Genomic DNA, 72,089 nt, shown 5'->3' with positions numbered 1-72,089 from the left:
GCCCCCCCCCCGCCCCCTCCATTCATCACGGGTCGTGGGCGGGGTGGGGGCGGTGTGGCGGGGGCGGAGGTGGGTGGGCCGGCGGCGGCTGTGGGGGCTGCTGGGGAAAAGTTGTCCTGGCCAGAGCGCCAGCAGCCTCGGAAGCCTGAGCGCCACGGCGTGCATGCCTAGAAGCAGCCGAACGGACGCCGGGGCTGCCGGGGTGTCCCCGGGCATGGAGCAGCCGGCAGGGGCCACAGGCGGGCGCTGCCCCCCGGGCTGGCAGGAGGCGGCGAGAGCGGCTGGGAACAGGATGCGCTCCAAGGGAGAGGCCCCCGGGCTGGTGGCGCCACTGTGCGGGTCGCTGAGCCTGGTGTTGAGCGCGCTGCTGGGCAAAGGTCAGGTCAGGCGGGAGCCCACATCACCGGCTATAGCGAAGTTTCACGGAGCCCCGGTGAAGGCCAGACGAGGGGAGTCTAAACATGGGGTGCAGTGGGGACATTGACAAGGGCGCCAGTCCCATCAGGAGCCCTCCACAGAGCGCCCAGCAACCCCTTCCCTAGAAGAGTGGATCCAATTGGGCGCCTGGGCTGGGACAGAAAAGGTGCAGAAGCTCCAAACCCAGTACCCTAGACCACCCCAGACCCAGTGCTGCCTCCGGGGTGAGGAGGGGGCTAGACGAGGGGCACTTTCAGAGCGACCCCCATTCCTGAGTTCCGCGGTGACCAGCCTCGGCTATGGCAGTCACATTGTTGAGCCGGGTTGCTTGAGAGGGGAGCCCAGTCCTTTGAGTCGCTTCCTCCCAGCTGTGCGAACCCCTTCCCCAGGTCAGACAGGGGTACTGGGAATCAAGTCCCTCTCTGCAGCCCCTCTCTGCAAACGCTGGGTCCCTAGAACCCACGGTGGCTCACCAAAGGACTCTTACTAATAGCGCAGCTCACCCAGACACCAGCTTGGCAGAAACCTGGGACTCTCTCCAGGCACCCCAAATTAGGCCTGATATATCTTGGGGGCGCGTGTGGGGATGAATGCGCTTCCCTAGGACTGGCTCCCACTAGCTCTCTCCCCAGAGGGCTTTCACCTCTGCCTCCCCCACTCCTTGGAGCTACAGGGATGACTACTGCTGCAGGTCTTTGAGATTTGTGCAAGTGAGCCAAGGTAGGGCTGCTGAAGGGCTCACAAAAGGTAGCTGTTGCTGTAATCACGACCATATTATTATACGCATGTGGGGACCATGGCCTCGCATGGCGATGAGAGATGGTCCCAAGCCCAGCAGCAGGAGCAGCTGCCCCGCGGGGACAGCGACTGTGGCCACAGCAGCCGAGGGGTCCCGAGGTGTGGTCTGGGAGTGGGGAGAGCATTCGGTGGACTTCCTGCTACTGGCGCTCTGGTGAGGGTCTTGGATCCATTTGGATAGCTGCAGTGTGCATGCACAAGTGTGTCCTGAGGCTTTGCGCAGTGGGGCGGGGCTGGCCCCAGGCACTGGTCTGGGGCTGGGAAAAAGTGCAACCTCAAATCTACTCCATAGCAGAACAGAACTCTCCCGCCCAGCTCTCTTGGGCCAGGCTGGAAACGCATTGGTAGAGACAACTTGCCAATGAATGTTAAAAAGCAGAGTTTGCTTTTCAAAAGTCATTACTCACCACACTGTCTAAAATTCCAGAGGAAGCTGCTTTTCTGGAGGGGACAATTTCCCAGACCTGCCAACTGGGTGTGTTTGTGTTTTACATGTGGTTCCATTCTCCAGACTGCCCAAGGTGAATGCAGTGGTGCACTTGGAGTGTGTGTGTGTGTGTGTGTGTGTGTGTGTGTGTGTGTGTGTGTGTGTTGAGGGGGGGGACTTTTTGTTTTATTTGCAAGCACCAACACCCAGAAGCCTGCCCTGAATTCTGCTATTAGGTCAAGGTTCCTGATTTCTAGGACTCACTTTCCCCAAATGTAAAGTGGTCTTTGGAAATGCCCTTCTGTGCATTTCTCACCGGGGTCTTTGGGATCAAAGGACCTAATGCACAAAAGGTGCTCCCTGGAGGGCTCTGTCTGGCTGAGTTGAGTCAGAGCAGAGCCCTCTTTCCCTTTTCTGCCCTATGTCCTTGAGAGGTCTGAATCAGGTGAGGACTTCAGTTGTGTTTTTAAAACAAGTTGTGGGCTTTTCCTATTCAAAGCCTGCATTCTTGGTGTGTGTGTGTGTGTGTGTGTGTGTGTGTGTGTATCTCTGTCTTCTACAGGATTTCACTTTTGATTTGGAGTAGCTATTGCTACCGACATGCACATAGAGGGGTTAGGAGCAGCTATTTAGTGGGCATACAGAGGCAGAACCAGCAGTGGATGGGGGTGGGGTGATGAACATCACAAGCCAGGGAAGTCCACCCTATAGCAAAGCCACCTGCTTCTGCCTTGATGTGGTTGGTGGTCTTCTCTGTCCTTGCTGCAGTTTCACAGTGTGTGTGTGCGTGGTTTGAGGTCTGTGAGGGTCTGCAGTTCATCTTCTGAAAAATGATTTTGCAGCTCATTTCTCATGATCAAAAGCAGCCATTCAATCCATCCTTGCTTCTGATTGCTCCACACTTGCTCCATAAGAGCAAATGAGCCTTCTTTAAATTTGTGCTATCAATAACAACAACAACATCAACCATACTCTAAGTCTTTCTTTGTGAGGATCTACTTGCTGATTTCTGGAATTCTTGAGACCCACTGGTCAATGTTTAATACCAACTATATGTTTATTTTCAACTATGGATTGAGAAGCTTTGCAATTTGTCAGGGCTCAGAAAATACATAGTGGTTCTTAGAAGTTTCCATAATTAGCACAGTTTTGAAAGAAGGGAATCTCTTCTTAAGATTAAGATGAGTAAGTTGAGGCAAAGTATCTTTGATCTGGGGGGTTTGATACCTGGGGTCCTAAAAAGAAGGTGGAAGGGCAGGTGGCCTGGGGGTACTCAGAAGCTCCTGAAGGTGGTTGGTCACCTGTGAGGCACTGTCAAGGTTATACAGGACCACAGTCTGTTTTCTAAAATCAGAGGACTAAAAATGTTTCAAGAGCTAGGATTATGGATTTCTTCGAATGGCAAGATACAGAGTAGAGACCAGGCTGCACATTCCTAGCAGATGCCTTCCCGTGCTTGGCTCGCAGTGGTGCCTTTCTGTGGTGCCCATGGGTAAGCTGCAGGAAACACGAGTCTCTGTCACAGATGGGGGCGAAGACCCCACAGAGCTGAGCTGCACTTCAGAGCTGGCCATCCACTGCTAGCCAGACCCTTGCTTCGTCAGCACTTTGGGAATTGGGGGTTTCTGAAAAGGGATTTGGGGCCTGTTGCAGGTGTGAGAAGGACAAGGAGGTCACTGGGGTGGGAGGTCCTCCTCAGATTGCTCAGGGTCCCACTGGCACCAGGGAATGAGCTCACCTTTCCCTGCCCATGCTTGATGTGTGCGCAGGACACTGAGCACAGAGGCTCACATTTTCACCCTTCAATCCCTTCCCATCCCTCATGGTGGAACTCCTGTGGCGATCCAGCTTCTTGGAGCTTATTATGTCTTCTTGGAAGCCATTCTGATTAACTGTCCTGCTCTGGGGGGCCAGATCTCTTCTCTAATCCACATCCCTTGACTAGTGCTCCCAGGTCCCACAGCCTGCAGACAAATTCCAATTTGCCCACATAATATTTGCAAACACCAAAATAGGCTCCTGACATTTGAAAACAGGGGAAGTCACATATACAAATTAGGATTTCCACGATATATACATCTATCAAGGCATCTTGTTGCGCTCCGTAACTACTTGAAATTTTATGTATCAATAGAAAAGATTGCATTCTTAGTTCACTAGAAGTTGCGTGCAAAAATGCTATCAGATACTCTTTTGGCTTCTTCCAAGGTGGTCCCACAAATGATCTTCTTGATCCTTAAAAAATAATCAGCAATTCCAGCTTCTCTTGAAAGTGCACGTACCCTGCTATCCCCAGCAATTTTCCTATGTGGCTCCTTTGCACCCGTGTGAGCAGGTATGTCCCTCTCTTAAGGTGCTTATGCACACTTCTCTTCCCCCACTCACCTGCCTGGTCCTCATGACCCACTGTACACTTGATCACGAGAGTGGCAAGAGTCAGGCAGGGAAGAACCTAAACTCTCTAGTTAGCACTGCCAACAGCATAAGTGGAATAGAAAGCCTCTGGATATTAGTCTGCAGGCCTGAAGAGCAAGGTTAATAAAAATGAGTCCTTGCTGTATTAATTGGAGTAAAGGGGAATATTACTGAATTAATGGAATAAAGGAATGGCTGATTGACAGACATTTTTGCAACCATCTACTTTGTTTAAAAGCTGAGTTTATTAAGGTGTGACTGCATAGGGTGAAATTCACCTTATCAAGTGAGTTTTGACAAATGTACCATACTTGTGCAATGTACAGAGTGTAAATGTGGCACAATGGAGGTATAACACATTTCCATCAGCCTCAGAAGCTCCTCTGCTCGTGGTTGTCACCTCCCTCCTCCACCCCAGCCCCCAGCAAACCCCCTTCTGTTTTGGCCCCTGGACTTTGGCCTTTTCCTTCAAGCCAAAAAAAGGGGCGGTGCAGTAAACATGCTGTGAATATTCACAAACAGGTTTTTAACATTAATGTGTTTTCATTTCTCTTGGAATTTCTGGGCAGTTTGGTGATTGCACTGCAAACTCATTTTAAAATGTGGTTTGAATGTTTTTCATTCTTTCTAGGCTGTAGATAAATGTCACAGCTGTTTTGTATCATCATCAGCACTTGATATTATCATTTTGTTTGTTTGATTTTGGTAGATGGGCAGTGGTTATTTTGTTGAGATTTTTAACTTCACTCCTGACAGTGGTGAATATTCTTACTTGTGTTTAATTGCCATTCTTATTATTGGCAAAATGTGTTTTTCAAACATTGTGCCCATATTTTACTGGTTGTTTATTTTCTTATTATTGACTTTTGAGGGTATTTTGTATATTATGGCTGCAAGCTCTTTATCAGATTTTGTTTTACAGACATTTTCTCCCATTGCATCTTTGGAGGAGCAGAGATTTTAAATTTTAATGAATCTAGTTGATTTATCTTTTCTCTTAATGATTGTGTTTTTGGTGTCACATCTAAGCAGTCTTTGCCTAACTCAATGTCAAAATGATTCTATATATTCCAATTGGTATGTTTGTTCTCTTAGCTACTGAGAATGCTTATATCTCTGAGTTTGGCTTTGCCTATTTAAATTTTACTCTGCCAACTTTTGCTTTGATTATTTCAAAGCACTGTACCCTCTACATTATTATGTCCTTTGGTTGAATCACATCAATTAGCATAACATAATGCCTCTCTTTATTCTTGGACATATTCCTTGCTCTGAAGTCCATTTCAAATGTTAACTGTGGCTGCTTCAGCTTTCTTTCAAGTAGCATTTATGTTCCATTTTCTTCATTTTAGTGTTTAGCATCAACCTTTGCAGAAAGCACACAATCCCAACGGAAACCCATTCACTTTTTCCTTCAGTCTGATGGTCTTTGTCTTTTAATCATTGTGTTTAGACCATTTATATTTAATGTGATTATCCATAGATTTACATTAAGAGCCAACATTTTGCTCATGGGTTTCTTCATGTCCCATCTGTTCTGTATTCTTTGCGCCTCCTTCTTCTGCCTGATTTTGGACTAGGTGTTTTTGTGATTCCATTTTATCTCCATGATTGGCTCATTACTTAGAGTTCTTTTTAAGTTTTAGTCATTGCCCTAAGGTTTACACAGTGCATCTTTAATAAATCAAAGCTTATATTTGAGTTATGTTATATATAGGAACCTTAAAAGCGTATATTCCCTGGGCTTTTTCCTGTTCATGTGATTCTTTTTCAAGCACACACCCTCTTACACCATAGGTGTGGCTACAAGAATTGTCAATTAGAGATTATTTTGCATAATTATAAAAAATGAAAATCACACTTACTTGGCTTGCACTTGTTTCTGAGTGGGCACTTCTGATATCCTTGGAATCATTTTCCCTGTAGGATTTTATTTTCTCTCCTATCTGCATAATGAGTTCTTTCATTTATGTACCCTAAGAATTGAGAAGTTGCTGCTTTCAAGGAGAGAAGACAGGTGATGGCCACAGCTTTCAGGGGAGTTAGCAAAGTCTCTGAGACAATGAGTTCCAGCTACTCTCTGATGGGGTGATTTCTCCTCTTCTGCAGTATGAACATGTTCTTTAATTAATGATCTTCGTATAGGTGTGTTCAGACCATCACACTTGCAGATGGCTGGCTCCCTAGAGCTGCCCCAAGGTTCTGTGTAGAAGATCCTTTCTTCTCTCTGTAAAACACTTCTTTCTTTCTCAGCAAACTTTGTGCACCCAGTAATGGGGTGAGGGTTTGCTCATGAATGAATGGGGTGGGGGGACCACAGTCTATGTCAGAGAAGCAGAGACTTCATTTTGAGACTCTGTTCTGCAAGTTCCTGGGTGAGTTGGTCAGAAGTCTTTGGTTGTTAGCAGCCAAAACGTTGGAGGGCCACCTAGGAAGAAAGTCCTCAGGGATAAGGAGCTCACCATCACACTGCAGGCTGGAGGGCCAAGTTTCCTGAGAGGAGAGCCTGCCTGCTCCGGGTCGCTGATGCCTGCCTTCTGCAGGGCACCCTGACTGGATATGGGGCTTCAGTCATTTTATTCACTTTTATGCTCAGTTTGTAGATTCCAGAGAGAAGGAAGCTCACAACCTTGCTGAACCTTAGAAGCATCTGGAGAATTAAAAAATAAAAATAAAAATGAAAAACACCAATCCTTAGACCTGCTCCAATGTGGTTGAGTGGGGGATCTTGGTAGAAGAGCAGGGAGTGGGCGAGGGGAGGGTGGATCACTTTTTATCCATTTAAAGATCTGCGAGTGCTTTTAAGGTACAGTTGGGTGTAACCAGGTCACATAGGTTCTTCTCTGTCTAGAAGAGACAGCGTGAAAGACAGTCCCCCCCATTTCCTACCCAAGGAAAAAGGAGAAGTGCTCTTACCTAAGAGGCTGGGTGGTTGCTGAAGGCAAAGCCCAGGATGCCCTTCCCGCTGTCCCGGGACTGCTGGACAATGGGGACCGTTGTGGGGGGCAGCTCTGATGAGCCCCAGGTGCCCTTCAGTCAAGTGAGGCAGCTCCTTGAGAACAGCGAGCGGGTGGGCTCGCACTCCTGGTGCAGTGTGTGTGTCTTCCAGGGCTGTGGTGCCTGGCAGGGACCACAACAGGGCAGCTTCACGCAACATCGAGGCCCAGGCTCCAGACTTGGCAGGCTGTGTGTCTCCCAGAGGGATCTGCACTGCCTCCTCCAGCTCCGGGGCTCCAGGGGCCTTTGGCATCTGGCTGTATCTCCACAGCAGGTCTTCTCCACGTGTCCCTCCCCTCTGTCTTATAAGGACACCTGTCATTGGATGTGAGGCCGCCTCTCCTCCAGATGGTTCTTCTGAGATCTCAAACTTAATAACACCCGCCAGGATCTGCTGTCTCAGTAAGATGCATCCACAGATTCAGAGAGGATGTGCCAGGGCCCTTTCCAACTAGTGCACACAGTAGGATTCGGCAGGGGAAGAAGAGCACACCATCAGCACAGTGAGGCCACAGATGTTTACAGCTAACCAACATCACCAACTAACTGAACAGCGCGCTGGGCGAGGCCAGGACAGCAGGACATTGGGTCGATGCAAGGCAGTCAGTGCAGGCCCACGCAGGGCCCAGATGTCTCTTCTGCTGCAGCAGCAGGCACTACTGGGCCTGGCCTGGGGCAGTGCTCTGGACACTGTCCCCAATGCCCCTCCCCTGGGCTCCCAGAACCACCCAACACCAGGGCAGCTTTGAGTCTCTCAGGGTAGCTTTCTTTGTCCAGTTCTGCATCTTTCTTGCTCAGTTGGTCGCTGTGGCTTCACTGTGGTTTTTTTTTTTTTTTTTTTTTTTTTTTTTTTTTTTTTTTTTTTTTTTTTTTTAAGAGAGAGTGAGAGAGGAGAGAGAGTGAGAGAGAAAGAGAGAATTTTCAATATTTATTTTTTAGTTCTTGGCGGACACAACGTCTTTGTTGGTATGTGGTGCTGAGGATGGAACCCAGGCCGCACGCATGCCAGGCGAGTGCGCTACCACTTGAGCCACATCCCCAGCCCTTCACTGTGGTTTGATTCCTGTTGCTCTCTCACCATCCCAGACTCTGTAGAAATGTGGATGTTACCCCACCCACTTGGGCTCATGGAGAATCACTAGCAAATGTTTGAGATGCCAGGGATTCTTGCATTCACAAAATAAAGGGACTTTAAGGACACTTTACCCACTTTAAGACATGCGCACTCGAATACATGCCCATACACAAAGCTAACAGTTTCTGGTTTTATCATGAAATTGCTGCTTAGTGATGATTTCATGAACAAACAAACAAAATAGCAAAAACAAAAAACCTCACAGTGTAACAAAGAAACAAAACCCAGAAGTCTCACACCCTGTAAACTGGGATCAGCACTGCCAATGAGGATTTGTTTCTATTGGAAACAATGAGGTTGTGTTTGAGGAACTGGGAACAGCTTACCCCCTCCTTGCCTGATAGAAATGTTCTTGGAAGGTGCACCAAATTTAGTCTTTTAGTCCTGAGTCCTTTAGTTGAAAATGCCAAAAGAACCTACCTTAAGCAAACCATATCAAAGCCACAATGAAAAACAAAATGTTTTAGCATGGCGTAACTGAGACATCCATGTGGGCTTTAGGCATAGTTGGATCCAGGAATCATGCAATGTCACTGGTTGATGTTCCTCTCCTCTCTCAGCTTCTCTGTCCTCTGTGCTGGCTTCATTTTGAAGTGTTCATCAGTATCACCAGCAGCCGGCCCCACTCTTACATTCTTTCCATGCTCCCCTCCTGGAGTCCCTGCCCTGGGCGAGGGCAGTGCCCATAGAGTGAGGGGAGCCTCTCAGGCAGCTTTCTGCCTATGTCAGTCAGGACATACTCGAGGGAAGCTCCGTGGTTTGAAGTTCAGACTCTCTGATGCCTCCTGCAGTGAACAGGGCTTGAAGAGGGCATCGAGTCAGGAGGGCTAGCTTGCCTGCATCCCACCAGGAACACATCAGGGTCGCCCTCCTTGGGCGTGGCCTGCTCAGCAGGGATTCTCTTTCTTGGCCAGGCTGTCCTTTGGGAAGCACGTGTCCTGAGACATCAACAGGAGGTGTCTGTGACATCCTGAGGAGCACCTAGAGCCAGATGCTTGGTGGTGACCAGGTTGCGGAATGTGCTGGAAGTCTAGATGGTGCATCAGCTTTTGTCTTTGCTACTGTGAAGTGAAGCCCTCGACACGGAAGTCACCCGTGATGACACCAGAAATCCACTATGTTAAAACAATGCTCAGGAGATGGCTCAGGTTATTTTCTGATCACTGAGAGGCCACGGCCTGCAGTTTCTGGGCTGCACTGTGGATTAGAAGTCTGGATACTCAGCTGTGTTTATTGCCATCAGAGGCCCCTGGAAAGTGGCCTCAGGACTAGAGAATGCTTGGTCCCAGGCAGGTTTCAGAGTATCAATCACTTGACCTCAGCTACAGTTTTGGGACGTGTCATTTTGCAAAGCTGACTCTGTGGCTGTTGTGATGTGTTGTCTGTCACCGTGGAGATGGATCATGCTTGTGTGCTAACAGGCAGAGTGTGGGGACCGCGCGGGTGGCTGTCAGCCCAGCTCTGCTGTTGAGGAAGCTCAGGGTTCTCAGGGAGCGGCTGCCTGCTCTCCGTGGTCCCGGGATCCAGCCCCCTCAGGTCCTACCTGTGATCCCACAGCTCCCTGAGAAGCTGTTACTCCAGGGCCTTGTGACTAGGACGCAGTTGTGCCCACAGGATGAGAGCAGGGGAGAGCAGGGCCACCTCCCCAGGAAAGCCTCTGCTGCCTCTGCTCTACAGGAACAGGCACAGCCTCCCTCAGCCCTCCAGGAATATCCATCCTCATTGCCTTGGTCTGAAGGCCACACGGGAAATGCAGGTCTGATAAAGGCCACTTGGCTGGGGTGGGGGGATCTTATGTTTTGAGAGTCGCTAGATGACTATGTGGGGTTAAGCACATTTCATTTTGTCCTATGTCACATTTTCATTTTGTCCTATGAAAATTCACATTCTACTAAAAGTAAACCTTGTGACCATTGAGCAAACCCTTTCCAATACGCTAGTTGCTCGTCACTCACAGAGTCAGGACACCAGCAAGAGAGAAAACGAGCACCATGAAGGGCACCGTGAAGCTTCCTGGGCTGTGACGGGCAGGTCTGGGCACAGCTTCCTGGACTCCAGGTGCCCTGGGCAGGCACCCTGCAGGGATTTGGGGTGGTCTGGGATCCTCCAACAGAGGCCGCTGGGGGACATGGCATGGCCTGGAGGGCAGGTGACAGTGTCCATCCTTCATCCTCACCAGTTTTTGAAGCTTGATTGAGTGAGGAGCTGGACCTCAGACCTGCCACAAATAGGGTTGGCTGGTCACTGCCACCAAAAGGTGTGTAGAAGGAGCTGACCTTGGTTCCTTATGGTGTCACTGTCTGATGCTCTCAAACACTCACCCACGCGTCCTCTGCACACCTGGTGTCTGTGCAGAAGCAGGTGAGGGGGTGGAAGGAGCGATGGGCTGATCCCTGAGAGCACAGAGCGCGTCCGAGGGAACCGTCATTCTGCAGTGCCCTCCCAGCGCTTCCCAATGCATCCTGCTGAAGTCGAGCATCTCCACCCTCGGAGACAATAGTCCACTGATCCCATTATCGTTTTCCTGTCACCATCTGGATATTTTTATATGCCTGTCTCTTGGCTGTGAATGAGCTCTTACCCATAAAATATGCTTTATAGTGCCATTTTGCGAGACATCAGGAATTTGTCACGATTTGTTGTGGTGACAAAGACAATAATTTCAGTTCTCTTCACTCTAGAAACAATGCAGATCAGAACACCATAGGTGACTTATTCAAAGTACTGAAACCACAGACAATGACCACAAAAAATCCCTGCCAACCAAGAATCTGTGTCCAGTGAAAAGAGTCTTCAAATTACTGAAAGCAAAGACCCAGGAGAGTTTCCTGGAGTTTATAACAAGTGGAAGTGAAACACATGGCAAAAAACCCAGGCCTTGGGAAGGGACCTGCAGCTTGCATGGAGGAAACAGAATCCCATGACCACAAGGGCAGTGAAGGCGGTGGGGACACGCCTACTCATCAGAGGCCAAGTGGGACTGGGCTACCTGAAGACGAGTTTGAGAGGGTCTGTGTAGAGGTTAAAATAGGCCCCAGAGGATCAGTGTGGAACAGAGGAAGGTGGCCAAGAAGCCACAGGAAAGAGGCATGGATACTAAATAGATCATGTAAAAGAGTGACAGAATGGGACACGGGTGGGAAATGGAAAGATAAGTGGAAAATGGCAGTTTTCATCCAGATGTATCAATAATTACATTAAATGTAATTGTATCCAACCTGCAAAGTTCAATACACTTAAGCTCTGTTAATAGTTAAATACAATTAAGTGGTTGAATAAAATTAAAAATCAAGGATCTTCAGGATGGAAAACAAGGGAACACCCAACTACGTTATTAATAAGATACCAAAAAATATGTTAAGCATAGTAAGACATAGATGGGTCAAAACTAATGAATGGAAGAAGAACTACTTCTAACATGAATCATACACAATGAAGTGATAAGTTAGTGTCAGACCTTGGGATATTGCCAGAGATTATAAAGGAAAGTTCATCAAGACAAAGGGGTTGAGTTCATCAAGAAAGCATAATGATCATTAATCTGTATGCACTCAATAACAATCTGAGATGAAACTGAGATGAATCCATATCTACACACCAGTGTACAAAGTAATAGCAAGCTATCTTCTCCTGTCAGGAGTGCTTGGAATCTCACCAAAGACAGCACACTGGGCCACAAAATAGGCCTTAATAACTTTAAATAGGTTAAAAACTATTCAGAGTGTGTTTTTTGACCTACACAGAATTGAAACCCAGAAAGATAGCTGTAAAATCCCCCAACATTTGGTGATCAACCAGCATATTTCTACTTTACCCATGAATTAAGAAGAAATTAAAAAGTCAAAATACTTTTTTTTGAAGGAAATCAAAACTGCAGCATGTCAAAATTATCAGCACTTATACTTCTAAAATATATAATAAAATTTCAAAATATAATTGAGATTTTAGAGACATCATAAAAAAGAAATATACCATGTTCATAGACACTTTTTTCCTCTTGAATTGACCTACTGGATCATTTCACCAGATAAAAATCTCAGTAGGGATTTTTGTAGAAACTGACAAAATAATTTGGCAATTTGTACAAGGCCTACCAACCTGAAAGGTATGAAACACTTTTAAAAAATGAGAAGAAATATGGAGGATGTCTAGTTTGCTTCAGTGATCAAGATTACATGGTATTGGTGTATGATAGGCAGAGCTCACTGGATCAAACCAGTGATGAGAAATAGAGCAACTCTCCTCCATGGTCACTTGTTTGACTCTGAAAGCACCAAGATTAATTAATGAAGAAAGGATTTTGTCTCTAACAAATCATTCCAGATTGACATTTGTATGAACAAAATGAGCCCTGACTCTTATTTCTCACCGTAGACATTAAACTAATTCAAAATGGCTCAGAGGCCCAGGAATAAAACCTAATATCCTAAATAACATGAGAGAAAACAATAGAAAATCTTTCTGACCTTGGAGTGGCCAAAGGTTTTTATTTGTTGTACAGAAACAAACAATTTTTAAAAATAGCAAAACAGAAAAACCGAAACCAAACACAAACCTTAAATAAAAATCTGATTTTAAGTAGCATTGGAACATGGATCAGCACTAACAATGTTTACTCCCCTGAATCTACCTACAGTTAAGGAAAAAACACTTAAGATGTGGACCAGAAGAAATGCTAACCAGATGTGTCTAACAAGGGAGCTGTCTATTCCAAGATGCTATCAGGTTAATTAAAAGGGAGATAAACCATCAGTTGAAGGGGGGTAAAGAGTCAAATAAAAACTTCACAAAATTCAAGATGAGCTGGAGACCAACAGACATGAGGTTGGACGTCAGCCTGGTGCTCATCATAAGAGTGATGCACCTTAAATGAGCTGCAGTCCCACTGCCTGCCACTACTGGCAGCAAGTGGACCACAACCAGCTCTGGGGCGCCTGCGCATGACAAGACCTGGGGTCCTTCCTGGTCACAGCATCAAAGGCGTGGGACACAGTGTTGCAATTGCTTATGATGCTAAACACAGCCTGCCTATGTGACCTGGTGGCTCCACACAAATGCTCCGTGATCATCAGTTTCAGGAGTTTGAGAGAGTCCAGCTGTGGTCAGCTGATAGTGCATGAATGAGGTGAAGCAGGTCCCTGCAGTGGGCCACTCCCCAGCAATGATGAGACCGAGAGCCAATATGTGCCCCAACTCTAAGACACTTGAAAGGACATTCTAGGACCCACACATCTAATTCATGGACAGAAAGCAAACTCTTTTTGCCTGGAGCAAGGGTGAGGGCCATTTGGCTAGGCAGGGGCAGGAGGAGCCTTGAGGGATGAAAGTCCAGCTTTCCCACAGCGTCCATGGGGCCCTGGTTCTTGGCCCCTGCAGATACCAAGACCCCCAGATGCTCAGTTCCTCATGTGAGGTGACACCAAGTGTGCCCCCTCCCTCTGTGACCCTCCCGCTTTCAATCATCCCTAGGTCACTTACAATGCCCATCACAACCTAAATGCTATTTGAACACTTGTTAGGCTGTGCTATTTATGGACTAATGATAAGAGGAAGGTCTGTCATGTTCAGTATAGACAGTGTTTGTGGGATTTTTTTTTGACCCGGGATTGATTGGCCCCAGGGCTGGGAACACTCAGGCACAAAGGGCCAACCATGTTCTCAACTGAATTGTCATGGTGGTTACATGTGTCTGTGTACTTGTCAAAAAGCATTAAGCAGATGTAATCTTAAAATAGGTACATTTCATTGTGCGCAAACTATACTCCCCAAAAGCTGGTAGAAAAATAAACGATGTGACATTTTGGTTGAAGGCAAGTGGATGTTAAAATGTGCCCTAGGCTACCTGCAGTCGTAAGATTCTTGAGAATCCTGCTGAAACAGAGCGCTCTGTCTCCACTGAAAGACATCCTTCAATGTTAGGGAGCAGAAGGCAAAATCAAAGCAGGGGCTGACGTGGCTTTGGTGGCAGGGAGGGTGGTAACTCAGTCTTTCCCTGTACCGTGGGGAGGCAGAAGGGGGCAGATTCTCTCCTCTGATGTGTCCTTAAAATAAGAAATGCTGGTGACAATGTGAGTGTGGGGCAGGGGGCCATAAATTGATGAGGCCCCTGGAGAAGAGACAAGTCATCTGCAAACTGGGAAAGTCAGGATACCTGAAAACAGCCACTGCCCACCTGCCATCCTGGATGTCTGCTGACAAGTGTCCCCTGTATTTTGGAGGTGAAGTCTAACACATCTCCAGCTCACCCAAGAACCCAGTTCAGCCAGGAACCAAGAGGCTGCCGACCCAGCAACCTGATCTAAGCTGCCACGTGGGTTTTATTCCCACCAGTGTCACCATTGTCTCGGGGTTTTCCTGTACCTCCACCTGGCTCTCGCCTCACAGAGTGACTCCTTTTTGACATTCTTGATCTTTTGTCCTGTTGGTATGTGACTATAGGAGCTTGAGCTGCATCTGAGGTTGGTTGGCTTTGTTCCAACAGCCGTTAGGCCTCAGAGAATGTTCTCTTGGCCTTTTCCTCCTAAGTGTAGACCATGATCACAAAACAGCTGATGCACAGGTAGACAACACTGTATCTAGAGTCTCATGATGTCTCTGTTCCTGACCATAAAAATGGTAAAGGAATAATGGTCTTTTCTTTATCAGGAGTTGACTCAAATGCATTACGTATGCCACATTCTCAGCCCAAAGTACTGTGTTGCCATAAACACACGTGCAGCCTCCCACAGACGTTCATCTCCCCATGCATACATATGCAAAGACATATGTCATCTTTATTTTCAGTCCTGTATTTCCATCCGTGTACCTTAGAAGACCTTCTTAGTGGTCCTCTTTGCACACATACTTGGGTTTGAAGCCCTGCCTGCCCCTGGATTAGTGGTTTATCCAGGAGACTTAAGTCTTGAGACTGATTTAGACCAATCCAAATTATCTCCTGGGGTTGGCGGAGGGAAAAACCTTTCCAGAGATCAAGGTCTTTCTAACACCTGAACAAAATGGGTCTTGATAGCATGAAAAGGGGGAGATGGATATTGGGAGGCAACACGAGGATCCATTGCATGTGCTCGGTCTACCTACCTACCTTAAATCAGAGACCAGGGCAGCCATGCTTTTTTTGGACAGGATGCATTTAGCTGAGAATGCAACATTTTGTTTGAGGTTCAGCTTGAATTCATTCATTCATTCCTTGAGTGTTAGCTGAGAACTTACTACATGACTGAAACTGAGGATGCTGCAGACAGTGATTGAATTGCTAAATAAGTAACCTCAGAACTTGCTAGGAGTGATGTGGACAGGAAGAAGCCAGGGCAGTGGTCAGGACAGTGATGGACTGTTTGGTTCACTAATTCAGGAGTTTTGGTCAGAGAAAAGAACCTGGGGTGGTGTTTGAGCAGATCCTGAGAAGGATCTGGCTCTGGGAAGAGCTGGCAGGTAAGGAGATGAGGAGAGGGGCAGGCTCACCCTGAAAAGACCCTGTGGGAGTGTCTTCAGGTGGTGTCTTTTGAGGGCTCTGGTCTCTTGGGTAAGAAGGCTGTTCACAGGCAAGACCCTTTGGCCAGCCCCTCGCCTGTTCTAGAAGGTGTCCCTTCCCACTTGCCCCTGGAGGTGACACATGGAGACAGTGTCTCTGTCCTTTCCACAAGCCTCAGAGCAGGAGTCAGAGGCCGTCACAGGACGTGTGTGTACTAGGTGACTCGGGCTCTCCCACCCGAAATTCCTTGGCCGGTGCAGTTTTCTTCCCCCACGTAGGGAGGGGCTAGAGAATTCTGAGCTGAGAACTCAGATTTCTCACTGGAAGTCTGTAAAGTCAAAGGACAAAACTAGAAAATCTTCCCCGAGGCATAACTGACACCATGAGGACCACGTTAGTTTTCCAGAGTCAGAAACCAGTCAAGGGAGGCTGGCCTGGGAGCATGCGGGCAGGAGGACGGGGCATCAGAGTCCTGGGCTTCTCTCTCACTGCAGGGCTGACATGAACTCAGGGTACGGTGAACCTACTAACGTAGACTTTTGTAGCAGGGAAAATGGAGGCACACAGTCCAGGTGACAGAGAAAGCCTTTGTGCCATCTCCTAATGCAGACTTTATTCATCCACCTGACAAGGGGCTCTGCAAATGCTGCACTTACAGGGACGAGCCTCTTCCTCTGTACTACAGGGTGTCAGCATTCGAGGCAAAGGGTGTTCGTTCGGAGGCATTTTAGATCAAGAAGACGAGTCTCATCAATTGAACTATTAATCAAGCTTTCGGTGGATACACCCACACACCCACCCGGCTTCCCCCAGCACCCACGGACCCTGCCCTTGTTCCAAGACCAGTGGACCACACTGATGGTAACTGCCCCTCAGCCTGCCGAGGGAGGGGCTATCAGCACAAATACACCTGTATTAATCTCAGACGAGGACACATGATTGGGGGAATAAAGGTGGTGGAGTGTCGGGTTCTAGGAGAGGGTGCTGTGGACTTTTATGTGATCAAATCAAGTGTTTGAGAAAACATTCCCTTACCCAAGTGTACAGGTTAGTGGAGGGCCCAGGATTCTAGGTTGGAAAGTGGAGGGTTCTCAGGAAAGAGGGGGGAGGATCAGTGGAGCAGAGGAAGGGGGCTGAGGAGAGGAAGGAGGAATGGGAAAGGGAGGACTGTGGAATGACACAGGCCAAATGATGCTAGGCACACATGAGGGTCCCCCGTGGATCTCACTTTATCTATACAGCAGAGATTAAGGAAAACACATGAAGGCCAGCGGAGGAAGGGGACAGGAGGGACGAGGGGCAGGAACGAGGAGGCACTGGGGACTGAAGCTGAGCAAGGACGTCAGGACCCACCACTGTGCGTGGCTGCCACACACTAATGAAAACGTGAAGAGGGCTGCCCGGAGTCTCCCCGCCACATGGCATGGTGTGGGTGCTGTGATTGTGCACACAATCTTTCCAAGCTCTGCTTTAAATAAGTAATAAGAAAAATATCCCAGGAGAAATAAGCACCCAGAAGAGAGAAGAGGGGCTCTTGTCTGGGTGGCTTCATCACCACTCTGTCCTCTCTGAGTCTCAGCCTCTTCCTCTGTGTGTGGGGGGATGGCCGCACCTTCCTGCTGGCCCCTGGAGTGCCGTGACTCTGCTGTTGCAGCTGATGTGAGGAAGGGTGTGTGGGGGGTCATAAGTCACAGCTGCCCTCAGGAGGGGGAGGCATGCAGGTGCTGGACAAGTTGGCCATGCAAATGGGTGTGGTGGCCTGCAGCTGTCCTTACCCACAGGAGGGCTGGCCGGTCTCTGATTGAGACTGACATCCTGTGTTGGTCATCTGGAGTTACCTCAGCAAAGTATCACCGAGAAGGTGTCTGCACAGCAGGAACTTATTCCTTTCTATTACCAAGACTGCAGTCCAAGGTCAAGGTGCTGGTGAGGGAGGTTTGGTCATGAGCCCTTTTCCAGGCTCCAGGAAAGCTGCCATCTGGCTGTGTGCTCTTGTGGCTTCTCCGTGGTCTCTTCTTATAAGGACACTAATATTGGCCCCACCTTTGTGACCTTAATCAACCTATTTTCTTCCTCAAAGGCCTCATCTCCAAAGTGTTCACAGTTGAGGGTTAGAACTTCAACATTGGAATGGGGTGTGCAAATATCCATACAGATGGGGAATTCCACCTGAATTATGCAGTGATTGAGTGTGGCCCAGCCCTTATGCAGAGGTCTTCCAAGTCTACCTGGACATTTGAGAAGAGACAGGAGCAGATGATCAGTTCCTTCTCGGGGAAGCCATTGGGTCACCGTCCTAACTTTAGATGGCAGCCCTGCCAGGTTTCTAGGTTTCACCCTAAGTTAAACCAGCTGAGAGGGTAATGCTGGCACCCCTCAGGGCTTTGGGTTAGGGACCAGATTGTTGGTAGGAGTTGCAGAAAGCCCCATCTTATTGGACCAGGTGGGGTCATGTGCTAGACCTTGAACCAATCACTGAGGCCAGAGGAATGCTGGATAATGGTTGGTTGTCAGCTGGTGCCCTGGAAGCATTTCTGCCGGAGGGGTGGGCTCAGGCCCAATCAGGAGACCATGGCCTGAGAGGGGTCAGGGGTCAAGTTCCCCAATGCCCCAAGCAGATGAGGGGCCAGACTTTTCTTGTCCTTAGATATGGCCAGTGCCCATCTTCTTGAAATAATAGGCCACTCTGTCTTCTCTCTCATTTTTTTTTATCATTTAGAAATGATTTCCAATGTCTGGGATGACAAATCAATGTACAGATTGGATAAACACTGGGCACCCGTGAAAAGCACAACTAAATTACGGGGTTCAGGGATGTCTCTTTGCTGCTGTTCTGCTTCACCTGCATTCCCCACAGCAAACACAGCTCCTTAATTTGCAGTATTCAGGGCATAGATTTTTTTCTTTGCCTAGTAACAGGATTAGCTCAAATCAAATATCCAAAATAGTTCATCTGTCCCCTCGCCTTTGAAAGGAGCTTATTTGGGGAGCAGCAACCCAGAAGGAAATCATTGAACCACACTTGGCTTCCTGCTCTCGCAAAGCCACAAACTCTCTCACCCTCATCTTCAGGGGGAGGTAGGCAGAGCCACCAGCTACCCAGCATACATACTGCTACCTGGCCCATGGGTTGTCTGAGCAGAGTGTCATCAAACTGCTGTCTCAGACCCCAGGGTCCAACAGGGGCATGTTTTAGAGACATGTGTGCCATTGATGAGGTTGGACAGAGTAACTTCTTGGGGACAGCTATGTTAACACTCCTGTTTTCCAGAAACAGCCAACCACTATTTCCTGGGTTGATTCTTTGAAAACAAAAAGTGAGACCAGTGCAAGCTTTCAGGGTATACAGATGACTAAAGCTTGTGATTTCATCCTCACATGAGGAGGTCCAGTCAATAGGCAGTTGCTTGTTTTGTAAACCGAATTTTGAATTTGATAGGAAAATATGCAAATGCCACACTAATTTCCCCAAAGTGTGAAGCAACTTTTTTTTTTTTTTTTTTTTTTTTTTTTTTTTTTAAGAAAGAGAAAGATTGGACTTTCAATTCAGGAAGAGTCACGTGATTGTCACTATTTTTGTCTTCCTAACAAGGTGAAGGTCAAGGTTTGTCATTTTGTGCCTTGCTTTAAATACTCCAGAAAACCAAGCCCCCACAATGGATCCCCCAAAAAGGTATGTCCAAAGGTATGTCCCCCTGGTACTTTCGAATGGGAACATACTTGGAAACAGAGGCTCTCAGGGAATCTGAGAAGATCCCATCCTGGACTTCTCCAGCAGCCACTGTCGTTAAGAGCAAAGGGACAGATAGGATAGCCAGAGGAGAAGCCCAGGTCAAAGGCCACATGGGGATGAGGTGGGGATTGGCCATGTGCCCCCACCCCCAGGCCAAGGTGCTCTGGGAACCACCAACACAGAGAGACTGAGCCTTCTTTCTAGGTGATTGTGGTCCAGCTGGTACCCCAGCCTTTCAAGATAGCTCCTGTCATTTTAAGTCACCAAGATTGTGGCCACTTGCTATGCCTCCTAGGGACACTGATAATATAAGCCCACTCATGTGCTTCAAGACTCGGATGAAGAAAGGATACAGTTGGATTTGATATAATTCAGCTGTGGAGACAAAAGTAGGTCTTCAGCCTGTGTTTCATGAACTTGAGTCCTGAAACCCTTTTCTCAATGCCGGGGAACACGGTAGATGACTTAGTTTGAATTATAATAATGTGGCAAACTGCTTATTTCAGATATTAATACTTAGGTCTAGTAAGGAAAAGGTGCTGCATGATTTATCAAATGGATTGGAAGGATGGCTTCAATACTGACACTGCATATTTAGTCTTGCCAGGTTCAATGTGGAAAAAAAAAACATGGAGACGAGCATGTAATTTTCATCGAGTTCTGCTTCTTGCTACCTTCTCTAAGCTCCTCCCAAGATAGAAATTCTAAAATGTTGTGAGTGGAAAAAGTGGGACAGTCTTCTGTCAGGTTCGCCCATTAGGATCTGCAGGCTTCTCTGTTGACAGATAGATTGTTCATGACAGTTCTTAATTAGCCGGGCTCTTCTGAGGTGGCGCTTGGTTTTGAAGGGAGTTGGCGAGGCCCAGGAGGGAGGGTTGGGGGGTTTTCTGTGGCCTGCCTTCTCCTCCCTCTCCCACTCAGAGTCCGCGCTCACACATTGTGGTGTTCATTAATTTGTTCAAACACGCTAAGATTTTCAGGATTGTGCTAGCTCCAGGAAACCAAAAGTATACACAAAACGACACGCAAGACAGCCAGGTGATGGGTGTCCCAGGAGGAGGCATTTATAAGGAACTCTGGGGACACAGTCAGTGGAGGAAGCAGCTTGTCTGCCTGGGAGAAATTGTCAGTCAGGAAGGCCACACGTGGAGGCTGGGCCTCGAGAGTCTGGAAGGATGTGTGGAGAAAAGTCATGATGGGAGTTGTGAAACCAGCGACCCTTCGGAGCAGCTTCCCAGGGCCTAGCAGGTCCTGGGTCCTACCTGCATCACCCACATTAACACTTAGTCCACTTTAGAGGCCCAGTGACCAACCAACTCTTATGGATAAGGAAACTGAGTCAGAGTAAGTCTGAATGACGGTCCTAAGTAGCAGAGCAGGACATGGACCAGGGCCACCCTGAGCCACTGTGCCACCTGCTGGCTCCTGCAGGAGGAGGAGCACTGTGGGGAAGGAGAGCCCAGGTGTGCTCAGGAGAGGCCAGCCAGGGTTGATCCTCCCAGGGTCAGTATAGGACGCTGGTGCTCTGTCTTGAGAGAAGAGCTGGCCCCCAGGACTGCAGTGGCTCCTCCAAGTTGGGTGAGATGTGGACCTGCTGCTGGCCAGTGAACCCGGTGGGTCCTCTTCCCTCCCCTCCCTCTTGTGTTTTCCTTGCTTCTGGTTCTTTCCTGCTTTCAGAACAAGTGTTCGCTGGGAGCAGATGCTGGGGTCCAGTGAGGAACCAGCAGGCAGCGAGGTGGAGTTTTTCATCACACAGTAAGATCCGTCACTTCTCTGGTTCCCTGTGCCTTATGGCCATTGGACCAATTCTGGTATCGGTCCATTGATGAAAGTGGAAGTTGTGAATTACTTTCAGTGAGACGGGCAGATTAAAGAGACAGGCAAACAGGTCAGATAACTTCCAGATTGTGGCAAGTCTGATGACTAAAGCAGGTGACATGGAGAATTAATGGAGAGCTGGGCGGGTTGAGAAAGACCCTCTCTGAAGACTAATGAGATGCAGAGACTCGCCTTACACCTGGCTCCTCATCTCTGCTTGATCCAGGTGCTACTGTGGGTTTTCTTAAGGAGCAGAACTGCCCAGGGATGAGGCAGCCCTGGGCTCTGGGCACTGGTAGCAGGTGAAGCGCTCAGTCTTCCTACCTTGGCTGAGATCCTTGAGCCTCTGCATTCTCATTTCTAAAATCAGAGCTCTGGCTCCTCCCCACATACTTGTTTGTGGATTATGTGCATAAAGCCTGGGAGACATAAGCAGTGCGACAGTCCTGGATTTGTCCCCTCCAGTTTGTCCAGGTCCCTTTGTCCTTTCCCATTTTGTCTCACTCCATCTCTCTCTCTGTTTTTTCCTCTCTCTCTTTAGGACCATACTTGCTTGCTCATCATCTTTCTCTCCCTCCATCTTCCCTCCCTCCTTCCTCGTTCCTTCTTGATCTACTCTTCCACGTCTCTCACCTCCCCTCTTTTCTTTTCCAAACCATGGATCCATCCACCCACCCACCCACCCATCCAGTGGCCTGACTGAAGGATGGACAATCAGTGGAGCCTCCTTCCAGGGCTCTCCTTGCTCCCTGCAGTCACCAAACCCGGGCCAGTTCACAGCACTATCAGGGAGTTCATTCATATTCAAGTAAGGATATCCCTGCAAGCCCAGGACTCAGCAGCACTAAGTGTCTCCTCACTGGTGCCCTCAGCCCACGTTTTAGGTTTCAACGGAGCAGATGCCATTTGCTTGTCAGCCTGGTGGCAACTGGGAGTTGTTTTAAATTTGAATTCAGCTCAAACTGGATGAGAATTTTTTCAGACAAGAGAGAGATAGTCGACAGGTTACGCTGTTGTTAGCGGCCTTCCCATCGAGGGGAAGGAGAGAAGGCACAGGTGACTGCTGTCAGTGTTGGAGCTGGTGTGGGCTGCATAGGACCCATGGAGGTGGAGTGGAGGAGGAAGCAGGCTGGGAGCAGGGCAGAGCCAGCCTCCATGGTCCTGCGCCTCTCTGGCTCCTGTGCCATATCTCTGTGGCGGTCTTGGTCTCTGGGACTCATGGTTCCCTCTCACCCTCTCTGTCTCTGTCAAGCTTGGCTAACGGTGCCTGTGGGAGCCTCTGCTCTTCTGCTTTGGCCCAGGTTGGATGTCACTGCCCACTTCACAGAAGAGAGGATTGCTGGCTCGGGGCCACTAGGAAGTCTGTGGCGCAGACAGATCTCCTGGCTGTAAATAAAGGGCCGTCCGTGTCGACCCGGCCTGCTCTCCTGCCCACGGGTGTGGGGCCTCCAGGGAAGGGTGCAGGATCCCGTGTCCATCTCCAGCTGGTCAAGTGAAGCATTTGAGAAACTGAGGACATCATGACTTTGGTGTCATTTTGGAAAGTTGGAGCCTTGGGGTGCAGCTCCTCTGTCTCAGTTAGAGACTCCTTATTGCCTTTTTTCTTCTTAATAAAGTAAATATAGAACTAACCTCATTAATTTACTACAGGAATTGCATCGGGTACCATAAGAAGCCCTTCTCCCAATGCCGGGAACATAGCCGAATTTTCCAGTGTAGCGGCTACTGTTAGTGTTATTATTGTCGTTAGTGGAGCTGGGATGCAGTGGAGCTGTTACTGGTCCGTGGCACCAGGGCTGCAGTGTAGGCTCTGGCTCTCTGTGTCCCTTTGTGCACTCTGTGAGCCCTTCTCCTGATGCAATGGGGCTTTGGGTTCCCAGCATGGGAGCCATGGCTACCACCTTCCCTTCTGAAAGGAGGTGCCTGGGGCCAGTCCGTCCTCGCCCCCTCCCTACCTCTGAGTCCTCTCCAGCTTTCACAGGGCCCTTGAGACCGGAGCTAACAGAGCTGCCATTGAGAGACCCTGGCAATCCGAGTGACAAGAAGGGGGAAGAAGGACCATCTGGAGCACTCAGGGCCGCTGGGGCCTAGGCCTGAGGATTCCTCTGTGGCCACGAGATGTGAAACCACCTCATCCTGAGATAGCCCGCGCTGCTCACAAGGCATTGAGGCCTACTGGGCTCGCTCTACTGACCATGTTTCCTATCCTCCCAGGTCCTTTCCCACTGGCACAACTGTCACAGTGGCCACGTCCACTTGGTACTGCACTCCTCCTAACCCTGGGCAAAGCACGAGCCTGTTCCCAGAACAGTATTGCCTCAGTGTTCAGAACATGCAGTGGGTTCCAGTGTGTGTACAAGGTTCTGCAACCATCAGTGCTAATTATCGAACGTTCACGTCACTCCCACAACACAGACCATACCGCCCAGCGACCCCCACGCCCTTCATCCTCTGCTCCCTTCAAAGCCACTGATCCACATCCCGTCTGTTCCGGACATTTCACACACATGGAATCAGCAGATGTGTGTCTGGGCTTATTTCTCTAAATGTAATGTTTTAAGGCCTGTCCCTATTGTGGTCTGTCAGTTCATCCTTCTCATAACTCAATGGCGTTCCATTGAACAAGCCAGCTTACGGGGCAGCCCGTGATGGGATCTCCTTAGGCACCTGGCACTTACCTTCACTTTTGTCATGTGCACAGCTCTTGGACGTGCATGGCCATACTTATGCATTTCCAGGAACATGCTGCAGTCTTCCAAAGCCCTGGGACATCTCCTTGCCCATCTCTCCCCTTTAAGCTATTTGATGAGGTGCTCTCCAAGCCTCAGAGAGCTGTGCATGTGAACAGTCGCCTGTAATTGCTTTTGACAAAAATCTCCAGGGAGAAGATGAGCCCAGAGCCAGGCCACATACAGCCTTGCCAGTGGGGTGCTCAAGGGAACCCACAGATAAGGTGTCTACCGTGGGTGGTTTGGGAATGCGGGTGGGAAATGTCTCCAGTGGGGTTCTCCTCTCTGTGGTGCCCACACTGCTGGTTTTTACTGGGAAGGTGGCGTCATGCTTTAGAGCCATCACAGAGCTGGAGAGTGAAGGAGTGGCCTCAAGTTGAAATGCCACCAAGGTCTCTGTGTTTGACCAGGACCTGGCCCTCTATTTCTTATATAAATGTTCTCCCAGTCGTAAAAGTGTTTGGAGTATCTCCAGAGCCCAGGAAATGTTATTTTGACAGTGTTTGCCATTTTCCTTGTGACTTTTATAGAGAAGAGAGTTTTCTGATGGCCTCACTGTGACTTTGCCCTTGGTGTTGCCTTCATGGGATGGAAGGGCCTTCCACAGAGGAGTGTGGAGATACTCTCTAGGCATCGGACCTGTGGCTTCCCAGATGGAGCAGAAAAGACTTGTTCTGTGGTTGGTGGTGGATGTTTAGCAGTTTCTGCAACCAGATCATTGTTTTGATATAATATTGGACGTGGTAATTGCTCTCTCAGTGTGCCAAGGGTACATAGGGACCTGCTTTAGGATTTTAGAGAGGCTTAACTTATTTAAATTATTTTGAAATTATTTTTTCAAGACCCCACCCCAAGCTGGGTGTGGTGGCGCACACCTGCAATCCCTGGGGCTCAGGAGGCTGAGGCAGGAGTATCACAAGTTCAAAGCCAGCCTCAGCAACTTAATGATACTGGAGGCAGCCTAGTGAAACTCTCTGTCTCAAAATAAAAAATAAAAAGAAAGGGCTGGGGATGTGACTCAGTGGTTAAGCACCTCTGGGTGGAATCCCTTGCAACAAACAAACGAACAAACAAACAAACAAAAAACCCACATCGAGGAAAGAACACATGTCAAAACAAGAAGGTTGACTTACCACCCTATTGGATTGGGCCACCACCTTTCCCATGTGTTCCTTATAAATTTGATATTTTCTCTTCAAAATTAGCTATTATTTGCAGGTTTAATATCACTGCAAAGCAAATCATGTATAAAATGGTACTAAAACTCATACTATATTGGGAGGATTATTGGAGAAGCACAGAGGATATTATTTGCATGCCAGTCATTTAGAACACCGCCTGTCTCCTAGTAGCTCAGTCTCAGTGGCCGCTGTGGTTGTCATTCAAGTCCCGCCCCCTCTCTTGCCCATCTCCAGGTTTGGAATGGAGAGTGGGGGGCCAACTGAGGACACAGAGTGTGGGACCTGCCTAGTGCATGGGCTGAGGCAGGGACTGAGGAGTGATGGGCGACGGCCTGTTGGACCCTCCTGGGGAGCTGAGCTGATGCTGTGGACTTCCACTGCTGAGCTAAGTTGTGCAGCCATGGCGGCCTGTCTGCTTGGCCTTCTTCTGAAGCCTGGTGTGAAAGTAGCTTCTCCACCGTGGTCCCTGCGTTAGCCTTAAGGTGGCTTTTTAGCTCATTTGTTGAGTGAACATTCTGAGCTCCACTGTAGCAGCTGCATGGAGGGCTGTGCTCACGGAACTTTCCGCACCAAGGTTGGCACAGATGGCCTGTTCATGTCCATAAGCTCCCTGTGGAGTAGGGGCTTGTTTGTCCCTGTTTTCAGACCAGGGAACCTCTGCATGGGAGCTAACGTGGGGCAGAAGCTTCCCAGACTGTGAGAAGGCTGGATTGTGCAGGGGACAGAGAGAAGGGAACAGGAGAAGAACAGGCAGGTGGGCAAGGCCCAGGTGGCCCTCCTCAGTGAGTGGGACCCTACCTTAAGAACATTGGGGCACTTTCCAGGAGTTCTAATCTGGCAGAGACATAGTCTGGGTTGGAGATCTTGAGCCCTGTGAAGAGAGACCCAGGGAGAACCCCGGGGCCAGCGTAGCTGTCCAGGCCAGAGGCACTGGGAGGGCAGGGGAGCTGGAAGAGGCAACAGCAGAAAGTTGACAGATGGAGATGAATTAGGAAGACAGAACCCACGAGCCCCCAGGGGTCATCAGGGTTTTCAGGGGAATCTCTGGGGTCCCAAGAGGTGAGGGAGGGGCCACGGTGCCCAGCCCAGGTGTGCAGAGGTTTATGATGTGACGAGTTCTCCTTTGCTCTTTGTGCTGCTGTCTTTCTTCATTTGAAACAAAAATGAAGCATGTGCTCCCTGTGTACTAAATGTGTACTAAGCCCAGAACAGGCAGTCACTGTCCAAAGGACCCTCAGACCGAGCCCTGGAGAATGCTGGGAAGAAATCCTGTGCCAGGTGTGAGCCCGAAAGATGCAGGAGGTGTGGGGTGAGGGAGAAGGTGGAGGAGGGAGCAGCTTGGTGCTCCCCGAGAGGCTGGATGCCAGGAGAGGGTCTAGCTGCCCAGTGTGGCCATCAGTCTGGCTGGACCCCACCCTCACATGGCTGCATCCCTGCAGGCTCTTAGGGCAGAGGCGGTGCTGGCCGGCCTCATCCCGCTCCCTGGGATCCAAGCTCGCTCACCGGCACCTCTTCTCTCCTTCAGGACATGGAGGTTTTGAACACTGTCATTCTCAAGGGAAAGACCATCTCGGTCCCTTTCAAAGTCATGGGGGTTGAAGAGGACGGTTCCATGGTTCCATGGTGGATGTGTCAGAGGCTGTGGAGTTCAGGTCAGCCAATGAGGACATCATGAAGGTACGTGATGGCTTCATTTGCCTGTCTCCCAAGTGCACGTGGCTTTCATGGCTCACTGTGTACTAGTCTGGATATCTGGTAAGCACCCTGTGCTCCTAGGGTTGTGGGCCAGAGTGACCTCACTAAGCAGCAAATGGCTGAATCAGAGACACCTGGGTCAGACAGCATGTGTGGGTGGCCAAGCTGCTCCCCTCTGCCAAGCCTGAATCTCAAGGGCAAATCTGTGCCCACACTCATTTCTATCTCCCTCCCCATCCTCACTCTCTTTCTTCATAGGGTGCTGTTCTCTTAGCATCAACAGTCCCCATACCATCTCAATTGGTACCAACTTTCTGCGCCCAATCTTTTTATTTACTAAATGAATATTCTTTAACTGCCTCGCTGTTTTGGAGTGGCTGGTTGGCCCTGCTGGTTGGCGTGTGGTGTTAATAAATGCCTCCCTGTTTCAAACTTAAAAAGAGATTTGGTCTCATTACAGGATAATAAAACTCATGAGCCTGATGTACTAAATTTTTGTTAGTAATATTAAAATTAGTGACTATTAAATTTTTTAATAGCTCATCCTGTGCTACCATCCTTAATTTGAATATAACCTGAGGCATATAGCTCAGTTGGGGAGTCTGTCCAAGGGACATTTTTACTGTGTGCTTCATTCTAATTAGCTACACTTCTGACTCCAAATTCTGCCGGGAAGCAGCCCATGTTTTCAGTTTTCCAGGGTCTTCACAGGGTTCTCTTTAAACTGCTTAATTAGATGTTTCTGTCCATTTTTTCTGAGTACGTTGGTTGCTGCTTTTTTTTTGCAGCAAAGACCTGGGGAGAAGGGACTTCAGTCTTGAGGACAATCCTTCCTCCTCTGAGTGCTGAGAGAGGCCTGGAGTCATCTCTGTCCCCATGTTTTAGGAGAAGACATCAATGTCCAACCCTCCCTTCCTCACCTTCTCCCAGCTCTGGTTCAGACGTTCAGCAAAACTGTTCATGGCCAACAGGAAGGCCTTCTAGGGTTCCCCAGGGAGAAAGTGTCGTGGAGGGGTTTATTTCTCCTCAGTGCGACCTGCAGGAGGCTGTGTCTTGGTCTAGTGACAGTTTAGTAAAGAAGAAATGTTGTATTTGTGAGATCTAGTGAAAAACAAGGAGTCTGTAGGAAACTCAAGCTTGGTGCCAGTGGCTTCCTGGGCTTGGAACGTTAATTCTCCATGAGAAGAAGGCTGGACCAGCTTAAGACCTGGACATACGGCCCTGCCTGGTGCCTGGAGATGGTACAAGCCCAGGCCTTACCTTCTCAGCTCAGGGGACCAAGTGCTCACAGGAGATCATGTGCATGGATGAAAACATGGTCAATGTGCCTTTGGCCACACACACTCCTCACCCTCCCCCTTCTTCCAGAAAGCAGGAGCAGACACTGGCAAATGGAGATGGCTCTGTGTGCTTATGCCATCATGGACCCAGACAAGTGACTCCCCTCAGTGAGTTCCTTAAGCCCTCAGTTCCCTCCTGAGAGGCTCCTGTGGAGTCCCACACAGGATCCTTGTTCTCCTGCCTGAAGAGCTCCACTCAAGGGAGGCCAGTTCAAGTTCAAGTTCATGGATCCCACCCAAAATATTCTCTGTCCCTCCTGATAGAACAGTTTTGGAAGAGGACAAATTTTGCCTATTGCAGTCTCATGAAAAAGCAAGTTCTTTAGCAAATGATTGTTTACTCTTCTAAGTGTGAAATGGAGCAAACAGATCACCAAGCTCAGCCCTGCTGTAGGACAGGTCCTCTGGCCATCCTTGCTGCCCCTTTCAGTGGGCCAGACTTAATTAGATAGCTGGGATGCACAGGCTGTGGCTTCACTCTTAATGTTCATAGTCAATTTTGCCATGACTCTAAGATGGATGGAAGTGTCCACAGAGCCCTGTGGTGGCCTCAGCCTGAAACCAGGGACAGCCCTGGACATTGGCACATTTGTTAGTACCCTCAGGAGAGCCCCTCCATCTCTGCAGCTGCTGCTCAGCCGCTTCTTCACAGCACAGGGAACACAACGGGGCCCTAAGGATGAGTTTACTGGGTCCCTAAAGATCTGCATGCACTGGGGGTTCAGTGGCCTGAGTCTGGGATTGAGATGGCAAGGAAGTGGGAATCCAGGAAGATGCAAATTATGGCAATGCACAAATTAGCTTCTTCAACCTGGGATGGAATTACTTTCGAAGAATCTAAAGGCATAAATATTTTAAAAATCTGGAACCTGACCCTAATTGGGCAAGATTGGAGGAGATAAATGTCAAGTTTTAAGTCAACAATTACTCTGAAGTTAAAAAAAAAAATTAGGGGATGCGGGTTGAGAGTGTGTGTGTGCGTGCACACCTGTGTGTGCATGCATTGTATACATACACGTGGCTGGCTGGCTTTTATTCTTTAATCGTTATGGTCATGTAAAAGTGGACAAATTGGCACAGAAATTTGGATTTCCAGTTTCTGATGAAAAATCATGAGATAATGTGTTCCTGGGCCTTGGGCCCATGTGCGCTGCACCTGGAGTTGAGTAGAGGAGACCCTTTGTGTAAGGCTTGCACCCCGCGCAGCTCACCACAGTCCCCACTACTCCCTCTTGTCTACCCCAAGGAGGTGGAAAGACATTTGCCACCTCAAGTCATGCTTACGAGGCTGGCTTTCCGATCTTAGATTTTAGATGAAAGTGAGTTTTATCTCATACTGTGGTCTCAAAAAAGAGAAAAGAGCAACAAATTATCTACTTCATTCTGTCATTCTTCAGGCCCTAAGAGGGCACCGGAATATTGGATTATGTTCTGCCAAAGAATGTCTGGGTGGCCAAGGGTTCTTGAAATCAAATCACAGGAGGAAAGACTACAGCAAGGGCAAGTGTTTAGCCTGGTGATGAGAAGAAGAGGCCCCAGGGTGAGGTGGTGACAGCGCTTTTATGTCTTTCAAGGGCCATCATGTGGAAGAGGGAGATTTGTGCTTTTTGTATTCCTAAAGTGGCAGTTAAAAAGGACCATTTTCAGTTCAAAGTAAAGGAAGGACTGCAGAGGTGGTGAGTTTTTTGGTTAAGCGTTCAGACAGATGAGGTTCAGATCTTAACTCCACCTTTTTTACCACCGGACCTTGGGCAAATCGCTAAACTCCTGTGAACTCAGATCCTTATCTACAAATGGGGATGATAACGATATGGTGGAAAGTTACCTTCTATAGAGATTTGTTTTAATGTCATTGTGTAAGGTAGAAAGAACCACAATCAAAATATCCTGAAAAGCCCATTAGAGGAAACCTGGGCTTTTGGAAGTTCAAAAGACAGTTGATTAAAAAAAATGTTTTCCTTGCTTTAAGCCACAGGCATAGGACAAGGGTTAGTTTAAAGGAAATAGTGTGGGGGCTGTGTGCCCAGGTAAGCTGGCCTTGGGCAGCCGCCTTTTACTCTCTGTGTCTCTTGGTGGAGGTTTCATCCAGTGGCAGCCCAGCTATTCTGATCATGTGTAATTGGATTTCTGTTTGTTAGATCTGTGTGATGAAGTCCTAGCGTGAATTTGGGGAATAATTGAATGAGAATGTACATCTAAAGGAAGTCACAAAGTGTTTGAGCCATCATATGTCAATGTTGCACTGATAGATGTACAAATTTAGATCCACACGCATACGCATATCCATTATCATGTCTACAAATCTTAACCTCTACTTGGTTGTAGGGCCGCAGTATCTATGGCTGTGTCTATGCTGTTCCCAGCCCTGAGCACAGTGTCTGGAACAAGTAAATGTTGGTTAAACATTCAAACAAATGAATGCTAGGGATTCCTGGAGGTGGGAGGAGATACCATGCATGAGTGGCTTTCTTGTCTTTGTGGGACATCTCCACTGAATTTCCTGTTATTGGAAATCTTCAAAGAGAGGTGGAGAGAGCTCTAAAGCCATAGGACTTGGTGATAGTGGACATGTGGGCCTGGCCTGCGGTCCACCTTCTTCTGCCCCCTTGAGGATATTCCATTCTGTAACACGTCTTGATCATCTGCTTGTGGAAAGCAGTGCGTATAGAGCCCCAGGAGCTACCAAGGTGGAGTGCATGTGACGTGTTCCCTTAGCAGTTTTCAACAGCATGTGAGTATTAAAGGGGCACCACTGGTTGAGCATTTATTAAGTGCCAGGTACTACCACAATAAGGACATTAGTACTGTTGTTTCACTTCATTGTCACACGGACCTTTAAGCTAGGAACTATCAGGGCCTGGAGTTTGCACACGAGGAAACAGCAAGCAGAAGGGCAATGCCACTCCTTGCACTCTAGTGGATATGGGGGTAGATCCCTTCTAGGACCCTCAGACCCATGCATCCTGAGTGTCACTCTAATGTCATATACCACACTGTGTAGGTGAGGTGGCAGGGAGAGTCAGGGAGTCACTTGATGATGGCTTACTCTGGATCTACAAAGGACCTGTTTCCGCCCACAGCACCTGGAAGGTTTGTGTGTTAGTCCCTATGGTTGCTGTAGCAGGTCACCATGAACTTGGTGGCTGCCCCTGGTTCTGGAGGTGGGAAGCCTGTGAGAGGCTGGTAGAGCCACCTCCTTCTCCAGCTTCAGAGCCAGGCTGCCTTCCCAGCTCGTGTGCTCCTCCATCTCAAAGTCAGCAGTGTGACACCTTCACCTCTCCTGGTTGCCCCTGATCCCATCACCACGTCCTCTTCTCTAACTGCAGCCCTCCTCTGCCCCTCATGAAGACCTGCCCAACAACCACCCCAGTCTAGGTCCTTAAAGGCATCTGTGACATTCCTTTGCTACACATGTTGCGTTCCTAGAGCTGGTGTCACAGGTTATACAAATGCGGTGACTTAACACATGGAAATTGTTCTCTTATAGGCTGGAAGTCTAAAATTAGGGCATTGACAGCCCCACTCTCCCCAGCGACTCTACAGAGGGTCCATCCTTGCCTTGCACAGCTTCTGGGGGCTCTGGGCATTCCTGGGATTATGGCCTCCTCACTTTAATCTCTGCTTCCCTTCTCACCTCTTACCTGTGTCTCTGAATGACCTTCCTTTATCATACTGGTGCTTGTCATTGCATTTGGGGTTACCTTAATTCAGTATGATTTCTTTTTGAGATCCTTAAAGTTTACCTCTGTCAAACAAGGTTGTGTTTTTCTGCACTTGCGGTTGTCTTGGGTCAGTGGATTGTGACTTCCAGAGCCACCGAGGCCAGTCGAGTTTCTCAGCAGGAGATGAACTTGTGCATGCTCCCAGAGAAATAAATATAAGTTCATGTGAGTCTCAAAATTGTGCCCCCAGCCTTTGGCTGCTATGAGTAAGTGTCTGGTCTTTAGGTATCAGCTGGACTCATAATAAGGAGATGTTAAAGGACCAATAATAGAGCACTAACATGTGAGAGCCTTAACTGTGCAGGAAGAGCCTCATCTTCACAGGTGACCTGGGAGGGGTCAGGTCAGGCAATGGGTGTCAGAAGAAACAAAGTCTGCTGCTGAGCAGCCTGTGGGCTGCTGGTCACCAGACAGCCTGGAGGACCTGGTCAGCACCTTGGAGAGCAGCCTCACTCTTGGGATCACTGTATCCCTATGAGGGCTTTGAGGAGTTTCTCCAAGAGGCTGGACTTTCAGACAGGATGGGCTGGATGATGGTGTGTTCTCATGGGAGCCCTTACAGAGATGACATCACTGACAGGCCCCTCACCCTTCAGGTTCAGATGTGAGGGGTGCTGGTCAGGGCGGCAGGTCTTGGTCTCAGGCAGAGCTTAGCTGTATGCCTGGTTTGGTGTGGATTGTTTCTGTTGTTGTTGCAGATAAAAGAAAGCCTGATCCATTGGCCCCTGGCTAATGCTAATTCTACTTGGAAGAACATAGAGAAAAATTCCAAAAGAGGTTGCAAGCCATCCTTTCTCCTTTAGCAATGCTTCACAAAAATTCTTCCCAGATCCACGGTTACTCTATTTCTGGCATGAATTTCCCTCCTTCAAGCACTGCCAGGAGCCATGCAGCTCAGAAGAAGTCCTCAGGCGGTTTGGATGTTATTGCCTAATTTTGTCCTTCTTTATGCTGGTAATTTGGACTTTCATTGTTCCATTCTAATTGGAGATGTGTCATATATTTCCTGTTGGCCAGGGATGGGCACTGCTGCCTTCTCAATCTTTTGTTCCTGTCAGCTTCATTATGATTTCAATATTAATTAGATCATTTGTTCTTCTCTGTCTTTGGCATCTCTAATTAAGAACTAACATCCTGGAATTGTTTCTGCATTATTCAAGGAGATCTTGGACAATCCTGCATGAACCTGCACACTTCTGCCTTCACTTGCCAGGACGCATGCCCGTACCCCCTCCTCCTCCTGGGGACCCTCATCTGCTCTTCCCTGGCCAGGCCCTGCTTGCTACAGGGTTGAGGTTTGCTGGAGATGTGGGGCTATGACTGTGCTACAGATTTCAGGCCTGGTCAGGTACAATCCCTAGTGTCTGGTGTCTCCTGGGGACATATTTATTCTGTGTTCAGTAGGAGGGAAGGGAGCCCTCCATTGTGCTTTGGTTCTTTATTCACAATCTAAACCCCCATCATGTAGCTTTGGTGGTAGGGAGGGTGTGTCGGCTTCACTGAGCTTCCAGAAGAAACTCAGAGGAGCTAAACAAAGTTCGTAAATTAACTGGATCACAGAGCAGTGAGACCCAGACACAGGTAGGCATGGGTCCAGGCACAGAGGCCATGTGTTGAGGCTGCAGCCTCCCTCTGCTATTTTCCTATCTAACAGCTTCATGACCACACAGTTGACACTCAATGAGCTTCCCATGTTTAAATGGAGAGTTTGGTACATTTGGATGGTTTTGTGGGTGCAAAAACACCACCCAAATTGGGGCAGTGATATTTTTAGCCTTTGATCTTTCTTCTTGCTTCTTTATAATCCAATCTCTCTTGCCCCTCTCCATTTGTCCTGTGTAATCACTCCCTGAAAGTTAATTTTTTATTTTCTGGAGTTTCATATAAATGAAACAGTAAAGTATGTTTGTTATCTTCGTCTTCATTGCCCCTCTTATCTCTCTCTCTCTCTTCTTTCCCTCAGTGTAATTAACTTGAGATGTATCCTTGCTGGTATGTGTCTCCATAATTCTTCTTTAACTGCTGAGCTGTATTCCACTTTGTGAATATATCACAGTTTGTCCCCATGGATGGACATTTGGGTTGCTCCTGGTTGGGCTAATGCTGCTGGGAGCATTCATGCAAGCTTTTGTTTGTCATTTCTGTCACTTCAAGCAGTCATTTCTCTAGGAATAGAAGAGTCGCACAATACACAGAAGCACATGTTGAACTCCTTAGGAAGCTGCCAAATTGTTTCCTGAAGTGGGTGTGGCATTTGCTTTTCTGCCATGGGTGTCTGAGAGTCCTGTTACCTCCACAGTTGTGCCAGCACTTGGTGTCATCATCCTGTTAATTTTTGCTATTCTGATGGGTTCAGAAAGGTGAGCCATATTGGTTTTAGTTTGTATTTCCGGAATGATTAGTGCTATGGAATGTCTTCCCACATGCTATTTAACATCTACAGATATTTGGTAGAGTGCTACTCAAATTTTTTTCCCATTACAAATTTTTAAAAATGCTTGTGATTGACGTTATCAGGTATGATTTGAGAGACTTCATCCCAGACTTTGACCGGTCTTTCATGATCTTTTATCTTTTGAAGAGCATAAAATTTTCACTTGGTGAGATCCAATGTATAATTTTTTCTTTTATGAATTAAGCTTTTGCTGTAAAACCTAAGAAATAATTGCCTCATCCATGTTCACAAGATTTTTCTCACATATTATTCTAAATTTTCTAAATAGTTCAGCTTGTACATTTAGGTCTGTGATCCATTTTTTGAGTTAATTTTAGTGAATGTGAGGTAAGGGTCTAAATTCTTCTGTTTAGCATGGAATTTCCAGTCATCTCAGCACCATTTGTTCTCTGTCATTGAAGACATTCCTTCCGTGTTGAATTATCCTGGAGTCCTTGTTCTCTGTAAAGAGAGCTTTATTTCTGCCTTTCTTGTCTGGGTGGCTTATTGTCTTGCTTAATCACCTGCTAGGCTTGCCTGTAAAGAATCCCTCACAAAGCCTTGACCAAGTGCATGAGTGGGTGTCCTCCCTCAGCCCTGATCCTGGGGAGAGGACATTCTCCTGCCTCCAGTAAGTTTAACTCTAGCAGTTTCTGTTGCTCTGCACATGACTTTCATTGAGTGTGAGGAATTTTTCTTCCAATCCTGTTTGTTTGTTTCTGTGTCTGTTGAGATGACTGCATGGGTTTTGTCCTTTGTTCTATGTGGGGGTATAAGGCTATTTATTTGAAAAAAAGAGCTTTGAAGTAATTCAAAATTCTTTTTTCTTGATAAAGTGGGAGATGACAGCACCGTGGGCCAGCTCTTTTTGGGTTGTTTTAATTTTTATATCTAAGTTAAATTCTTGCTTGTTTGTTCCCAAATTCCATAGGAGGATGGGGAAGTTGCACCAGTACTGTCTTTGGTTATTTAAGAATGCTGAGAAGGAAACGCTCTGGGAGCCGGTTCCTTGGTGAGCTGATGAGCTCCAAGTTCCCAGGGAAGCACACTTGTCCAGTGGTCACCCCCAGGTCCAGCTCCTCCCTGTCACCTGGGGAGCAAGCGCAGCTGGGGGAGTGCGCGGATGGCACCATGGATGTGCCAGAGGCAAGACACAGCAGGAGCTTGGTGTGGCCCTCTCCTGAGATGCAGGGCTCCCTGCTTGGCTCTCTCCTGCGGTCGGCATCTAGTGGCCCTGCTGCTGGTGGACTGGCTGTGCCCTTCTCCCCTCAGCCCTCCAATGGGGCAGGACACTATCTGTCTGGCTCCTCAGTGCATCCTAGTCACCTGACACTGAGCCTGGAACCAGGCAGCTGCTCCAAAAACAGATGCTGAGTACAGTCTCTGTCCACTCCCTGGGGCCTGAAGAGGACAGCACTGCTGTGGAAGAGGAGGGCTGTACAGTCAGGGATGCAAGTCTAGACCTACTCAGCCTTCACTCTCAGGGGATCGTGGGAAGGCTGCTCTTAAAAAAAATGGTTCTTTTTAGTTAAACACAACAGCAGAATCCATTCTGCATAATTATACAAGCAGGGAATATATCTTATTCTAGTTAGGACCCCTTCTTGTGGATGTGTGTGACAGTGGAGTCCACAGTGGTGATTTCATACACGAACACAGGAGAATCATGTCACACCCATCCCACTGCCTTTCCTTTTCCGGCACCCTTCCCTTACCTCCACTCCCCTTTGTCTAATCTACACACTTCTATTTTCCCTGCCCTTTATTGTGGTTTACTTTCCACATATCAGAAAAAAACTTTCAACCTGTATTTTGGGGATTGGCTTATTTCACTTAGCATGATATTCTCCAGCTCCATCTATTTACCAGCAAATGCCATCATTTCATTCTTCTTTTTGGCTAAGTAATAATCCATTGTGTATATGTACCACACTTTGTTTATTTATTCATCCATTGATGGACACCTAGGTTGGTTCCATAGCTTAGATATTGTGAATTGAGCCGCTCTAAACATTGATGTGCCTGCATCACTGTAGTATGCTGAATTTAGGTCCTTTGGGTATAGAGCGAGGAGTGGGTCAAATGGTGGTTCCTTTCCAAGTTTTCTAAGGAATCTGCATACTGCTTTCCAGAGTTGTTGCACCAGGTTGCAGCCCCACCAGCTGTGTATGAGAGTACCTTTTCCCCCACATCCTTGCCAAAATTTATTGCTTGTGTTCTTGATAATCTCCATTCTGACTGGAGTGAGATGAAATCTCAGTGTGGCTTTAATTTATGTTTCTCTACTTGCTAGAGATGTTGAACATTTTAAGTGAGCTTCGGAGCCTGACTCTGTAAAGCCTCGTAGGTACTGGGCACCCACACATTTCTTGTTCATGAGTTCATGCGATACTGTGCTCACAGTACCTGAACCCCACAGTCAGTCACCCCACCTGAAGCAAGCACAGGGTGCCATCTTGCCTCTGAGCAGGGCTCTCCGGCTGCTTTCTTTGGTGCTCCTCAACTTCACCCTGAGTGCGCCCTGCTGATCTCTGGGGTTGGCTCTTCTCTCCCCACTCTTAGACTGCACATTGGCCATTTTAAACAAACCAATGAGATTGTATGATTATTACCTTTTGTAAATAAAGATGTGTCCTCTTTTTCTCTTAAATACCTAAAAGGTCTACAGAGAAATTCACTCATGTGAGGAACTAACAAACCTAAAAAGAATGAAGGACTGGAACTCCTTTTGCAGCCAAGGTCCTGGCACCAAGGAAATGCGAGGAACATAGATGAGAGATTCTGAGACTCTCACATGCTTTCCACAAATACTCATGAAGTTTAGCTCGAGCAATTTATTAGTGCTTTATTGATGTTTATCACTAGACTTTTACAGACTATTGGAAGTGATCACTGCCCATTCAGTTGGTGAAATATGACTTCTATCTCAGTGGTAATCAAGGGTATGTGCTTCCTCCAGGAGCAGGTGGAGTGGATTATGTGATCTCCTGTTCACAGATCCAGCCTTCTTGCTTATATCCCATTGTTGAGAGGAATGGCCTCTCAGTAGTAAGAGACCACTTCTCACACACACAACCTTACCCTTCTGTGATTATATTATATCTCCCCTGCTCTTGGTTTGTCTTCTAGTTACAATAATGAAAGACCTGAGGCCAGGTAACTTTATAAAGGGAAGAGGTTTAATTTTGCCTCATGGTTCAAGGCCAAGAGGCTATATCTGGTGATGATCTTCTTTTCAGCAGAGTTCTGAGGTCATGTGGCCAGAGACAAAAAGCACACATAGAAAACTTGCTATTTCAAGCAGAGGTCACAGTAATCCCTTTTGATAACAGGAATTGTGCCTCTATGAGAATCATGCTCTCCTGTCCAAACCCAAAAAACGGACCAAGAGACACAAAGTATCACAAACAGTGAGGCTTTACTGACAGTCCTGCAAGCCTGGGTGTCTGGGGGCTCAGGCACACCCCCGACTGTTCCAACCAGCATTTTGCCTCCTTGAGGTGCAAGAGCCCTCCCCGGCTCCTCAGTGTCTGAGAACTATGGGGTGCACAGTCTTCCTGAATGTCACCTAGGTTTTACTGTCCCCTATTGGTTATTTTAAGGGATGTACCTGGAATTTCCACATCTCCCTTTGCTTTCCTAGCCAGGAAGGCCTTTCCGGAATTGATCTGTCCCGTGTGGGGTTTATCCCTGTTGGTCATCTGGGCCTCCCCCAAGCTCCTGAGAGTCAGTTTGCCTTGTCTCCTCACTCAGGCGTCAACCAGCGGTTTAATCATTTGCTCTGTTTCCTCTTTGGCTAGTTTTCTTATATCCTCAGTAATTTTGCGTTGAAGGCTAAATCCTGCATTCTGATAATGGACCGCGGGACTCTCTGTTTCTACCTCCACTGCAGAGATGAGGAGACCAGTGCTCACAGAGGTCAAGTGTCCAGGCCCTGCAGGTTGAAGGAAGGCACGGGAAGCTGGAGCCCAGGTTTGCATCACTCCAGAATCCGCACTTCACCTGTGTGCTGCCCACACATACGTGATCTGTAGGATTTAGGGAAGATTTAGTGAATCCAGAGGATGCTGAAGTTGGATGGGGGGTGTCTGGGGTGCAGGGCATGGGAGGGCACAGGTGAGGCTGGAGGACATCATGGTGAAGGGTAGTGAAGGGTACTGAGTGAGTAAGAGACCTAGAGAGAGACATCAGCAGCACGGAGTGAGCAGACTGCTGTCCTGCATGGAGCCCAGACCACTGGTCTGCTGAAGATGGAGAGAGCGTGCAGCTGCACAGCTGGGCAGTATTGGGAGGGCCACTGCTATTGAGGTGGAATTCCCTGAGACTGGACTCCGAGGTGACACCTGGTCATTGAAATCCAGAACATGGATTATTAATAAATCAATGACCGTCCCCAACCCATGACAGTTCAGGGCCCAGGCCCATCGACAGCAGAGCACGGCTGTGGTGTCCTGGCCAGAAGAGGCCCTTCTGAGGCTGCCAACAGGCGCCACCCACAGCCTGCCTGAGCGGGATTCTGTACGGAATATTCTCAGTGAGTCAGGGCAGAGGGGCGCGGAGCTCGCCAAGAGTTACATCTATAAGAATAGAAACAAAACAGTGCAGGAGAGGCGTCCATGAAAAGCTTCCTTTGAGATGCGCACTCTGCCCTGGTAGGCATGCCCTGGGGCAGCCTGGTCCACTGTCCCCTGAGAAGGAGCTGAGCTCTGCATCTCGGGAGGTGGAGGCAAAGTTGTGTTGATCAGGACTGTGGCTCTGAGTGGCTAGGTCCACTTAGTTCCCCCAGTAGAGGGGTGTGTTGGTGTCCCAGCAGACAGTGGGAGGCCTGGGTCTTGGTGATGGCAGCAGCCAGAGAACAGAGCTGCTCACTATGCTTTCTGTCCCTGTTACCATGGACGGACTTTCTCCTCCCAGAGCAGCTTGTCCACAGCCGTTGTAGGCTCAGGTCACATCTGTATAGCCTTGTAAGGAGGGAGGAGAAGAATCTTTCACCCTTCTTGTTCAAAACATTTGAGGCAGTGCCCTGGCCAGTTGAGATTGGTCCAACTCCTCAGCTTTGTTCTGGGGCCAGGGGTGGGATTGGGGTCCAAGTGGTGCGGGCATCCTCAGGGAGCTGGATGGGCATTCCTGGGTCACCTGCTCATCTTGCAGACAGGATCTTAGGACAAAGAAAGGGGCCAGGGTTGTTGGGTACATCAACAAAACAAGAGCCCCTCTGCAAACATTTTTGATTTAGAAATTAAAAATTCAAATGTGTTTCCAGACCTATCTGTTGGATCTGGGAAATCTGGAAATACAGGCAATATTCTGTTACCAATGGCTGCCCTCAGCACTCATGTGTGGGGGACAAGCAAGCTCAGACAGGGGCTTGAGCCTCCTTGTGAGCAGGGGGAAGCTTACTTTTGTTCTCAATGGTGCTGGAGGGCTTTACCAGGTAGACTGAGAACAGCCAGGTCCTCTTGGCAGGAGAAGGCAGAAAAGGCAGAGATGCAGAGGAGTCAGAGACCACATGGCCATCAACCTGGGAGGCAGGTGGGGGCTGGGTCGGGGTGGCCACTCCAGCAATGGCAAGGAGCTGGGGGCTCTATCCTGTCTTCGCCGGAGGACGTTATTTTATTAAGTGAGAATTTTAGAAATTAACTGAAAATGAGGTGATTGTGGCAACAGAGAGAGGGATGAGTGAAAGGGAGGAAGGGTCCTTGAAGAATCCCCTTCATTTCTCCAATAAGAACTCTGGAGTGGTTCAGACCAGCGAGAGACGGGGAAACAAGGCTGAGCGGATTCAGGGTGAAGAGGACCTTGCCATCCTTGTGGTCCACACTTCCCTTCACACCTGCCCAGTCCTGCCCAGTCCCTATCTGCCATCTCCTTATTGTCACCCATACCTTTAGCTCTGGTTGACATTGTGATGTTTATGTGCTGACTTATTTTTTGTTGGTGTTTGCATATTTGCTGTCCCATGTCCCACATCATTCTGTGAAAGGACAAAGTATCAAACATTTTATCAGGTGCTAATGGGGCAGGGTTTTCATCTTGCCAGGAACCGGTGATGTGAGGGGACATCTCCCAGGAGCACCCTCCCCCAGAGGAGGCAAGGTCCTCTCCCTGAAGTGGGTGCTGTGAACAGAGAAGAGCACTGTGGAATGTCATGCCTGGCCCTTAGAGGGCAAGCTTGCTCCCTGAATCATGACTGTGGTCTCATGAGCTCATAACCAGGTCACAGGAGAGAGGCTCTGTGACAGATGCTCCTGAGCCTGTCATGCCTTCTGACCCCCTTGGACCATAAGGTCAAAGGCACTAGTGCAGATCTGTTTGAGGGGCGGGGAGAGGTGGTCAGCCACGCCAGGGAGAGCACAGTTTGGCCTAGAGACCACACAGTGGGATATGCTGCTTGGATGGTCCGTGGCTCCTGCGAACTTGATGCCGATCATCCTTGATGAGGAAGTGGCCAGTGTGCCAACTGTGTTCACTTAATTAGACCAACACAGGAGACACCTGTGGACATCTGCCCAGGGTGATATTATCTTTCCCTCTTTCTTTCTGGTAATTTCTTCCCTCACTTCTCCTTGCACTAGTGGGCCGGCCGCTCGCCATGTCTACCCTGCATGACGTTTCCCTGAGGAGCCAGCCTAAGGGCCACTTGCCCCCTGAGCTGGACCCAGCACACTCTCCCTCCCAGAACTTGAAGTAGTCAGCCTGGGCTTCGCTCAATAACAGGTGAGGTCCCCTTAAAGTGTCTGCCAGTGCCTGGAATGACAGGGCCAGTTGCCACAGAGTGATAAGGGGCAGCTAAGAAGCTGAGAGGAAGAGAGAGGGGCCAGGATGGTTCCTGGTTGAAGCTGAGGCTCTGCCACTTTCCCGCCTTAGTATGACCCACCCCCACCCTTCTCTTCTCAGTGGAGTCTGTGCCTTGTAACTTGTGCATCCTCGCTCACATGGTCAGAAATGCCTAGTTGTCACTGAGCCCTCCACTGCCCAAGCACTTTCCAGGCAAGACAAGCTTTGAGGTCAGTGCTGATTCCCTTCAAGGTGTGCAAACTGGGGACAAAGGCAGAGGACTTGCTGGCCTCACACCCCTCCACCTCCGCCCTCAGGAAGAGGCTTCTCCGTGGCTCTCTCCCCTGCCCAGGCAGCTTCCCACCCCTTGGTCAAAAGCCTGCTGCAGCTGGTCCTGCCCCAGGTCCCAGGACCACAGACAGAACAGCAGAAACTTTTGGAGGTCACAGGAGGGCTGGGGGAGCTCATTTCCCAGAAGCCCTCAGCAAACGCTTTTGCATGCTATTGGCTAGCACTGAACAAATCACGAGGCAGGAGAGTGCCCCCAGGGGACCACAGTGTGTTACTGTGGCCAAGGTCACCACAAAGTTTGATCTTAGCTGTGGGTTTTGGCAGGTGCTCCTCATCTGGGCCAGGAAGCCCCTTCTGTCCCTAGCTTGTCATCCCTGACACAGTTGCTTTTAGATGTTGTCAAGTGCCTTTTTTTTTTTTTTGACTGAGATGCTGGTGTGCTCTTGTTCCTTATTGGTATGGGGCACTCCCTCAGTCAGTTTTCTGATGTCACTCCAGTCCTGCATTTCTGACAAATCTGACCTGGCCATGGTGCACAGTCTTCATATAGGTTGCTATATATTCCTGGATCCTGTTGACTATTTTCTTGAATACTTTTACTTTGGTTTTGGTATCCGGCTAAAAGTGGCCCCATGAAATGAATAGGGAAAGATTTTCTCTTGTATTATTTGAAAGAGTTTGTCAAAGGTTGGTGTCGGTTGTGTAAACATTTGGTGAATTCACTGGGATGCCACCTGGGGATGGGCTTTTCTTCCTGTGATCACCAGTACCACTTGTGCTTGTCGCAGGACTGTTCGGGTTTTAGGTTCCTCCCGAGTCAGCTGGAGGAACTTGTCCATTTTCTCTAGGTTTTCTTATTTGTTAACACACAACCATTCATAGTGTCCATCTGTAGCCCTTTATCTTTCTTTAAATGTCATAATAATGTTGTCTCTTTCACTCCTGGTTTTAGTTATTTAGGTCTTCTTTCCCTTTTCCTTTGTCAGTCTAACTAAATGTCTTTTAAATTTTTAATTGTCAATGGACCTTTATTTGAACCCAGGGCCTCACGCATGCTAGACAAGCATTCTACCACTGAGCCACCACCCCAGCCCACCTAATGTCTATTTTGTTATTTTTAATGTACCAATTCTTTTTTGTATTTTCTCTATGTTTTTCTATGATCAGTTTCACTAATTAAGATCTAATATTTATAATTGCTATTTCTTCCTAATATCTTGATAGTTTTACTAATAATAATGTCCTTTCTTGTCAGAATCGACTTGTCTCCCATTGATAGCTGCTGTAGGCTTTGTAGAGTGGTGTGTACAGAGCTCCTTCCTTTGCCCTTTTCCCTTCCACCTGGTTCATCTCTGGATATAGGTGCCTCTGCTGCAGGCATCACATAGTGGGACCTCTTGTTTCTGTCATGTCTGATGATCTCTCTCTGTTGGGCTTTCAAACCAACTCACAGGAACATTCTATTGATATATTTGATAACCTCTTCTGTACATTTTTTGCATATTATTTTCCTATTGTTTTTCTCTCTTCCACTTTTACCAATTTCTTTTGCACTAGCTGAACACTTTCTAGTATGATATTTTAATTCTTTTAATGATTTTTTAAACTACTTTAGGGTTAATTTCTTAGTAGTTGCTACAGGATTTCCATACACATCTTACCAGATCGACTTGAGAATTTTGTAGTAATAATTCCTTTGAGATACAGAAGGATTACTTCCGTATAACTCTTATCCCTCTTTGTGATATTATTATTGCTCATACTAAATATGTCATAAGCATACCAGTGCATTTTTACTACCATGTAATTTATGACTCATATAGAAGCTTAGAGCAGGAGATCAGGTCCATAATTAGATAATTTTAAAATTAACCTCCTTATTTACCATCTTGGCTTGCTCCTTTGGTTTGTTTCTGTGGCTCCAGCCTTTGGTGTCAGACTCCCACTCTGCGCAGCTTTGCTCCTGCCTACCTCCTTTTTCCTGTTATGATTCACCATATTACATTTCTACATGGTTTGGGCCCAACAGTACAATTATATACATACTGCTTGAGATAACTGCTTTTAAAATCAGTTTCAAGTAGGAAAACAAATACACATTTTTACTGTCTTTTATAATTAGGCAATTACTTTCAATAGTATTTTTAATGTGGATTCAAAGTACCACATAGCTAACTTGTTCTCAGCTTGAAGAACTTTCAGGAATGTATTTATTTTGCATTCATTTTGAAATAATCTTGCTGCCTATAGGATTCTTGATTGACAGTCCCTTTTGAACCTTTTGGATGGTGTTCCTCAGCCTCCGGTTCCATTATGTCTGATAAGTCAGGTGTTAATTTGAGTTTCCTTTGTGCATAATGAATAACTTTTCTTTTGATGTTTGTATTATTTTCTCTTTGTCTTTCAAAATTTTTACTGAGATGTGTCTGAATGTGACTGTCTTAGTGTTTACCCTGCTTGTTGGAGTTCTTGGACGTGTGGTGTTTTCATCAGGTTTGGATGGTTTTAATCATTATTTCCTCAACACTTCCTGCTCCTCCCCTTTCCCTTGTCTAGCATCCGGGTCCATGTCTGTGGGTGAGCTCAGTGTTTCTCTTACACTGTGTTCACTTTCCTCATCATCTTTTTCTTTGTTCTTTGGGGTATAATCTCTATCATTCTCTCAGCTTGGCCACTTCTTTCTGTCCACCTCATCCTAATTTTGATCTTCTCTAAAATATTTTTTGTTTCAATTTTTGTGCTTTTTTTAATCTCTGGAAAATTTTTTTCCAAAAAATAATTTTGCTTTCTGATATTTTCTACTTGTTATAACATTGTCATATTACTATCATTTTATTATTTTAAAAATATATGATATTTCATATGTATTATTTATAATATGCAATATATATGTTTATATATTGTATGATATATGTTTTCCGTATTTTAAAATCTTAGCTAAGATCGACATCTGAGCTCTCATAGGAAGTTTCTGGCACTTGCCTTTTCCCCTGTGGGTGGGTAACGGTTTTCTGTTTACTGTGGAATGTATGTTTGAGTCCTTCCATCAAATCCACGTGGTGACGCCCTAAGCTCCAATGTGATGATATTTGGAGGTGCGCTCTGGGGCATAATTACGCTTAGATGAAGTCATACAGGTGGGACCTTCATGATGGGGCTCATTTCCTCCAGCAGAAGAAGAGGAGAGACCCTCCTCTCCTCTCTGCATGTCCCAAGGCCCAGCCTTGGGAGGAAGGTGTGCACATAGTGGGAGACAGGGCTGGGCAGGCTGGGAACAACACTCTTTCCACCCCTGCAGTCCCCATGTGTGCTAGCACTGTGGTCTCAAGTTTCTCACCCTCCAGAATGGTTAGGAAAACAATGAGGCTGAAGTTTCCCAAAGGGTCTATTTCCTTATGGCAGTCTCAGCTAAGACATGCTTCTTTTCATGTCTTGTGGTTTTTCTTGTTGTTACTGAAAACCTGCTGTTTGGGGTGATACATTTGAGGGAGCCCTAATCCAGGCTTTGTTGTTGTCTGCTTGTTTGTTTATTTAGGACCTGTAATTAGGGCCTCTCCTCCCTCCTATGTGGGGCTTCTGCTGCTCCTCAGAGGGCACAGCCCTGGTCATGCTCAGAGCCTTCTGGTAGGACAGTGGGCTCAGTGTGCTCTTCTGCTGTTTAGTACTTGAAGTCTCTGCTAAGCTGTTTGAAATTCAAATTGTGGCCTTGCAAATCCACAATCTATAGATGTTGCTTCAGCGTTTCTTCAAGCCTGGCACATGTGCCATTCTGGTATAGAACATGAGACTTGGAAGGATGTAAAACAAATAGCTATTGGATTGTTTCTAAAGTACCTCAGGAAATGATGCATTTAGTGCAAGGAGCCCACCCCTCATAGACACCTGCCTGCTTGTGGCCAAACTAGGTGGGCAGAACTGAACTATTACTGGTCGTTCCCAAACTGAGTGAGCTGGGGAGACAGGAGCAAGCTGTCTATGAAAGTTATGAACTTACAGCAAGTGACTTCCTTCTGGGATCCTTGGAGGGATGGGGAGGTTGAGGGTATGGGTCACCAGCAGACTTCCTCCTGCTCTCACTTCAAAGCCTCACTGGCTGTATTTCCCAGTGGGAAATCAAGTTGTTTATGATGTGGAGACGTGGCAGAGCGGGTGACCACACCACACAGACAACTGAACTTTGGGAGACTTGGCCTGAGAAGCCATTGGCTCAAACCTCACAGGAACTTAAGTCTCCATTAATCTTGTTACTTTATAAGCACACACTGTGCTGCCAGGTGCTACAGCTGCATAGATGGTTTGGGCCTGACCCTTAGCCTCAATGGTCATGATTTAGAAATGTTCCTTTAAATGTGTGTGCAAAGTGAAATGGGGACAGGAGAGTGAGGGCTGACAGGCCATAGTGACTTCTGGGAGCAGGTAGTGTTGGAGCTGTGTCTCCAGGGATTTGTAGAAGGCGTGCAAGTCATTTACAGTAAGAATCCTTGTAGTTTCACCCCAGGGGCTCCTTCTCAGACAAGCAAGAATCAGGATTATATCCAGGATTCAACCAGCACTTCCCATGCCAGAAAGGGCTCAGAGTAAATTAAGGGGTGGATTCTGATGACTGACTGGGCAATCCCGCCTGCCTGAACACCAGACTTTCCTCTCTGACCTTTGTTGGGGTTTGTTTTCCTGGACCTCCCCGGAAATCTTCAATTTGAGTGTGAACGTGGGTGTCCAGACTTTTCTTGACCCTTCCAGGTGTCTAGCCTGGGCCTTCCTATGACCTGGAGTAGGGGGTATGAGGTACTTTTCCCCTTTTCCTAAAATCTCAGAGATAAAAATTCTTAGCTTTTGATTTTTACAAGTTAACAGTTCACACTATTCTTTTTGCAAAAGTTTCTTTTCTTAAAAAAAAAAAAACCCACAAAACAACTTTCAGTTAGTTGTTGTGGCACACATCTGTAATCCCAGTGGCTTGGGAGGCAGAAGCAGGAAGACCACAAGTTCAAGGGTAGCCTTGTCAATTTGGAAAAACCCATCTCAAAAAAAAAAAAAAAAAAAAAAAAAAAAACGAGCTAGGGAGGTGGCTCAGTAGTTGAGCACTCCTGGGTTAAATCTTCAATCCCTCCCCAACAAAAGTAGTTTCAAAACAAGTTTGAAAAACACAAATAATTCTATCCTTCAATATTCCTCTCTTTCTGAGACTATGATTCAGAATCCTGCAAAATATTTGTCTTTTATGTGGCTGATCTATATACCCACCCTGAAGACTTAAGCTCGTGGCCCCTGCACCTGTGCATGTGGCACGTGGCATTTATGCTGCAGAGATGCTCCCCAGAAGCCCAGGGCCCTGGTCACAACTATGCAGGATGCTAGCAGCACCAAGTGCTGCTGGGCTCTGCAGGTGGACACTGTCTTTCCAGGCACGGTGGGATGCATGTGAAGTAGGGGACTCTCATATAAACCTATATTGGCAGTGCATTTTAAATATTCCCTGTGAAGGTATAAAGTGCTTAAATAAAAACTCCCATAGACAAGTACATGCTAAGCTTTGCACCAAATCCTAACCTTGGGCCTTGGTTGTTGGCATAGTCTTGATAAGGGGCACCATTTTGGTAGTGCTTGTTTAAAAAGGTAGAATTAAGCTTTGCTGAATGCAATTTGGGTAGCTTTTTGTTTCTTCCTTTTTTTTTCCTCTATAGAGGTGGTCCAGTGGTGGGGGATGAGGGACAGAGAGTCTCTTTGGGCAGGAGATGTCATGGGCACCTCAAATTAAGGTGAGCAGCAACCCCTTCTTGTTGTTTGGATGGACCGAATGCAGCCAGCAAGACCTGGGCATCTTGTGAGCACAGAGTGCACATGTGATTCTACAGTGCAGAAAGCTCATCAGCAGTTACATAGAGCCAGGAACTCAGGGAGTGATGGATGGAAAAGAGGCATTCAGAGTGACAGGAATAATCTGAGTGGAGGGTGGGTTCATAGGTATATACAGCATCAAATTCATAGGACTTTACCCTTTAAACATATGCACCATATTAATTATAAATTATATCTCATCAAGGTTGGTTAAAGGTCCCCATGTGTGCATTTAGGTCTTGCCTCTTCCCATCAGCCTATGATCCTCTGGAGGCAAGGCCACATTTTCATTGTGTGGGGTGCAGCAAGGCAGCAACACACTGTACCTAGGAGGCCTCTGACGTAGACCACAGTGTGAACCCACACTCTGCATCTGCCCGTTGTGATCACTGGAGAAGCAACCTAAACTGGGCCTCAGTTTTCCCATCTGTAACATAGGGACAAAACACCTCATATACAGAATATTTGGAGAGTCTAATTGGTATGATTTTAAGTATATCTTTGAAAATAATTGTTATGTAATAAAAAACACATGATATCTACTATTATTCATTTTTATTTTTTGGCAAAAAATCAAGGTAAATTAAATAGTTTGGGATCTATTGTACCTTAGAGTATACTTTGCTAAACAGTAGTATATACAAAGTGTTTGGTTCAGATTTCAATTGACTAGGTTTTTCTTTTTGTCTGTTTTGGTATAAAATTCCAATATATTCTGTGAATTTTGTGAGCAACATACTACCTGATTCTGTAGTATTCTTTCCTTCTAACTTAGTGGCACAGTTCTTGGGTTGGGGGAGGTGTCCTAATGAAGAGGTTTAAGGCACAGTTCTTGGGTTGGGGGAGGTGTCCTAAGGAAGAGGTTTAATGCACAGTCTCCCATCTCTAACCAATGGGTCTACAATTTGGCAAACACAGAGGACTGGTAATGCAGATGAAACTACTGCTGTTTTCCTAAACAGAAAATGAAGAAAATTATGTCTTAGAAGATCCCCAAGGAGATATCTTTACATATGGAGAGTCCCCTTTGGTCTCTTTTATTCATGACTAACGTAGTTGCAAAAGTGTAATTTGACTGTAAAAATATTAACCTCTAAAGGCAAGTTTTCTAAGATGACATTTACAAGCCATTTTACACATGCTTATAGATTAATGTGACACAAGTTGTCTGTTTCCAATCCTATCCTCAGTTCTTCTTATATTAGGATTGGTAGCATTTGGTTTTCAATGTTCCTCTTGGGGCTCAGACAGCCTTGAAGGTATCATTTAGAAAAATGATGGAAATCTGACTCTGATTTTTATCTCATCATAAATATCTCATCATTTATCTCCTAAAATTCGTCTGCCCCAATACACATGTACTCTGTGTAATTTCATATATAAGGATCTCAGTTCCTAGTAAAAACGTCAAATTGACCCCTGGGACTCCAAGGTCATACACGTAACAGCTTTGTGTTTTCTTACCTACTTTGTGTCTTCCCACTGTGTTTTCTCTAATGACCTTTGAAATTACTTTCATTTTTCTTTATGCCATCAGCATGAGATCTCATTTAAGTGCCCCTGTTTCCCTTTCATCAAGACACTCACTGCTTTTGGTGATGCCTGGGAGGAACAGGTCCCAGAAGAACCGGTTGTGACCTGGTCACACATTCAGCATTTACTTATTGAATGCTTTCTAAGCGCCCTGCACTGTGCCAGAGGAGTGAAGAGGAGACAGGTCCACAGGCAGATTACCTTCAGGTGGAGTCCAGGGATAAGAATCAACCAGGAGCATTCCAAGAATAGCTACTGAGAAGGAAATAATGTAGCATAACAGAGTAATCTACATAATGTAAATCATGCAAAAATACCAAACTTAAGGAAATCGTGTAGTGTGTACTCAGGGGCACGCACAACAAATTAGAGGAATGTGGAGTAACATAGATGGAGAGGGACACCAGAAGGGTACAGGAAGTTTGTAGTGGACAAGCCTAAAGGGAGGCCCTCTGAGCAGTGGCCCTTGAGCTGGGGTCTTTGGCATGATTTTAGTGGTGAAGATGAACATGGTTTTCACAACGGTGAAGGTCATCAAGTCTGCCCTTCCTGCAGAGCCGGTCCAGCAGCCTCTCTGGGTCAGGGCCCAGACAGCACCTGGGTTCCTTCCATTCTTCTCAGCTCACAGCACCAGGCCCTGGCCAGCTCCCAGGAGGTTCTTGGAGCCTGGGGCAATCCTCCTGCATTTCCATGAGACAACATCTGGTGGAAGGATGTGTCACTTCCTGAGTGTCTCTGTGAAAGAGCCTTTTCCCAGAATCCCTAGTGGGCTTCTCACAAAACATTGGCCAGGGTCGTACCAAGTGCCTCTTCCTAGCCAATCAGTGGAGGGGCAGCAAGGCCTAGGTGGGCGGAGCGCCATGGTCTCCTGAAGAGAAAGGAAGCCATAATGGTGTTAGAACCCAGAAGGTGCGGGCTGAGGGCTGCTGTGTGGTGAGTGGCAGGTGGGGTCCTGCCTCTGTGGCCCCCAGTTTTGAGGACACGGTCCACAGGGGGGAAAGCAGTGGAAGGACCGGGCGAGATTGCTGCCTTTGAGTGGGGAAGCGGCCCTACGCCTCAGGGGATCAGCTGCCTCTGTGTGGCCTCAGCACCTGGGCAGCGCTGGGCATGGTCCTCCCCGACCCCCTCACGAATCTGAGCATATGGCAGCCTTTTCGTGCCTGGATTCTGGACAGATGAAGTGAGCATCCAGACCCCTCAGGGAGTAACGGTGGGGCTTGTTGTGTGGAGTGGCAGGAAGGGCCAGCAGCGAGGCCCTGTGCAAAGGCGAGCTGCCCCGCAGGCGGTGGTCCTGTTGGAAGTTGTGGTAAAGTGACAGGGAGCATTCAGCTGGGGGTGTGTGCGTGGGACAGGTGACTTAAGAGTTTTCGGTGCAGTCTATGTTTCCACCAGTCACCACAAAAGTCCTCTGAATGTTGCTTTTGGGGTTACAAATAATTTTTAGAAAGCGTGAATTTACAGATACAGAACCTATAAGTAACAGGGCCAGCTGTAAATAGGTGAATCCGTGGAGTGGGGAACTCTGTTTTTTGTATATCTGATATGGCCCCTATATGTTTTTTCATGTATTCAGGTGTTAGCACCCAATATGATAAGCCATATTAAATGAGCTGTTTTAGTTGAATCACACAAGGATGGAGAACGTACATTTTTAAAGGGTATTTATATTCTTGGAGAGAAAAATTATAACAACATACAGAACTGCTAAATTCTTTTACTCTTTTACATTTTTAAATAATTAATTATTTTGTCCATTTCAGTTGTACATCGATTCCTGAAATAAAAGGCAGGGTTAAATCTGCACATGCTCTGAAAGGGTGCAGAGTCACTGAATTATGATTTCAGATCTAATGACACAAAAAAACTCTCATGATTTCCAAAGATGAAGTGTTCCTGGCAGTGAGATGTGGTTCAGAGTGATCCAAAGTGGAATTAGTTGTGGGTGGAAAGCAGTTGACAAAGAAGAACCAGAATTTTTCATAAATGTAGGAGAGTTGAGGTCTGTACTCTAAAAGGTAGGATTGGGAAAGTCCCAGCAATCAGTGACAACTACTTGCATCAGGGAAAAGATGAGGGCAGAAGGAAACCTCCTAATACATGCACTGCAGCCTTCTGATTGGCAGGGAACCAATGGATTAGTCTGCAAGGCATGGGCAGACTACATTCTTTTGCTCCAGAGGAACTGTTCTTCTTGAACCTCCACTTGCCCCAGTGTAGTGCTCCCATGGGAAGAGGGTTTGCTTTGTAATAGGACTTCTGTTACCATTCCTAAGTATCTAAATGGATGGCAGCCAAGTTTAACTTTGAGTCAGTATCATGGGATTTTAAAGTAAGAGCATGACCCTCAGTTCCATTTTTCTGCTCTAATCAGAAATCATATTCTGATTGTTCCCTTTCCTGGGTACAATAATGCAGATTTAAGTTCTTCATTCATGCCCTCCAAAATAGCTGATTTTTTTTGCTCTTCATTTTCTCCCCTTTAAAAAAGTAAAGCAGAGAAAATGGGAAAGTATTCTTTTTTCCTAAAATTTGAAGAATCAAAGAAATGCCCTTTTCAGCTCAAACTGTAATTATGGGGCCAAGAGACTTGTTAGCTCCACTGTCTACTATCATCTTTTAAAGAAATATTTAAAATGTGTTCTAATTATTTATACATGATAGTAGAACACATCATACATAAATGGTCTATATCTTCTCATTCTTCTGGTTGAACATGATGTAGAGTTATATAGTCATGTAATCATATATGCACATAGGGTTATAATGTTTGATTCATTCTATTATCCTTCTTGCCCCTACACCCTCCACCCTCTTCACTTTCCTCTGTACTAATCCAAGTACCTCCATTCTTCCCTAGCTCCCCCCATCCCCTTATTGTGAATTATTATCCGAACATCAGAGAAAACATTCAACCTTTGGTTTTTGGGGATTGGCTTATTTTTCTTAGCATGATATTCTCCAGTTCCATCCATTTACCAGTAAAGGCCATACTTTTATTATTCTTTAAGCTGAGTAATATTCTGTTATGTTTCCATGCCCTGCTTTCTTTATCTGTTAATCTGTTGAAGGGTACCTAGGTTGGTTCCATAGTTTAGCTATTATGAATTATGCTGTCATAAACACTGATTCGAATGCATCACTGTAGTATGCTGATTTTAAGTCCTTTGGGTATAAACCAAAAAGTGGGATAGCTGGGTCAAATAGTTGTTCCATTCTAAGTTTTCTGAGGAATATCCATACTGCTTTCTGTAGTGGTTGCACCAATTTGCAGACCCATCAGGAATGTATGAGTGTGCCTTTTTCCCCACATTCTTGCCAACATTTAATGTTGCTTGTATTTTTGGTTATCGCCCAAATCATCTTTTAAAAACAGTATTATTTTAATTCTATAAATTCATGGGTACTGTGTGATAATTTATGCTTACATAGAGAACATAATGTACAAATCAGGGAAGTTAACATTTTCATCTCAAACATTTCAAACTTTAAATGAACAAAATAATTGTACATGTTTATGGGCCACAGTGTGATATTTCAATACATGTATACAGTGGGTACTGATCAAATCAGGACAATTAATATTTCCATTTTCTTCTCACTACCTTATAATTGGGGTCTTTGAGCTTTTCTCTCTGGTTAGACATAAAACATAATAGGTCATTGCAAAGACTTGTCCCCAACTCTTTTGTAGAGCACCAGAACTTATTACTGCTATCTAACTCTTTTGGTACATATTATCCCATCTCCCCCTACCCACCCCTCAACACTTCTCAGCCTCTAGTAATCACTGTTAAACATTTAGATTAACTTTTAAAAACATACATGTATAAAAACATGGTTCTTGACTTATTTCTTTTAATACCCTCAAATTCCACCCTCTTTGCTGTAAATGATGAAATATCATTCTTTTGTGACTGAATAATATTCCATTATATACAACTGTGTGTATATAGCACATCTTCTTTATCTTTTCATCCACTGATGGCATCTGGGTTGATTCCATATCAGCTGCTGTAAACAGTGCATCCATGAATGTGGGTGGCAGGTATGTCTTTTATATGCTGATAGCATTTTCTTTGGAGATATACCCAGAAGTGGATTATGTAGTAGATCTACTTTTAGTGCCTCCATCTGTTCTCCATATGACTGTATTAGTTTGTGTTCCTATCAATAATGTATGAGAATTTCCTCTCACATCCTTGCCATCATTTGTTTTTTGTTTTCTTTTTGGTGATGACCACTCTAACTTTGGTGAGATAGTATTTTTTGAGTCTTATGGACCTGATGGCTAATTAAATTGAGGGATTTTTTTCCCATGAATTTGTTGGCCATTTGAATTTATCCCTTTAAAAATAGACATGCAGACCAGTGGAACAGAATAGATTCAGAAATAACCTTATGTACTTACAGGCAAATGATTCTCAACAAAGGTGCCAAAAACATATGTTGGAGAAAAGAGAATTTCTTCAAAAAATAGTGCTGTAAAAACTGGATATTCACTAGGAGGAGATTTAAATTTGACCTCTATTTCTTGGTATGAAAATAAACTTGAGGACTGGGGTTTTAGCTCAGTGGCAAAGCACTTGCCTGGCATGTGGGAGGCCCTAGTTTCATCCCCCATAACAAAAACAACAACAAAAAATGACAATGAGAACAGAATGTGTAAGAAACTCAAATGTAAGATCTGAAACTGTGAAACCACAAGAAGGAACCAGAGTAAACATCTTGTGACATTGGTATAGGCAATTACATTTTTCATAAGACCCCAAAATACAGGGAATAAAAGTAAAAATAGACAAATAGGATTAGTCAAACTGAGAAGCTTCTATGCAACAAACTTGCCATAGAGGGAAGAGACAGCCTGCAGAATGGGGGAAAATTTTTGCAAATGATTAATGTGACAGAAAGTTACTATGTGAAATATACAGGAACTTAAAATGCTCAATAAGAATAGCCACATGAGCAACAACAACATCAACACAAAGTACTCCACAAATAACCCACTGTGATGCCAGGGCAGATTTGTTGTTCAGAAGAGCAGATTCTGGAGAGAAGGGGACTTTGGACTACTCCATTCTGACAGGGCAGAAGGGGACTCCAAAATGACCCAGTTGCTCTCTGGCTACCTCTGCATTGCTTTGTGGACCAGGGTTACTCAGGGTCACTGTTATTTCAGCTGATCTTCTAGTTAGTGGCCTAAGTGAAATACTTATATATTCCCTAAGATGATGCTGATGTTGTGAAGTGGAAATGATAAGGTTCTTTCTCTGTGACTGGGATGAGGGGGAGAATTTGGTTTGAATCTAGGGTAAACTATCACATCCAGAAACGTGATTGGTGGGTGATTGGAGGCCTTCTCTTCCTCCTCAGGGAGCAAATTTATATTAGTACCATTTTGAAGGGGAGGGTGATAATTTGTCTCAAATTACTTGGAGGTTTTCCCTGGGTGTGGAAGTTGGTATTTCTGATGTCACTCTTGAGCCAATTACCTGATGATGCTTAGCAGGCAGTTGGGCTCCTGGTTCTGAGGCCTGGAGCAGAGGTCTGATCTGCAGCTCCAGATCGAGGTGAAGAGAGGAGGAAGGGAAGTGTCAGGTTCTAGTTGGTGGCTTGTCAGACTGGCTGTGTGGTGCCATCACTGGTTGAGTTGTGAGCCTTGCCAGTGCCCAGTCTGATACAGACTTTTAAGAAAACAGCTCTGCTAATATTTTTTTTTTTAGTTTTTTTTTTTAATGTGGACACAATATCTTTATTTTTTTATGTGGTACTGAGAATCAAAACCAGTGGCTCATGCATGCTAGGCAAGTATGCAACCATTGAGCCACATCCCCAGATCCAGCTCTGCTAATTTTAACCAAAATTTATTTTTGGAGTTTTGAGTTCTGGAACTTCAAGATAATAAGCTTATTTTGTTAAGTTAAAAAAAGTTGTCAGACCTGTGGCCAGTTATGTTTTAGCCTCAGTTTCTTCATCTGTAAAACGAGATTCTGGCTCCTTTGCAGTTTTGTTATTCTATTGTGAATTGATGGTTTATTTTCTGTCTTCTCTTCATGACGTGATGCCTACTCATTCCTCTTTCCTTATCTATATGTTTTTCCTGATGTGCCAGGAGAACAAGGCAGCAACATTTTATTTGCTTATCCTGAAGATGTGAATTGAAATGGAGCCTTAAGTTGTCTAATTCTGAATCTGTGAGTGGATTAATTAAAGGGGGAGGCTCCAAACACTGAGTCAAAAGACCATGCTAAAATGCTACATCCTTATCACTATTCTGCAAAATTATAGTTTAATGGGGCAAAAATAATTGCATCTATGTTTCTAGCACATTTCATGAGTATTTTGCCTCATGGATTTACCAGGATTTTAAATCTAGTACAAAGCTCTCTTGGTTTTTCAGAAGATCCTCTTTATGGCTTGAGTTAAGTATGTTTTTATGTAACAAAAACCTGTTGTGCATCTTCTAATATGGTGCCAGAGTGAAACAAATTGCACCTGGTGTTTTATTAGTGGTGGTTTGAGTTCATAAAAAAAAGGTAAGATAAAGAAAAAGCACATTGCAAAAGCAACAGAGGTTGTGTAACTCCATTAAATTATGTTTACGGGTTTACTTGTCAGAGTTTTGTAACAAAATGTTTTTTTCTGGAGTCTATTTATCAGTATTTGTCACTAATTAGTGCCTACAAATTACCCTTTTATGAGAGTCATGTTCTTGCAGTCATCCTGGTGTCTTAATAAATCAGAGCTGTCACTGCTCACATGCTTTGCTGTTGTTAGGTTTGGCTTATGCTTTTCTTTCTGGTGCATCTCATGGTTCTCTCTCTTCCCCAAAGGTTTCCAACAACTGTGACTCCATTTTCATGAATGAGAAGGAAATGAAGAGTAAAGTGGACACGATAGTAAACTTCACCAAGCAGCACTTCACTTCCCAGGTGGAAGTCACTGTCTGGGCGCCCCGACTCCCCTTGCAGATTGAGATCTCAGACACAGAGCTAAGCCAGATCAAAGGTTGGAGGATCCCAGTGGCCTCCAACAGAAGGTGAGGACCATACCACAGTGGGTTACAGTGGTCTGTGCTTGGGGTTAAGAGGAGTCTGACTTGGGACTCACTCACATTTTAGTATTAACACCTTTTAGAGCAGTTGTGAGGATTCAGTGAGATGATAGGTGTGCCTAGCATGGGCCCTGGCATTGGCTCAGCTGTTTTACATCCCCATCTCACTCATGTTCATTCTTGTGTTCCTCTTCCTTAGTCTCCCTGCTCGTGGATGTTGGTCATTTCTTATGGACACAATGCAGGGATTAAGACTGCGAGCTCTGGAGTGAGGCTGTCTGAGTTTAAACCCTGGTTTTCCCACTTAAAGCTCTGTGAACTTGTAGCTTCACTTGTCCATTCCTCAGTTTCTTTTCTGAATTGAGAATAATATTACTGAAAAGTTGTCCCAAGAATTCAGTGATGTGATGTGTACTTCAGTAGACAGAATTCTAAAGATGAACTGCTTGCTCTCCAAGATTACCATCACCAAACACTGATCTGATAGGGTGGTGAGGGGACTTCACAGAAATAGCTACAAACAACTGATCAATGGAGAGTACCATGGTGGGCCAGACCCATCAGATAAGCCATTTGAGAGCAGAACATTCTCCATAGCCAATACATAAGGGAAGTGGGAGGGATTTGAAGGTGTGAACATTTGGACAGAGTGTTGCTGGCTTTGAAGATGGACTGAGCCACGTTTCAAGGAGAGAGGGTGACAGTATTTAGGAGCTGGGAGTAGCCTGAGGATGCGCACCAGTCAGAAAATGGGGGCCCCAGTCATTCAACAAAAGGATCCAAATAACCTGCAACAACCAGACAGATCCTAGAGGTGGGCTCTTCCCTCACATCTGCTCATCAGAGTAAAGGCCAGAAACAGAAAAGGAAAGGCCAAGGTTGGCCTGAGTTGCAACAGGGAAGGTGGTGATGGTGCTCAGAATGTGAGAGGAGCATCCTGGGGAAATCACTCACTGCACAGACAACTGCAGGGCTGGTAGAAATCTAGATTTCAGAATGCTGCCACTGAGGGCCTGGAGGGAATTGAGGAAGGCTGATCCTTGCTAGGAGGCCACAGAGTGCTCAACAGAGCTGCATACTGCCGTATGTAGAAAGCAAGTGAGGCTGGCTGTGGCTGAGGAGGTTATGGGTGTGCACCTTGGAGTCTTCTTGCTATGTATGGAACAGGACCTGAGGACGTTGAATTTTTTAGCATCACTAGATGGCCAGCTATGGGAAAAGCAAGAGACTCCCTGTTGGAAAAGTGGGCCCTTCAGCAGAGGTGAGGATGGGACTCAAGACTCTTCCCTGAAACCCGAACGACAGGCCCAGAGCTGACTGCCTGTGTGGCTTCTTGATTTTGGCCCACCCTCCACCTCTTCTAGGGCTGTGCATTCTGCCTTTTGGGCAAAACTAGCAGGGGAGGAGTGGGCACCCCATGGTATCCAAAACAGATCACATGGGCTCCAAGCTCAAGTTGTCATTAGAGCCAAAGCTCAGAAAAGCCCATCAGCACTTGTGCACTAAAACAGAACAAAGTTACTAAAGCAGGTGTTAGTGGGATCCAGGATTTTCTGTCATAATATTCAGAATGTGCAGAAGACAATTGAAAATCACTTGTTATACCAAGCAGGGAGAAAAAAACAAAGCTCTCAGTGAGGAATTACAAATAGCCCCAAAACAAAACAAAACAAAACAAAATTAGAAAAACTCAGCAAGCACATGTACTCAACATAAAGAAGAAGATGTAAATCATAGGACTAAAAAAGAGAGTAACTGTCAGTGGGGCTGTTAGAGGATCAAGTCAGTGGAAGACAGACAAAAGAATTTACTCAATATGAGTAAGAGAGAAGTAGGTTGGGAACAAGCGAACAGAGCTTCAGGGACTTGTGAACAATGACAAAAGATCTAAATTTCTGTAATTAGAATCTGAGGACAGGAAAGGGTATAGGGCTTAAAAAGTATTTGAAGAAATAGTGGCTGAAAACTTCCCAAATTTGACAAAAGACACAGCTTGTGGATTTGAAAAGTTGAGAAATCACAAAAGTGACAAATTCAAAGAAATCTATGCCAAGGCAAATCATAATTAAGCTTGTGAAACTTAGAAGACAAAGGAAGAATCATAAGAACATTCTGATATTACACTAATTTGAATGAGGATGAATTTCTCATCTGAGACCAAGGAGTCCAGAAAGATGTGGCACATTTTTCCAATGGTGAAAGAAAAGAACTGTCAGTCCTGAATCTATATCTGAGAAAAGTATTCTTTAAAAATGAAGGGGAAATAAAGACACTCTTACATAAAGAGAGACAGAATTTATTTTCAGGAGACCTACCCTCAAAGAATGGCTGGTGGAGCTTCTCCAAAGAAAAAGAAAATGATAACTGAAAAAGATTTGGAACTTTGAAAAGGAAAAAAGAAAGACAGAATCAATAAAAGTAAAATAGGATAGAAGTCTTCCTGAATTCATGAATTTCTTAAGTTATATTTGACAATCATATTTGGTTGAAACAAAAACTTAGGACCTCATCAATGTGGTGCTTAAAGCACATAGAGGAAGTCTTTAAAACAATTGTTTGTGAAAGCAGGGAGGCCAAGGAACCTAAATGGAATTAAGGTGCCTGCCTTCCAAGTGGTCAAACTTTGTTACCAGGCCAAAATAAGTTTGGCATGGAGGTTATTGCTCACCCATACATGCATACAGGCACAAGTGACTCTAAAGTTGGTGATATCTTGTGGTGAGCCATTCCTGCGGACTGTGGTCGCCATTACATGATGGCGCTGGCTCCGCTGTGGTCTGTGAAGGACAACTCCATATCAGAGAGAGTTGGCATGTTGTCAACTCCTTATCAGAGAAAGTTGGCGTGTTGTTTTCTAACACCCTGTGAGAAGGGTCCACGTGGCAGCTTCGCATTGTGGTTCGCGGTGCTTTATTAAGGCTGGGAGGGGCATCCGAGGATTATTAGAAGAATTATTAGAAAAATATCAAGGGCCTGAATAAACTGCTGAAAGAAGATTCCTGAGTCGCGTCTTCCTTGCGGGCAAGGGGGTCGCGACAATATCTGAATGAGCTCTGTGTGTGCCAAGGCCAATTGCTTGGTTTTGGTATTGTCTTCTCATTACAAAGATAGTCATTTTGCAGTACTGGGTTATGAGTGTATGGGATCTCTCCATACTTTTTTTTCTTCCAGTGAATTTGTGATTATTTTAAAATATTATTTAAAAGTTAAAATAATTAATAGAATAAAGTTTATCTTAACCTAACAGAACTGTTTTGTTTCAATAATTCAGAACTTCTAAAAGTTCACGTATTTACTGACAACTTTTATCATAATGCCACCTTTTAATGAAGTGTAAAATATACTTTATAATGCACTTCTCTCAGTTTTATCCACTTAATTAAGGGGAACTTCTCATCACTAGCACAAAAAAAGACAGCTGGTATCATTTATAATAAAATAAATTGTATCAAAAATTAATACAAAGAAAACAATGTTCTAAATTTCTGAGTAGATGCTGTCTCTCTGTGTGTCTTTGTTAAGTATCAGGACAGCGTTTAAAGACTTTGTAGCATTGATCAGAAACAGTGCTGGTGATATATTCTGATGGACTCAAAAAAAGAATGGGAATGACTTTTCAGTATGTCACAATGTTTTTAATGCTGTGTCCCTTTTCTTCTGAAGGCATCTCTCTTACCCATAAAGATCTTTACTTCTCGCTTCAGAAAACTGGAATTGCTGGTCACAGTGCTGGTTCAAGGAGGCAGATTGACCTATTTTGAATAACACATATTTCAGAAATCAAATGGAACTGGATGCAAACCTGCTAGTTAGTCAGTTTGCGTCACTGAGATCAGAAGACCTGACAAGAACAACATAGAGAATGACAAGTTTATTTCAGTTCATGGTATCAGAGGTGCAGTCCATGGTCAGCTGACTTCATAGCTCTGGGCCAGAGGTGAGGCAGACCATCATGTCAGAAGGGCAGGGAGAAAGAAAGCAGCTCAGGATGTGCTAACCAGGAAGCAGAGAGAGCACCACACTCAGCAGGGACAAAATATAAACCCCTAAAGCCTACTCCCAGTGACCTGCCTCCTACAACTATACCCCACTGCCTACAGTTACCACCAGTTAATACATATCAGTGGATTAATAGGTCACAGGTCTCATAATCTGATTTTTTCACCTCTGAACATTTTTTCATCCTTTCGTACATGAACTTTTGGGAATGCCTCAATCTAAACTGTAACACACTTGTTAACCACTGTGAGCCTTTTGTCACAGCCACAGTAAAGATGAGGTTAGTTGTAGAGCCAGTGAGGACGTACACAGGGACAACCAGATTGGGCTTGGCCCTGCCTCTGCACATGATCAGTTATGTGGCCCCTTTCTTATCCACATGATCAGGATAGCAGTCCAACTTCAGTTTTCAGGTTTTGTGAGGAATGAATGAGTAAAACGTGTGGCTGTTGTAAAGTCAGCTGTCATCATGGGGAGACTAGGCCTATAGTACGTGTAACAACAGTACATAGGAGTTGCTGTCATTTCATCCCCTGATGTATTCCTCCTCACTGGTGGTCGCAGACTAGGCAACAGCCATGAATCAAAGTCCTCTCCTATGAGGCCACAGGAGAGGTTCTTCTTTAGGGGAAGGTTCTGGAATTGCAGAACCAGAGGATTTCTCAGGGTGGGCTGTGGACAGATGGAGAGCATGTGCCAGGATTAGAGGAAGGGCCAGAGCCTTGGGGAAGGGAAGCAGAAGCCAGGAATCGGGAAAGGAGAGATCCACTCACAAGTTTTACCAGTAACATAAGCAGCATTGCTCCCAGAGCAGCACTTGTGGGTGAGAGCAGGATATGCCAGAGGAGAGCGCTCTGGCACCCCAAGGGCCTAGAAGGAGGGAGCTGCTTCTGTGGAGTCCACTGGCCCAGGCCAGTGAGGAGTGGGATATGAGAGCAGGCCCAGCCCACTGGCTCCTGGTTTATCTTTGCAGTTCCTAAGGGGCTTTCCCAGTGTCTTCACAACTTGATGTCCTTGGACCTTGATCTTTATACTTCCAAAGGGGAGGAACAGGCATCCATTTTTATTTTTATTTCCAGCATGAGATACCTGAGCCCATGGGAGAGCAGAGCACCTGTCTCAAGGCCCAACAGGGAGTGCAAGCAGGAATCCAGACAGCTCCTCTGTCTCAGGACCTCGCATTTCTGCTTCAGAAGCCACCATCTTGCTTCATTCCCACATGGGGAATTGTATTTTGATGCCCAGTTTCCAGAAGGCAAAGAGCAGAGGCTCCATTTCTGCCTGTCTGGTCTGGAGTCTCCTGTGGCAGTGGACCAGGGAAGCCAGGGTGCACTTGCTGTCCACCTTCTAAGTGTGAAGCAGCTTGTGTGGCTCACGGTGACTGCTGAAAAGGTATTGAATGAATTAACTGCTGAAAGTTGAGTGAATCAATAGATGAACAGATTTGGCCTGAGAAAAGCCACTTTATTTCACTCTGCGCCATCACCTGGACTCTAAATCAGGGGCACATGACACTCATTCCCAACAAGGATCCTTACTCTGTTGTGGTCTGTTTGTGTTCAGGCCCACCCAGGAAAGCAAAGAGGAGGAGAATGAGGAGAAGAAGAGGTGAGGCTGCTCCCTGCAGTACCAGCGTGTCCTGGTGCACGTCCTCACCCAGTTTGTGACCAAGTCATCTGACTTGGGTCAGCTGACCTACATGTTGGGCCCAGACTGGCAGTTTGACATCACTGACCTTGTGACAGTGTTCATGAAGGTGGAGGAGCCCAGAGTTGCCCAGTGTCGCCCAGTTACAGGATGGCAGAACCCTGGTTGATCGGGAGCCAGGAATCACCACTGTTCAGGTACAGGGGGTTCATGTTTTGCCACCTCTCCAACACCACTACCTGCTGATGATGCAGGCAAATGCTGCCATGGCGGGGGGTGTGCACATTTGTGAGGGTGATTGTGCAAATGTGCAGATACCGAGTCTGCCTGTGACAGAATCATGTAAAGCAATAGAGTATTCACCAATTTTAATAACCTAAACACATTTTGTATTTTCTTAAAAGGTTGAGAAAAATGCCTGATCTGTTTTTACCAGAGAAAGCTAAATGAAACACATAGTGTAAGTCACCCTTTTCCCGATAAGACACTGTTTTTTTTTTTTTAATCTGTACTAGTAGGTGGTAGAATCTCTGAAAGCAAATTTCTCCTCAACCTTAACATTTAACCATTTAGCTATATTATACCTTTAACAGTAGACAAAGATTTTTTTAAAGCATGTATTTGGCTATAAATCACAAAGAATCCATAGTTCAAAGCTCTCTATTTTCATCATACTAATAGTAAAATAATTTCTAACTGATTTGGCAAGATTAAAAAAAAAAGTCACAGCTTGTTTTATTTTTGCAAATTTAAAATGTTACTGATCATAGTTAATTATGTCTTATTTTAGGTGTTGCCAAAGTTGATTTTTGACAAAGTTGAATTAAATATGTAACATTCTATATTTGTGTCTATTTCTGTGTAATATATTACCACCAATTTAACATTTCAAGACAACAGTAATTTATTAAGTTATATTCTGTGGGTACACAGTCCTGGTGGGTGGGCTGGTTTCATGCTCAGGGTTCCCAAGGCTGAGATCCAAGTGCTGGCTGGGCTTGGCCCTTAATCTTGGAGTTTTGGGAACTCATTGGCTTTTAATCTCATTCAGTTTCTTGGAAGAACTTAGCTCTCTTATAGTTATAGCACTGAGGTCACAGTTTCCTTACTGTCAGCCAGGTGTTGCCCTGTCCTCTAAGAGGACCCCTCCATTCCTTCTCACATGGTCCCTCTCATGAGTAATGGCTGGATTCAGTCCTTCTCACACTTAGAGTCTGAATTCTCCTGCTACCAGCTGGGGAATGCATTCTGCTGTTAAGGGTTCCTGTATAATTTGGGAGACCCTTGTTTTAGAGCCAGCTATGCCATATAACAGTGTGATTGTACAGTGCTTTCTCATTGTGTTTGAAGGTTAAGGTCAACATTTAGGCGGACTTTTCTGGAAATTGTGCCTTTGACATATTCCTGTCCCGCTTTCAGTCTCCCATGGTTGCACATTAGATAGTAAAGTGGTAGGAACAGCTCCTTAGGACATGACTATTCCTTACCCTACTTTAACTGTTCATCCAGTTATCCCACAGTTGTCCACACAGTGATCATATTGTCCCATGATAGGCATTTAACCTGCCCATTGAAAGAGATGTGAGCAGGAGAAGAGGGCTGAGCACCATTTCCTTCAAAAGAGTGGACCACAGGCCACTGCTTTCAAAGCCTGAATGTCGGTTGTTGGGAAAGCGCTACTCTTTGAGTGCTGAGTACCAAGGCAGGCAATTTGAGTTATTGCCTCTAACTTAAAACAAGCTTATCTCAGAAAATACACTGTTGTTATCATGGCATGAATCCCAAGAAAGGAAGTGTATTAAGGTGACCTTTATAAAACTCCTTCAAGTGCTAAGTTTAATTGGACCATGGCAGGATACCTACATAAGCAGTCTTCCTGTGTGTGCTCTATAGAGCACTGCAGAGTCTCCTGAGGCCCTGCCAGCTCCAGGACTTGAAATTTTCACATGGGCAGAGACTGCGCTTTCTCACTTACTCCCCAGGTCCTCTCACCTCTCTCTGACTCCATCCTGGCTGAGAAGACAGTGATTGTCCTGGATGACCGCGTCACCATCGTGGAGCTGGGCATGCAGCTGGTGGCTGGCTTGTCCCTCTCCCTGCAGCTTCACAGGGTGGACCAAAGGGTCATCGTCTCTACAGTGGCTGCCCAGGATGTCCTCCAGGCCTCAGAGCAGGTGAGAGCCTGGAGCCCTGTGCCCTGGTCCATGGTTCAGCTCCTCTCTAGGTCTTTTTGTGCTACATAGAGGGTCAGCAGTGTCTCGCAGCCCCTTGCTGTTCTTGGAGCTGCTCCCTGCATCTCTCCCAGCACATTGGGCCTAGGAAAGCGTGTAGAGACCGAGGCTCATTTCCTCTGCCATTTGTTCTCCAGCAGGATAGATAAGCTGTGATTGGATAGTCTGCTGTTGGACTGTGAGCTGAGGGCCATGTTTTTTTACCTTGGCCAAACCAAATGGGTAATTTCTGATACTGCATCTTGCTGAGTTGCTGAGACTGGCCTGAACTCATGATCCTCCTGTCTCAACCTCCTGGTTGGCTAGGATTATAGGTGTGCATCACTGTGCCTGGCTGTTGCAAATCATTTATAAAGATAACTGAGGCACTGGGCCGTTCAAGCAGTCCAACTTCATAATCCATCATTTACCAAGAAATTTACCAGAGTGCGTTTTGCTTCATCAGCATTGGCTTCCTAATAAAGTAGGTTCAAAGCAATATTATCTTTAGCAGTAGCCTGAGTAGTTGCACCTAAAATTGATTCAGATAAATTGCCTTGTCTTTCAAAGTGTTTTTAGAAAGGTCAAAGTCAAATTCTTTGGTATGGCATGCAGTAAATTACTTTACACTTTAGTGCATTCATGAAAGCTTATTATTTATTTCTCATACTAGTTGAGCTCCTACAGATTATTGATGCCAGTTCAAGGCATGACAAGAACTGGTAAAGATTATAAAATGGAAGATTTTTTTCTACATATACTTAAAAGCATTTATATAGGAAATCTTTTTTGAAGGGAGCTGATCATGCTTTGATTTCGTTTCCCTCAGGAAGCCATAGTCAGTTCTTGGATTTTGTTCAGTGATGGCTCCGTGACACCTTTAAACATTTATGATCCCAAGGATGTTTCCATAACTATCTCATCATTAGATAAAATGGTGGTGTCTGTCCAGCCAAACTTGCAGTCCCAGTGGCCGGTTGTGGTTGCAGAGTGCGAAGGACAAGGGCCCCTGATAAAGTTGGAGATGATGATCAGAGAGCCTTTCCAGAAGACCAAGAGGAAGAGTGTTCTTGCTTGGGTAAAGAAAGTGTCAAGGTCTGGTTTGCACCAGGGATCAAGGAGGAGCACCGAGAAGGTAGCAATGACATTGAGGGTGTGAACCGGGGATACAAAGATCACCACAACTCCATAGAGTGGGAAGGGAGCCAGGAGCGAGCAGTCCAGGAGTGGCTCCAGCGTGGGAGCCCTCCTGGCCCAGAGGACAGGACCAACAGGAGCACAACCCTGCCACTGCCTGGGGAGGGGAAGGACAAGAAGCTACTCAAGAGTGGTGGTGCAGATGCCTTCACCAGCTTCCCCACCCAGGGGAAGTTTCTAGAATCTAGTAACCCTAGTGACCTTACAGTCGCCTCCAGGGGCTTGATGGACTTGGAGATTGGCATGTACGCCCTGCTCTGCGTCTTCTGCCTTGCCATCCTTGACTTCCTGATCAACTGCGTGGCATTTTCCTGGAAGTACAGACACAAAAGACTTGCGGTGAGCGAGCAGGGCAACATCCTCCACTCCCACGACTGGGTCTGGCTTGGGAACAAGGTGGAGCTTTTGGAGAACCCAGTGGACATCACGCTCCCCTCGGAGGAGTGCACGACCATGATAGACAGGGGGCTGCAGTTCGAGGAGAGGAACTTCCTGCTGAATGGAGGTTCCCAGAAGCCCTTCCACAGTCAGTTGCTCAGACCTTCTGACTATGTCTATGAGAAAGAGATGAAAAATGAACCTGTAAACTCTTCTGGCCCGAAGAGGAAGAGGGTCAGGTTTACTTCCTACACCACCATTCTTCCTGAGGATGGGGGCCCGTACACCAACTCCATCCTGTTTGACAGTGATGACAACATCAAGTGGGTCTGCCAGGACAAGGGGCTGGGGGACTCACAGGACTTCAGAGACTATATGGAAAGACTGCAGGACCAGATGTAAACTCCTTTCTTATGTTGTATTCACCTTTATGCCTTCTGTTTTCTGAATGGTGGAGCAGTGAGTCTGATCAGAAATAGGGTGACTTCACAAAGCTGAGTTCATGGAGGTCTGGAGGGAGCCCTTCCTAAGCATGTTTCAGAGGCCTGGAGAGTTATGTCAGCTTGGGTTTTAAGCTGGGAAATGCCTCTAAGACAGCTACATGTAGGGACTGGAGGAATTCTAAGACAACAGTTTTGCCTACAGCCTGGTACCAGCTCAGTGCAGGTAGAGAAAACCCGACCCCACAGACATTGTTAGTCATCTCATGGTGAATGGGTGTGTGTAGTGAGGGGAGATTTGGATGGTGATTTTCCTGTTCCTAGACCTTTTAAAGCACAGTGGGCAGGTACAGCCCGTGGCCTGAGTTTGGACACTCGTGAGAGGTGACTGAATGTAGCTGTCCTTATTTGTTAGGAGCACTGCTCAGTATTTTTATATACATTTCCACCTGCACCTGTTCCTTTGACCTCTGGAATTTTTTTTGAAACATGAAGAGAAGAAATTTCAGCCTTTGAGATCTGTGTGATTTACAAATGAGTTTTATTCCCTGGGATTTGCCTTGTCATGTCATTTCCTGGGTCTCCATACAGGATGTCAGGTTTTTCAAGTTTTGAGCACTTCTTTCATTAGTGACAGCATCTAAGAAGCTTATTCTCACTTTGTTTTTCCTACCTTTTGCTGTTGAACTTTCTTGTGTATGACTGGGACAGGGGTTTTGCTTAAAATGTTGATATCCAGTGAGGGAGGGTCATCTCTTTACATTTTTCTATGTGAAGTTTAATACAACTTAGAGGAAAGTTGTGAACACACACATTTATTTTTATCCTCTGTTTGCTAAGAATCCTGAGGAGCTCCTGGAGAACACTGCTGAGGGCAGAAAGCCCCCAGGGAGCAGTGATTATGCAGGTTCTTTGTAGTCAACACAATGTACCATCCAAACTGAATCTAAAGGTAGAATCCATCTACATCTGCGCTGAAGGAAAATTTCCCAGGGAATAGCCTCCAATAAAACTTTCCATCTTACCAGAAAAAAAGAAAATTAAATGATGTTTCAAGTTAGCAATATAAATTTTTCGTACAATAACTATCTTCACAGGTGTTCGTTTGCGGGAAAAGCAATGGGTTCCCCCCAGAATTCACAAAAATAAATGACTATTCCAGAGCCCAAGAAGCAGATATTATAAACAAACTATTAAAAAATCAAAGTGCTAAGAGGAAAAAAAGTGATTCTTGTATAATTTTTAAATAAAAATATTTAGAATCATCATGAGTCATTATCTCAAAGCAAGAATTTCAGATTAGCATAATGTGACACTTTTATTTATTAAGATGCTATAGGTGGGAAAGCAGACACTGGACTAATCTGTCTCATTATGAGTTAACTGAGCCATTTGCATCCCTAAGAAATGGAATTTGAAAGGCCCAAAGTAGGAGGCACCTGCATCAAGTAACCCTTACTCCCAGTGGCTGACAACTGAGCTATTCAAAAGAGAATTGTTTTCATTCAATTGCTCTCTTATTTTAGATTCTCATGGATGGGAACTTGACAACTCAGCCTCTTCTAGCCATGATGCAGCAGCCAGAAATTTCTCCTATAGCTCTTGCATGCCACAGACAGGGCTGAAATTGCAGGTGGTATAGCGGTGGCCTGAGAGGCTGGTATTGGATTGGTTTTATAAGTATTTAAAATGGTGCTTAGGAGCTGAAGCCAGGGACTGCAGAGAGCTTCAACTTAACTGGAGAATGAAGCAGAATACCTAGGCCTTAACTGCAAAAGCAGTTTGCAGGCCAGCTGGTGCCTTTTAGGAAGAGCTCCCTGGTTAGCCAGTGGCCTTTCAGAGGGCTTAGTGGGAAGGTAGCACAGAACAACTGTGAGGACAGAAGAGAGTTCATGCCTGATGGACGCAGAGCCAAGCTATCCAGGAAGTCTGGCTCCTTCTAGAAGACGTTTTCAGTTCCATCTCTTTTGGAGCTTCAATATCCAAGAAATAATGGAGGTCCTTTCTGAAAGTGAGGAGTGTGAATTGAAGGGAAGGAGTTTACTCAGCAGGCCGCCTCCCAATCACTGGCACATCAAGACTTTGGTGGGGGCATAGTTTGGGAGGAATTGCCATTGTTGTGGGGAGCATCACTAAGGAACATACAAATTGGAGCCTTTCCTGAGGTGGAAACATGGGGCAGAGACAGAGAGCAAACAGGGAGTATTGGGTTGTGCCAGATCAGCCTAAATGGAGCTGGAAGCTGACCATGATCCTGAAGAAGCTTCTGGTGGACAACACAGACTCACCCAGCCTGAATCAGTGCCCATATAGTCACCTGTGCTCCTTCACATTAGAGTTCAGTTAGTTCAACTTGGAGGAAGTCAAATGGAAGGTCATGGGAAAGGGTCCATTTTACCATATAATATCCACTCACAAAAACATATCTACATGTGTGTGTGCTTGAAGCTGAAAAGTCAAATGTAGACCATTTAGTGAGACTCAAGAGTGACAGTTGTTTTCAGATGTGACATGAACATCTTTTACTGAAGTATTTTATGCTCCGATTTACTGCAGAGTATAAACCATGGGTTAGATCACCTTGTTTTCCAGTTACTCAGCCACAGCTATTAAGCACTAGACCTCAAGATACCTAAACCCAAATGGGAACAACATAAACTATTAAGCCTTGAACTCCAGTTTCCAGTCACCATGTTTCACCTGTCTTCATTCTCTGGGTTTTCATGGTTGAGATATTCAGATCCTGGGGCTCGAGGAATAACCTAGCTCCAGGTTGTCAAGGGCTGCCAAGTCCCCTTTTCCCCATAGAGTGGCATGCTTAGACTCCTCCTGAGGGAGGAACCAGCAGGTGTTTGGAGAGGGCTGCAGGCTGTGGACATTGGTCGCAGGCAGGGAGCTTGAGATGTGAGCTGAGGACTGCATGGTTTGGAGCAGTTGAAGATGTGCAGCCACTGTCTCCAGGTCCCGGGGTTCCTCTTTCAAGTCCAGAGTACAGGGACCAAGAAACAGCTGCCAGATCAAAAAGCCTGCTTTTAAACATAGGTGTGCTGCATTTGAGAGAGACAGAAGAGGAAGAAAAAGATCCAGCAAACCCCAAAATACTCTGTGTACTACGAGAAGGAACATCACTTTCCTAGCTGTTGCACACACTGGCCAGGGTAAATTCCCAGCTTACAATAATCCTCCATATCTACACAGAAAGTTTCGATTTATGCACATAAATGCAGTGAAAACATGGATTGGTGTTTCTGTTCCATCGCCATATCTGGAGACATGTACTTGCTGATTTTTAAGTTTTAAGAAGTCCACCTTTTTGTAACTTGATCTGCTTTTTAGAAAGGAATCTTTCTAATATTGGCAAATTGAGACCATAGTAAAAGATTTGTCAGCAAAGATCCATTCAGTCCACTAAGGGTGGCTTCATCTGAATCCTTCATGCCACTGGCACCACTGGGCTTTCTACTCTAATCATCTTAAAAACTATCTTAATTCTCCATTCTGGTCTCTGTAAATGACACCTCAGATGGTTTGTAAACTTAGTAACCTTCCTCTCAATTAAAATTACATATGTGTTCTGTGACGTACATCACCTGTATTTAAAGGGACAGGTTGGATTGTGGAAAAGCTATGCTGAAATGTAGATATCAAATATTTTTGTATGTAATATAGACATTACACTGAAACTCTGAGAGGTGTATCAGAATAAACACATTTTAAAATAAAAGCATGCAAAACTGTAGCATTTAAATGTACAGACCTCCAACTCAAAAATATCTCAACTGATGATGGGAAAAACATTAGGACCTGACGTCGTGAAATGCATTGAGTTAGGAATTCTGGCCTGGAAAGGACATGGCTCATGTTGGCAATGTTGATGAAACTTGCTGGAATATTTTGATTTTGCTCTTCATTACTTTTGGATCTTTCCTTTTTTCCTGGAAATATTTCAGAAATAAAGTGACTTCACTTTTCCAGCATTATGGTATATTCTAACCACAGGGTAATTCATCATTTTTAACATGAAATTAAACATTTAAACATTCTTCAATTGTTTTATTATTTTAACTACATGTTCCTTTTCTAATTTCAACTTCTATATGATTGGCTACATTTATAGATACATATATTTATCTTTTCAGCCAGAGATTGTAACATCCTTGATGATGTAATAAAAGGACACCAAAATGAAATATTCCCTAAAAGTAAGAGATGACTTTGAGATTTAAAAATTTTCTCATTTGTTTTCCTGACAGGCTGGGGAAACTTTCCAGATGTCTTACAAAGAGGACTCATTTCTCATGTCTCTGTTGAGGGTCAGACCACCTTGAAATCAGGGCTAAAGTGCAAGGTGCAGTGGGTGTTTGGTAGTGTGATAACTGGCCACCCTCTGGCTTTCCCTGGTCAGTGACTTGGTTTTGTGGATGCATTTGGCCAGTAGCTTTGCATGGGCTTGAGCCTGGGTGCTGAGGATCTAGAGAGAAGCTCTAGAGATGCAAATGAGACACAGGACAGCAGGGGCCTCTGCTTCGAAGATGAGGTAGCTGGTTCATTTGAGGGACTGGCGGATGTGTTGGCCAAGTACCGAAGACTGAAAGTGCTTTTCTTGAAACTGCCAGTGTTATCTTTGGCACTTTGGCAAATACTACCCATTGTTCTCAGGGTGCATTTGAGTGTCTCAGGCAATAACTTGGCATGTTGTAAATGTTTCATGCCACACCTGGTCTCTCATCAGACCCTTCAGACCCCTGTAAATCCTGGCTTGTGAAATGTAGGCTGTGAGGTAGCTGGCTTGTGAAATCTAGGCTGTGAGGTAGCAGGCTTTCTTGCTTATTTATAAAATGTTTGGCTCATTTGGCAGCAAATGAGCCAAAAAACTTTGATAGGTGTACAAACCCACCCCCATCAGGATTACTTTTCAGCACTTGGGTAATTGTTACCCACTAACAGCTTTCAAAGCCTCATTCTCCTTGAAACATGGGAAGACTAAGCAACAGAACCCAGATATCTTGTCCTAGATCTCAGTGTGTCTGTTCACAGTTTATATCTCAAAAAGAGAAGGAACAAAAAAGAATGTTTGAAATGAGATATGTAATACAGGGATCACTTTATATTTAATTTTTTTTGTGCACATGAGCACAAAATGCAAAAACTATATTTCAGTTTTTTAAAATATTAAAGTCCTTAATACTTGTTAGTTTCATTATGTCTTTATACAATTTGGATAAGTGATGGAGTGTTTTTGTTGTTTGCTTTCAGACATTTCTAAAAGTATAAAAGTAGAGACATCTAACCTGGGTTATAGTGTTTACAGACTGTTCCATGGTTCAAACAAGTAGAACACCAAGGCTTTCCAGGTGGAAATTCAAGTTCATTCCGGGACATTATCTTCCCAGTTTAAGGAAGCAATAATGTTGTCAACGCTGAACAATCTTCATGTTCTATGAAACGTCTTCAAAATTTCTTTAGCTTTAATTGCTCCTCTTGGTCAGTTGTTCAGATGAAACATTGTCATTTTATGTTAGAGACTGAATCTCATTAAGATGCTGCAGAAACTGAGAAGACAATAACTTTTTCATACATCTACACTGCCCTCTGCAGTGATACACTTTAGAGTTGAATGCTGCTTTGGAATTTGGGGTCTGTGTGATGCTGGATTTTTTTACCTGTTTGAAAATATTATGGTCCCTTCTTCATATCTGTAGTACTTGATTCCATGTCCCCACGAAGTTACAAAAATCTGAGGATGCTCAAGTTCTTTATGTAAAAAAGGTATAGTAGGATTTGCCTAAAACCTATACAACCGTCCTGTAGAGTTGAAATGATTTCTAGATTACTTATGATTCCTAACACAATGTCAATGCTGTGTAAATAGTTGTTATACTGTACTGTTTAGGGAATAATTACCACGAATAATTATTCATGTTTAGTACAAATGTATTTTTTTCTGAATGGGTTGATCTGGGATGAATCAGTGGATGTAGAAGTTGTGGATATGGAGGGCCATTGCACTTCTTCAGGATGGCAGAACTCACTTTTGACTTGACACTTCTTTTTCACTTCCTTCTACCAAAAGAGCACATGGGGTTTTCTACTTTCCATTCTAAGGTTGGAGCTGAAAGACCTACTACTTTACTGTTATCTCTTCTGTAGGAATCTGACACACTAAATGAAATAGCTTATGTTGTATTCACTTCACTCCAAGATGCTTCCTTAGAGAATGTGTCTTTTCTCCTGATCACAATCACTTAGGGTCTCCATTTTTCCTGTGTATATTCCTAAATGGTACAAGTATTTCCATTCCATGAACATTGTGGGCTGACAGGAAGCACACCACTCCTGCACTCAGCATCCATATTGCCAATCTCCACTGGACACATCTGGAAACGTGCAGTAGACCTTCCACCATCCCAATTCTC

The 72,089-nt window shown here is 45.7% G+C and overlaps 1 pseudogene; it reads left to right on the top strand.

The window, feature by feature from the left end:
• The first annotated feature begins 26,726 nt into the window (after window positions 1-26,726).
• LOC101973141 (transmembrane protein 132B-like) lies at window positions 26,727-66,900 on the top strand (annotated as a pseudogene).
• The last annotated feature ends 5,189 nt before the right edge of the window (window positions 66,901-72,089 follow it).

Source organism: Ictidomys tridecemlineatus (genome assembly GCF_052094955.1).
Source record: "Ictidomys tridecemlineatus isolate mIctTri1 chromosome 1 unlocalized genomic scaffold, mIctTri1.hap1 SUPER_1_unloc_2, whole genome shotgun sequence".
Taxonomy (NCBI): Eukaryota; Metazoa; Chordata; class Mammalia; order Rodentia; family Sciuridae; genus Ictidomys; species Ictidomys tridecemlineatus.
This window is presented reverse-complemented; position numbering and strand designations above follow the sequence as displayed.